Source organism: Megachile rotundata, chromosome 6, assembly GCF_050947335.1.
Source record: "Megachile rotundata isolate GNS110a chromosome 6, iyMegRotu1, whole genome shotgun sequence".
Lineage (NCBI taxonomy): Eukaryota > Metazoa > Arthropoda > Insecta > Hymenoptera > Megachilidae > Megachile > Megachile rotundata.
In genome coordinates, this window is record NC_134988.1 from 3488746 (window position 1) to 3560834 (window position 72089).

Genomic DNA, 72089 nt, shown 5'->3' on the forward strand with positions numbered 1-72089 from the left:
CCTCCTACGTTACGAACCCGGTCTTTTTCCTATCTTGAATACGTAGTGGAATTGACCAAAATGCGGTATTTATGTCCAGTGTGGTGAAGTATCTACAATTTCTTGTTTTCATTATTAAGTCTTCTATTAATGGGAATGGTTGGGCTTGTGGAATGATAATTTTGTTCAATTCACGGAAATCTATACACAGTCTTGATCTTTTATTCTCATCTTTTTTGAATGCCAAAGTTACTGGGGCTGCAAACGGGCTGTAGGACTCTTCAATCAGATTATTCTCAAGCAATTTCGCTACTTGATTTTCTATCTCTTTTTTATCTTTTATAGTACATCTGTATGGCCTCTTGCTACAATATTTATCTATTAGTAGATCTATTCGAGTCTCATATCCCTTGACTGTGCCTACATCGTATTTGTTTTTTGCAAATACAGTACTATATTTTTTTATAAGTTTTTCTATTGTAGTTTTTTTCGTGTCATCTAAATGGTCTAGTTCAACTTTAAACTCCTCCTCATTCACATGTTCGTTGAAATTCACTTTAACTTCTTGTATTCTATCTATTGTATTCGTCTTTTCTTTTATTTTTCTCTCTATATCTTTTGTTTTTACTTTTTCTTTTTGTAATATTTGTAGATTTTCATCTTGAATTAATTCAAATTTTTTTATAATGTCTAATCCTATGAGAAAGTCTTCAAAGTCATCTCTCTCTACAATGAATACATCCACCTGTTTTTCTATATCAAAAATTTTTATTTTTATGGTTACTAAACCTTTTGTATGTGTCACACCATTAACTGTCTTCAAGAATACCTTATTTACATCTTCTGACTTCTTCGTTATCTTGACTAGCTTTGAATTTATTAGAGAGACTTGGGAACCTGTATCATATGTTCCGTTTACTTCCAACTTGTCCTCTAATAATGCTTTTATTTTAATCAATGGTGTGCTTCCTCGTTTTTTGTCTCCATATTTAGGTCTACCTCTATTACTGAATTGCTTCCAATTACTCTAGCTTCATTATTGTTTTTCTTGTTAAACCAGCATGAATCCTCTGGATGATATCAAATATACTAAACAATCCCCTTGTTTAGTTTTTCACAGTTTCTACAGGGTTTTTTTTCTTCAAGTTTTTTCCTATAATCTTGCCTTTCCTCTTTCCTTTGTATAAAACTGTTTCTATTCACTAGGTTTTCACATTTTCTAATTTCATGTAATAATCCGGTTGAGCTTGCGCAATTTTTCCTATCTATTTTATTTCTGGCAAATTTTGGTAATCCTGCTACTATAAGCATCACTAGGGTTCGTGTACTAATATCTTTGTCCATATCTAGTAATAACTTTTCCTTCCTCATAGCATATTCGGTCAAAGAACCTTCCTTATATTTGTAAATTATTGCATACATTCCCATACTCCATCCTTTGTCTGCAAATGACTCCAAAAATCTGTCTTTCCAATCAGGCCACCCAGCTTCCAACGTCAGCATTGTGAGGGTTGCTGAGTGCCAATCTAAACATGACTTGTCCAGGAATAGTCTTAATGTCTCAATCTTTGTAGTATCTTCATTGATTTCGAATCTTTCACATTCCTTTTCAAATGTCTCAAGCCATTGTTTTGCATTTGGATGTCTCGATGTAAATCTTTCAATCATAAATTTCTCTGCTATATGTTTTAGATTAAATTGACTTTCTTTCTTCTGTGAGGATTCCTTTTCATCTGTTTTTACTATCTCTTCTAAATATAAATCATTAAACATTATATTACCTTCTTCATCAAAGTATATCTTCTTCATTCCCTCTGTTAGTGTAATCCATACTGTTCTCTCTTGGCCTCTTTGAGTAAAACTTTTCTTTACCCTTTTATAGACATCTGTTTTTGTTAATTCCTCATGTTCACTTACAAACATGTTTTTTTGTGGCAACACATATTCCTTGTCCTCCTCTGTTTTAATTGAGGTTATGGCCAGCACACTTGTTTTTTTCTCCTTTGGTGATGTCACCAGTTTAAATGCAAATTGCAATTTCTTCATCATTGTAAACAATGATTGTCGTTTTATAAGGTTATTCGACTGGGTGAACACTAATAAAACTAGAGTGTGTTTCTCTAAAATACGGAAACGACAATCTAAGTTCTCTATTATCGTCTTTATTTCCTCTAATATATTCCACGACTTTTTCCCCACGCGCTCTCCCACGTGCTATACCGCGTGCTCTGTCCCACGTGCTTTACCGCTTGAAGTGCGCGCAATTCCAAAATAAAGAAAGTATACTTTCTTTACATACATAAATGGTTCAACGCCGAAACCAGTAGATGTACAGGCAATTCCCGCATGGAAAAAGCAAGATGAGAAAGCGCTCTCTGAAATAATTCTAAGCATCGAAAAATCGGAATTGAAACACGTTAAAAGATGCACAAACTCGAGAGAAGCGTGGATGGCTCTCAAGGCACATTTTCAATCTAAAGGCCCTGCCCGAAAAATAATGTTACTGAGGAAGATTGTAACACATAAAGTAACAGAAAGAGAAGATCTCCATGAACATTTGGACCTATTTATGGAAACTGTGGATAAACTTGAAGAAATAGGTATAAAAATTAATGATGAATTATTATCAATATTAATGTTATGTAGCCTCTCAGAATCGTTCGATGCATACCAACGAGCAATGACTGCCAGAGATGACATCCCCACACCTGAGAACATGAAGATTAAAATTATAGAAGATTCAGACTTAAGAAAGAATTTGACGTACCACGAAGATGACCAAAAGGTAATGTTTGCAAAAGGTCATAATTATCCTCAAAAAGAAATACAAAATTCTCAACAGAGAGGGAATTACCAAAGAGGATTCCAAAATTATAAAGGAGATAACAATCAACAGAGTTACTACTCTAAAGGAGAATCAGGTGCATCTAATTCCCCATTCAGTTAGAACATGTTTTGAATAAAAGAATTGATTTTAAACCCGTTGGTGTCAGTAATAAGACAATTAAGGATCCAAAAATCACTGAAACGGTTGGAAGATGTGTTCCAGAAACGGTCGAAATGTTTTCGAATGCGCGTTCTGTCTCGCTCGCTCGTCAGCTCGCGCGACTGTAAGGCCTCTAGGCGAGGGTGACGCAGGGGGGCGGCGGTAGCCTCCAACAATATATGTTTTGTCCCGCGACGGTTAACTTACTTGTCGTTCCGAATTGTAATCATCATCTTCGGCAAACGAAACAATATTGCTCTTTTTCGGTTTTGAGATATCCTCGCGATCAACTAGACGAACAGTAAAACGTACTGCTTCGGAGTCTTTTCTCTTTGTATTTAATAAGTTACTTAGTTAAGTTAAAAGACATTTTTGATTTGTGTGTGTATTGTGCGATTTATATTTAATACTTTTGACAAATGTACGGTTCTTTTTTCGTTTAAAATACATAAGTTTATTGTTCCGTCGGAAGTCCGGCAAAAACAATCGTTTATTTTCTCGGAAACAATATCCGACTCCACGCGGTTTTCGTTACGAGCGATATTGCCCCAACAAGATGGTTAAAAAATTTAAAAAATAATCCAGATTGCGTGTGTTTGCTAAAACGGTCACTTTACGGTTTAAAACAGTCAGGAGTACAATGGCATAAATGAATTAAAGGTGAATTGACGAAACTAGGGTTAAAACATTCAACCCATGAACCCTGTTTCTTTTGTATGTATGATGAAACCTATACCTTATACCTGACGATATATGTTGATGACATACTAATTGCATCAAATAATCCAAATTGGATACAAAAAGTTAAAAATGGTTTATCAGGGAAAAATTTGGTATGATTGACTGTAAAGTAGCAAAAACTCCTATTGAGCCACGATCTAATTTGACACGACCAGAGAAATGTGACACAAATATTATGGCCAAATTGCCTTATCAAAGTTTAATTGGTGGCCTGTTATACCTAGCCGTCTCCACGTGTCTTGACATATCATATTCAGTTAATTTTCTAAGTCAGTTTAATTCTAGATATGATTACAGCCACTGGAATGCAGCAAAGAGAATTCTCCGATATCTCAAAGGAACGAAGGATTACAAATTAACATACAACAGGGATGGATGAGAACTTTGCGGAGTAACGGATGCAGATTGGGCATCCAATTTTTTTGGATAGACGATCATTTACAGGGTATGCTTTCATATTTTCGTCGTGTCCGATCAGCTGGGAAGTTCGGAAGCAGAAAACAATCGCACTGTCTACAACAGAAGCTGAATATATGGCTATATCTGAAGCTACGAAGGACGCTTTATTCTGGCAAGGTTTCTTAAACTCGATAGGAATACCATATAAGACGATAATGCTATATAATGATTTTCAGAGTACATTGAGTCAAATAAAAAGTAATCCAAAACATTCAAGATCTAAACATATGGACGTACGACATTTTTTCGTACGCGAAAATGTAGATAGAAGAATTTTAAAACTAGAATACCTACCAATAGAAGAAATGCCAGTTGATGTACTTACAAAAGGACTTCCCCATAACCGTCACGTAGATTGCCTAAACCAATTGGGAATGGACATGGGCAACTGAAGACAAAATATTCGACTGCATTGAAGGGGAGGTGGAAAAAAGCGAATGCGAATACAGCGAAACGGTAATAGCGATAATAGCGATCATAGCGAATTTGAAATTTTTGTATACGGTAGCGAAATAGAATTACCCATTTACTTCATCGGATAATTCCTTTTATTTGCCATCCCGCACCCCGTTCCTACATAGCCGTCGCTCGTTTCTTATTAAAAAGTTATTAACAAAAGAAGTTAGAAAATTACTAGCATATTTGCATATTTAACACGTTGAGCGCCACGCGTATTTCTAAGACAATCCCGTTCAGGCCGCCGAATTTCGGAAAAAATTAGCAGTCCATCTTACAAGTTGTGACAAAGAAAACATTCCACCGAGCAGAACCAAATTAAGTAAATTTTAAATAAATTTTCTGTAATTCCGTAAAATAGTGTAAATTTTATAGTTCCCATGTTACACGCTATCAGCCACCGATGGGTGACGCGGCCTAAACGGAAAGTCTAGTGTCAGCCACCGATGGCTGACGTGGCGCTCAACGCGTTAAGTAAATGCTTGGGCGGGGGACGGGCTGGACGGGGGAAGTCCGCCACTCTTCCTGCACCTCCTCCCCGAGAAAAATGTAAGCCTATCCACACCAATTTTCTGGTGTGAGTGGGAAGGTGTAAACCCGTGTGGCACCTCGCATAGAAAGTGTATACGTGTGTACTTAAAAAAACCTATATCCATTCCACCCACCTCCGTCTACACGTATACTGTCTATACACACACTGTACATATGCTCTGTTTTACCGAAAAAAGTGTACTGGGGTTTGATTGAGTGATTGAGTGTACTGGGGGGGGGGGGGGGGGGGCTGCCCCGCTACAAGATCTAACCCTAACCTATGTCAGTGTGTGAGTGTATGAAAACTGTGCGGTGTCCGATCGTGCGTGTCCAATCGTTACGTGTCCAATCGGGATACGCCCAAAATGACTGCTATACTTGTCAAACTTCTTTTGTTAATAACTTTTTAATAAAAAACGAGCGACGGCTAAAACCTTCTGCAGGTCACTCAGGAGGGTGACCTAGACAACATATGTCAAGGTCAAGGTCATCGGAGCTGGCTCCCTCCATCGGCATATTTACCGTCGTTTATTCTCTCACTTACAGAGAGAATGCTTTATACTAATAAATAACATACACAGCACAATGACATGACAATGTCAATGACACAGTACAATGTTATGAGATGAACAATCCACCTTTCTATCGCTATTGCACTCGGGGGCCTGGTTGTCAGCACAACTCTCGCCCTCTTCATTATCACATTTCTTTTTAATAAATTTGATCGAAATCATCTACACCCTAACTAGACTATTGGTCTACATTATGTGTTTAGCTCAATTTAGCCGCTAAAAACCCCGAAAGCTGGTCAAAACGCGACTAAATAAACAATTTTCACCCGTACCCTTAGGGAAAAATATAACTAACTTAAATCTAATATAAACACATACTTCATTCAACTTCTGTCAATCACCTTATACTTAATAAACTTAGCCTAAGATCACTATGTACATATATACATATTTACAATACATACGCTCAAATAACACTCAAGATTATCTCTTTGGATCATTCTTTGGTCACCGTTCTCTAACCACCAGTAATTGTCTTTTCTTAATATTCTGTTTCCAAATATATTGTTATCCGGAATCGTAGTTATTAGCGGGGTAGTGAAATAACTCCAGACTCATATTAACGTATAATATATTCAGAACATAGTTACCGCATGCACGAGTTGCAACGAAGTGAACGAGCGCGGAAATCGGCAGCGCGTCGTCCCGCAGAAAAAACAAAACGCGATCGGCCTGGATTGTCAACTTTGCAATATTACATTACCAACAGTAGTATTATACACTATTTTACATGCCGTGTTTCTAGAATCTATATGCGATTCGTACAATACTTTTTTATTATTGGCAGTTCGCCACACATGATAGATTACAGGCACATTATGCTTGTCTACAATCCTCCCTGTTTTATCCAAGAATGGAAATGCTTCTGGAGGGATAAACCCGTCTCTAGTGTACGCTCGTGGAAGTTGTCGTGTGGGTATAACGAACTGCTAATTAGGGGGTTCGAACTAATCTTTCTAATATTAGCGAAATAATTTCTTGTTAACTGCACCATAAATGAATCAATTCGAGGTATCCCTGTCGCATTATATAATTTCTTTATGCTAACGTAATGCTTGAAGTTAGTCTCCCTACTTCTGAATAATCCCGTACAAAGTCTTAAACGCTTTCTCTCGAACGCTCGCATCTTCTCTATGATGGGTGGGCTCATATTAAACCATATAGGGCAGATAACATATTGATAACATATTATTTTGACTTTCTTGTTCAGACTGGGTGCCAGGAAAAGCCTGTTATGGTTGTGGAAAGCCTTCCTTGCTTTATCCAATTCAATCTGCACATGCTTATTTAGATAGAGCAATTCATCCAAATTTATACCTAAGTATTTAACAATTTTTCTATGCGGAATAATATTTCCGTCTGCTACTAGCTGAAAGTTCTTATATTGATTTCTAAATGTATGGGATTGATATTTGATTTTTTCCCTAAAGAGTATTGTTTCGCATTTTGTGGGATTTATTTTTAGTTTCCAAGTTTTATATTCCTGGATCTGGTTGTATAACTTTTGTAACTGTTCTTGTAATTGTTTGACATTCTTCGCTTTTATGTACATGATCTATTGTTTTCATAATTCTATGAAAGAAGGGATATCGAAGAGGTTGGGTAATTCCGCATTGTAAAAGTGAAACAACATAGGTGCCATAACCGTCCCTTGCTGTAACCCATTGATTATGTGCAACGTAAGGTCAGATCTGACGTCATTACACTCTATGTAGAACTTTTTGCCATGTATCATGTTCGTGATCATTTTTATTATATGTGGTGGACATTTCTTCTTTATCAATTTAAATATTAAATCTTTATTCCATACAATGTCAAACGCTTTTTCAATATTGACCAGACACGAGGCCACACTATTATTCTGCTATGCTTATACCTAAACCCGAACTGCGTTTCCGGAATGATAGCGTTGTCCTCAAGAAAGTTTTCAAAGTTCTTCTTAACTAATAGTTCAAAGACTTTGGAAATATTAGGTAACAGACTTATCGGCCTGTAGTTATTAGGATCAGAAGGATCCTTTCCTTTCTTTTTGATTGGAATTACCTTTACTAGTTTCCATGCTTCAGGAAAATAACAATTATTGAGACAATGATTGAATAAAACGCTGTAAGAATCTTTAATACAATTTGGGAGATTTTTCAGCACAACATTAGAAATTTTGTCTGTACCCGTGGACTTTTTATTATTTAGCTTTTTAGAAAGGGTTCTAGTATAACCCAGCGATGTAAAATAATTCCCAAGCGATTCCGACACCGGGTTACTCGCTCTATTTTCAGGAGAGAAAGCCTCCAGATGTGCATTATTTGCCATATCTGACCTTAAACCATCCATAAACGATGCGTACTCCCTTTCTATGATTTCATTTAAACGTGGTTTCCCCAAGTCGTTGTTACCCGAATTTGGCGCAGCAAAACTTACAGCTAGCACGTACAGTTTCTCAGTCTCCTTTACAATAACTAATTTGTTACTATTGCTACAAAAATGCTGCTTAGGATTAATTTTTGTCTCCTTTAACAATTCCAACTTACTTTCCTTAACCAGAAGCTTAGGTATCTCTCACGACTCTTTTTTTCTGAATACATATAGCGTTGACCTGAGGGAACATTTGCGGGCCATTGAATGGGTTGTTTTCAATCCCACTTTTCCAGAATTTATTTACTGACTTCTGGAACTCTAATTTGATTTTCGTTTTGTATTGTTTAATAAGGTGCTTAGTGGAGTCTATTATAATACTCGATAATACTCGAGAATTATTATATAAGTCTGTAGAGTTGTAGTCGGGAAAGGTAGAAACGTTCTGTTTACTGTTTTGTCAGATTAATGTGTCTAGTTCATATAAAAAGGTGTCAATGTCCTTGTTCGTAATATTTCTGTCTAGTGGGATTTCTACTGTCCAGTTAGCCGTTAGGTCATCTCGGAATTTATTCCAGGCCACCTTAGCATAGTTCAACGGATGACTTGGTGTTGTAAAAGGTAAGTTGTTCCTCAAAAAGGGTAAATAAAATTCAATACATATTGCACGATGGTCACAATGTCTATGGTCGGGATACTAGTATTGCCTATAGAGTTGGCTGTCTGCAGTCTACTGTCAATCAGTCCTATATCTATGTGAGCATTACTTCTGGGAAAAGTGGGAGTTACGGTAGTCAGTAATTAAATTTTATAGAGGGTGGAATGAGCGTCGATCCAGTTATTCAATGCCCTCCTTCTGCCATTAAGAACGCTATTATTCCATGCTAGATGTTTGGCATTGAAGTCACCAGCTAATAAATAAAAATTATTAGGGTTACTCAAGTCCAAGATACTGAATAAATAATTTAGCTCATCTATGAACAGATCCGCTTGTGATGCCGGTGCATAAACTGAAATTATGTATAAATTTTTTCCATTTGTTATTCCGATTTTAATGATAATAATTTGTTCAATGATTTTTAGGTCTTTAGGGAGGTAAACCATTTCGCGCTTTAGAGAGTTCCTAACCAGCACAGCTACACCCCCTCCATTGTCGCTACCTCTGGTCTCTTCTTATGAGATCAAAACCCCTAAATTTAAGTCTATGCTGTGATTTAAGTTTGGTCTCGTTAAGGAGGAGAATATCCGGTTTTTCTGTGTTAATTAAATTAAATATTATATCTCCTCTCATTTGATACTACCGAGTTGACATTTGCTGAAATTATTTTTATTCTACTAAGTTGAGACATTTTTGTAAATCTCCATGCAAACATTAGGATAGTTAAAGCCGTAAAATGCCCTGTGCAGCTCCTCGAACTTCCTTGCATTGGCTCCAATCTTGGTCTCCACACTGTTGACTTGCGTCACATTAACGATTTTAGGTCAACAAACAGCTCTTCTAGTGTGGCCGGGATCTGGACACAGGTCCCTACGCTTGGCATATAATTACTGTCTACCTGCGACAAATTATTTGGGGTAACAATCGGAGGGCCCTTAGAAGGACTCCTTACCGCGTCGGCAAAATTAAACCTGGGCCTAACGCCATTACCCTCGATTATAGTCTTAAATCTGTTCTGTTTAAGTTGCACTTCCTATAACTTTTTCCTTTCCAATACCTTCGTCCTTGCTCTAAACTCTTGGATTTTGGGGCAGCCTTTGTACGACGCTGGATGCCCGTGGCTTTGGCATCTAACACAGAACAACAAAGCCTGCTCTACTCTTTCCTCCTTGTTAAATTTATGCTTCCCGGATCATTTTTATCAGCATACTTGAAGCATCTAAAATCTAAATTACAATTGCTGACCGTATGACCCTCCCTCTGCCATCTAGTTCACGTTAAAGGATTTCGCTTTACTAGTCTTTCCCAGGACACTACTTGGTGTAAAACGAATTGAGTTCGTGTTAGCGCGTTTAAATTACTATTCGGCGTGATTTGTATTAAAAAGAAAGGGAGCGTCCTAGTTTTCCCGTTTTGACCTATAGGTTACAAAATGGCTCACCTTCTAATGTTTTTGTTTTGGAGATCCTGTAGGATCTCTTCCAGGGCCTTGATCGAGGCCTTTCAACAAAACATTTTGCGGCTTTAACGCTTTTGGGGTGTATGTATAAAACTTAATATGCCTATTCTTAAATAACTCTAACGCTTTACTATAATCTACAAGGGTATCTAGCTGCACATGGTGCTTTGTCGCGGATATTCTTTTAATACTAAAGTTTCTTAAATTTAACGAGTCTAGAAGCAACCGGTAGGTTACCTTTTGCTCTTCCTCGTGCACTATTATAGTAGGTGGCTTGTTTGATTTTTCCTTTTGTACAATAGTCGCGTGAGATGATGGGACCGGGTTTTGCATGACCGCTCCGCTACGTCCGTCCTCTCTGCCATAACTTTTTTTTTTGTTGAAGGAAGACAGAAATCCTATTACGGACACCTGGGAAGATATCCCAGGTAGTATGAAAAGACTCACGCTTCCAGCGCCCCTAGAAGAGGGACGGTTTCGGCGCATACCCACTAAAACTGTCTCCCGGTCCTGCCACAAGGGCGGAGGGTGGCGGCGACCCGGCAGGCTTTCCTGTCGATGGATATAGTCCCCCTGCGCTAGGCCATCGCTCGCTGTTGTGGAAGAAAGACTGCCCCCCTCCCCCCGCGTATGTGTTCCATGTGTGGGGAATGGATGCTCTCAGCCAAAGGGTTTTGGTCCTAGGGGCTGCGTCAAGGTCTAGGGGAGGCTCCCGGGCAAAATGCGCTGACCTCCAGCAGACCTTGTAACGCCCCCTCGGCGCCGCCTCCCGGTGGGCTCGAACATACGGCAAAAAACCGCGACCTCTCCCCACCATTTCCCACCTAAGTGTAATTTCTAGTTTTAATTCCCCCGCGTTTACCTATTTCACCCCAGTCTTCTTCCACAACGCTACATGAGCCCATTGCTCTCGGTAAAAATTTCTCCTTCCTGTCTCCTGTCGATTCCATTCGGTCCCCGTTGTCGCCCCCTAATGGTGCTATGACCAGGCTGACACCGGTTTCCTCCTTTGCAAGTTTGAGTCGTTCGATCGATCGTGTCTTGTTTTCTCCTTCTTCTCTCCCGCCGATCCCACTCGGTCCCCATTGTCGCCCCCTAATGGTGCCATGACCAGGCTGACGACTGGGTCCCTAGTTGAATCAACAGTTGATCAGAAGGGTGCTTTGCTCAATTGACCTCTCTCCCTCCTCTCCCCCGCTCAGTCGGTCCCCGTTTTGTGCCCCCTAATGGTGCTATGACCAGGCTAACACCGGTTTCCTCCCTTGCGGGTTTGAGTCGTTTGATCGGTCGTGTCTATTTTGTTTCGCCGCTTCTTCTACTCCTGCTCTTCCTCTTCTCCCTCTCGCTGTCCTCTTGCTTCTTCCCCTCCTCTTGCCGTTTGAAAAGCGCGCCGTGCCTCCGCCGTCTTGCTTGTTGCTGCATCCTTTTGCTTCACCCTTTAGGGCCGCTCTCCAAGTGTTTGCAGCGTTCCTTCCCTCGCCATGCTGGATATTCTGGATATTCTCAATGCGGCCCCTTTTCTCCACCATCGTTGTGTCTTCGGAGTTTCCAGAGTGCTGGAGCGTTTTCCGCAGTTCTTCCAACACTTTTCCGTCATTTTCCTGCTTTGCACTGTTCCTCTGCACTCGCGCACGTGGTCACGTATATTCCCCTGTACCCGCAACACTCCTAGCACTTCACTGCACTCTCACAACACTTTCCTAACACTACACCGAGTTAGTTGCCTATCTGTTAATTATTAATTATTTATTTATTTATTAACCTACTAATCACTTCACTATTTATAATAATTTATTCGTTAATTATGAACTAATTAATATTATTATTATTATTATTATTATCATTATTAATCTCATTCACTTCACTTCATTAATTAATTAATTAATTTATTTATTTATTTCTTCCTTCCTTCACTTCGTTCCGTGTCGTCTCGCCTCTTCCTCTTCTCCTCCTCCTTGTCTTCTTGCTTCAACCAATCCGCTTACCATTTGAAAAACGCGCCATGTCTCCGCCATCTTGCTTGTTGCCGCGTGCCTCCGCTTCGCCCATAGGCTTCGTCCCTGAAGGCAGCTCTCCATGCGCTTGCGGCGATCCTTCCTCCGCCATCTTACTTGTTGCCGCGTGCCTTCGCTTCGCCTTTAGGCTTCGTCCTTAAGGGCCGCTCTCCATGCGCCTGCAACGACCCTTTTCCCGCCATGCTGGATGTTTGCGAACCGGCCTTTACGCTCTACGCTTTCTCTCGCGCGGAGATGCCCACGTGTTCGTACGATATATCGAAGCATGCTTGACCGACGCCATTATTTATTTACTATCAAGTCATGAAAATACAAAAATAGCCAAAACTAATCACCGCATGCATTCAGTATGCCTCATTCGCCCTTTCCCGCACTCTAAATCCCTAATGACATTTACATTATAATTAATTAATCTAATTTCTACGACTTTCTCTCGCAACTTCTACATGTCGCACGACCACGTGTTCACGCAAGTCCTTCTTCGAGGGCAACTTTCACCCTTAAATTGCACTATTTTCACTCGCGATATATAAAAATAATCGTATTTAAGTCGCGCACATATTTATTTTATTCCGCGGTCGGTCCGAACACTCGTTTCCTCGCTTTCGATTACTCATTGGTTTGCACCCCATGTTTTCCCTCGCGTCGCGTGGAGGTCGCCATTACCGAAATTTCGTTTTTTATTTATAACTTCACTATTCTACTTCCGATTTTCACAAAATTTCACCGCTCACTTCCCCCGCGGTTTCCCCTCACTTCACAACATTATTTACCACACTTTTACCACTTTTTCCCACCAAAACTGGATTTTAACGCGGAGCGACCCCCAAACACGTGCGCTCGCCACGACTCCCATGGGTACCTCTCTAACCTAACCTAACCCAACCTAACCTAACTCTCTCCCATAGACTTCAATGTATCTTTAACCGCATCAACAGTAGTACCTCTTGGGTGATATGGAAAACTATTGACAAAATTGTAATTATTATAACATGTATTATTCTTATTATATGTATATGTGTATAGAAGATGTTTATTAATGTAAACATAGTATTAATAACTTTAATAATCTGTAAAAATAATAATTATTAACAGTGCAAGCAAAATTTTTAATCACAGATGTATCCCGACAAATCTATCGTACGACGTTCCTGGCACACAGCGTCACGTGGGCAGTCTAGCGCGGGAGTAGGTGCACGGTAGGGGTCTACTCCGAAATCGGCCCGAAAAGTGCAACTAAATCCGAGCACTGTCCTAGAGAACGAATTTTGGCCTGCTGAACTTTATGGCAGGGGTGCACGTCCTTCCTGCTCGAAGGTTGGTGTCGAATTCACGAGAACCGGTATATCCTGACTAGTATGGTCGTTGGCTGGTACATAACAAGTAATACTAATTTTGCTTTTCTAAGTGTTAGCATGTCCATTGCAGTTATTTTTTTCAAATATTCAATGCAATGTATTACTTATAAAAACTCGGGTCCACGGCCAGACCACACTGCTATGGGCCATAGAATCATTGCGCATGGTGTTGCGTGATCCCAGGAATCTGGGCAAAGTGCAACCGCCTTTGGTAAGTATGTGTGGTAGAGTTGAGTGGAGAGTATTGGGCGCCATCTCGACTCGACCCCAAGGGTTTTCGTGATGGGGCCATCGTTTGAGGTGTCGGGGCTTGTCCTAGTATCTGAGACGAGATCCTGAAGAACATGCACCGCTTACCCTAAAAAGCCGCCTCGATGCTGCCCAAACTCAGAACGTCTGGGTAACGGATGCCTTTGGTGTGCAGATTTGCGTGGAAGAGGTGTTGCGATGAGTGCCTTCGGCGGTTCCCCATCAAACGCCGTAGGAGAAGTCCTATTTACGTAGGATTGTGCATCGGGTGAATGCACGGCCGTCGCTGAGGTGCCGGAGTGATGGACCCAGTCACTCTAGTATCCGAGACGAGTCCGTGATGCAGACAGTACGACTTTCACCCATAAAACTGTCGTTACGGAGCTACCCAATCTCAGGTTTCTGAGCAATGGATGTCACCGGCAGAAATTGATGTGCTGTAGAGAAAACGCGCCCTTCGGGGCCACGCCCTCGACGGTGACCTGTCTAACGTTGCTTGAGATTCATTCTGGCTATCACAGGTACTAAGGGTGGCATGGAAATCCCCACCGGGATGTGGACCGGTGCCATGTCTATTTGGAGATTGGACTCTTAGGGGTAGTAAACTCGGGGTCTAGAAATGGGGTGTTTGTTGCGTATACCTGACCGGGTGAAGTAGCACATCCGCAGCTCGGTTCGGCCAGGCCGGATACAGAATAATTCTACTTATGAAAACTAAGCCACGTCGAGAACATATTAAATATAATTAATTAGTTGTTATGGTATAATGTTTTGGTTATATAGTAACCTAAAGTATGAGAAAACTGCATTTCCAGATAAACCATTATGTGGCGAAACTTCAACTTGAAAAGTGTATCGGAGCTTACAACTAAGGTTCCACTTTAAAACTGTAGAAAAACACGTAAATTCCGTATGTAATCAAATGATACTTCTTGGTTTGTAAGATATGTACGGAATTTTTGACGGTAAAGAATAAACTATGAGGAAAACGGAAGACAAGAAATTGAATAGTTAGATTATATTAGTATTTACAGAAAGTCAAATGATTGAAGGAAGTACTGTTCAGAGCACGAGAGAAAAGTAGCGGGACGGTAACGGGGCAAAGAGGGTAGGCCGCTAGGACCACCTAATCCCCACTTTTCGACTCACGCGTAGCTTCCACCGTTCATCCGTAATGGTGTGGTTTTACATAGGTATAGAAACAGATATTGCTACTATACGTTAAAAAACTCTACCTTTTTCCTCTTACGCGATGCGTAAAACTTTTGGACACTACGACAATGGAATGCCGCTCAACGTATCGCTCGTTCTGTCTCGCTTGTTCTACATATATCTGACCCACTCTCCGCGTCACGCGACCGATTAATGTATGTGTGCGCCTCGACAAATAGCGTGTTGTTGCCGAAAATGCGTGTGACAATAGGCGGCAACGTTACAATCCGACCACTGCGATGCTCTTTTCGTCCCTCTAGCCCCGTTCCCGTCCCGCTACTTTTCTCTCGTGCTCTGGACAGTAACAATGAATGGACAATTTTGCAATAAATTTTAAAAAGGGTCATTTGACGCCGCTTTTTACGATTAGTGTTAAACGACAGAGCGAATATATTTTAATTTTAACTAAGTAAGTTTTAATTTTAAGTAATTATCTGTAAGTAAGAATTACAATATATGGTACAATTGGAGTGAAACAGATGATATCGTTGTTGGAAAAATGTGGAAGTATTTTGTTAAATCTGTTTCACAGATTTCCTTATTTGCTATGTGTAAGTGATCTTTTTGATCCACTTCCTGCTTCTCGCTGATGTATTACTGCAGCTTTCGAGCTGGTATAATTTTTACTATACTGCTAACTATTATTATAGAAATTAAAGAGTCCTCGTAAAATTGTTCACAATATGTGATTTTCCAAAATCTATCATTACGCAATCAATCATATATTTTATTCCAAGAAGCACCTGTACTGCAAAAAGGTTATATCGTTTTAAATATAATTTTTTAAAAATATTATACTTATTTCCGATTAATAATTTCTGTTAAAAATGTAATGAAAATTTCCGATTTAATATACTCCGACATAATTCTTTCTGTATTCAATGCCTATCTTTTTGCTTTATCTTATAAAGGAAATAAAAAAGAATAACTTTAGTACACAGGGTAAACACTGAAAAACAAATTTAGCACAATGTGTTACCAGCCAACGGCCATACTAGTCAGGATATACCGGTTCTCGTCCGATCACCGAAGTCAAGCTGAGTTGGGCGCGGATAGTACTTGGATGGGTGACCGCTTGGGAACTCCGCGTGTTGTTGGCTTTTTTTTTCTTTTTTTGTTTACTATTGTATTCAATACAAAGTTCAACGACTGTAACTTAACCCTTTCGCTTCGGCAGTCCGGTCCGCCGAAGTGTCGTCACCGTACGGAAGCACGCGCCAGAAATGTGCACAGTGCGCGTGGTTTTTGTATATACATTTTTTAAGTCTTAAATAATTACTATGCTTAATAAAACAATTGTTGCTTTAATATAGCATGTATTCCTCACATTTTAATATGAAAACAGTTAAACAAAATTATATTAGTTACTTTAAAGACATTAGACTAATTACAGTTAACAAATTCTTAGCTATTTACATATTTACAAGACTTTAAAATTGAACGTTTAATATTATTAACACTTTAACGACCGCACGTCTACGCAGTCAAACGTCGCCAGGGGCCGGCAGTATTTTTGAAGAATTAATTTAAAAGAACTTTATTAAATTCACGAAAAAGTTAACATAAAACAAAAAACGACAACAATTTAACAACAAATTTAATATTTCGTAGAGCGCCGACATTTGCTCCATAATTTACATGGTACACCACTGTAGTGTAAAATGTAAAATTAAAAATAGGCAATAATTATCTAAAATCAAAGACGTGGCAATGAAATACGAAGCCAATAGCAATATCTACACTTGTTTACTTTCATAAATTATCACACAGTGCCACACTTTCTGTGTGATAATTCGGCAACAACCTTCGGCGGTAGCATCACACACATGTTGTGTGAGCGGTCGTTAACGGTTGTTCCGGCTATCACACACGTGTTGTGTGAGCGGCCGTTAAAGTGTTAATAATATAACACAAATTAGTTAGTATACTAATATTTAGAAATTAGTAGTGTTCTGCCGATAACGAAGATTTTGTTATTGACCACAGATGGTACTTGTATACACATCATGTGGATGCCGAATATATCCGGCGCTCGTACGCACAAGTCGCCGCGCGGATGCCGGATATATCCGGCGCTCGAAGCGAAAGGGTTAAGCAGAGTAAAAAAAGCTTTAAACGAATTAAATTATTTGAACTTTTCATTCAAGAACAGAAAAAAAATAAAAAAAGCCAACAGCACGCGGAGTTCCCAAGCGGTCACCCATCCAAGTACTATCCGCGCCCAACTCAGCTTGACTTCGGTGATCGGACGAGAACCGGTATATCCTGACTAGTATGGCCGTTGGCTGGTAACACATTGTGCCAAATTTGTTTTTCAGTGTTTACCCTGTGTACTAAAATTATTCTGTTTTATTTCCTTTATAAGATAAAGAAAAAAGATAGGCATTGAGTAGAGAAAGAATTATTTCGGAGTATATTAAATCAGAAATTTTCATTACATTTTTAATTATATTTTCATTACATTGTAGATGTAGATCGTCCACAAATTGTATTGTTTTGATGGACTGCAAAGAAGGTAAATCAAAAAGTTGCGGGAGTTCGGAATTATAAAAGTTAAATAAAATGGGCGCTGTGATCATACCTTGCTGGAGACCATTTTCGAGTTGCAGTGTCAGGTCAGATTGGGCGCCATTACATTCTGTGAAAAACTTTTTTCATGTATCATGTTGGCTATGATCTTCACCAGGTGAATGGGACATTTCTTTTTTAGTAGCTTAAAGATTAATCCTTGAATCCACACGGTGTCAAACGCTTTCTCAATGTCTATTAGGCATGCAGCTACACTGTTCTTTTTAAACAACGCATGCTGTAAATCTGACATAAATTTATGTAGCGCGTGGACTGTACTATGTTTATGTCTGAATCCGAACTGGGTGTCGAGAATTGATCTGTTCACCTCTAAGAATTTTTCAAAGCGTTTCTTAATGAGGATTTCAAAGATTTTTGAGATGTTTGAGATTAGACTGATGGGTCTATAGCTGTTAGAATCTTCAGGATTCTTGGGGAATGACTTCTTCAGGAATGACTTTGGCTAGTTTCCAGTCTTCAGGGAAGTAGCAATTATTTAGACAGTGGTTGAAGATGATACTGTAACCAAATATAGCTATGTTGGGGAGCTTCTTGAGCACTATATTGGAGATTTAGTCCGGACCCGTCGATTTTTTGCAGTTTAGCTTACGGAATAGTGTCGCTGTATATCCTGGTGTCGTGAAGTACATAGTTGCTATCGGATTCGAATGTCGGGTTGCTCGCTAAGTTTGAGCTCGAGAAATTAGTTAAGTGGTCATTATTTTCGGTATCCCTTCTCAGGCTGTCCATGAATGTATTATATTCTCTTTCAATAATTTCGGAAAGTCGCGGTTTACCCAACCCCTTGTTTCCTGCATTAGCCGTCGCGAAGTTGGATGCGAGGACATTTAATTTTTGGGCTTTGTTTAAAATGATGAAATGTCCTTTTGAATTTTTTGGCTGTCTAAACGGATCAATGTTAGCCTCCCGTAATAGGTTTTCTTTGTCTTTTTTTATAAGCAGTAGATGGATGTCCAGTGAATCCTTTTTTCTGAATATTGAATTGACTTCTGGGAATGTTTTTTGGCTACCGAACGGGATGTTTCTAATTTTATTTTCCCAGTGCTGGTTGACTGATTTTTGGAATTCATATTTGATTTTTTGTTTACACTGTTTCAGGAGCGACTTGGCAGTGGATATAGAATGTGTGGAATGTGCTGTGGGGTGTCTTCGTGCGTCATTAAATGTCGTTAATAGGGAGCTTTTTATCTTATATAGATTTCTGATTTCTGCGTTTAAGTACAGTTCCGTCGAGTTATAGTCTGGTAAGGTCGGTACATTTCTTTTAATCGCTAGTAAAATGGTGTTTGTCGTTTCTGTCAGTAAACTGTCTATCTCTTGATTTGTAATGTTTCTGTCGAGAGGTACTTCTATGTTCCAGCTGTTTGTTAAGTCTGCTTGGAATTTCTTCCAGTCCGTCTTCGCGTAGTTAAGAGGACGCTTCGGGGACACAAAAGGTATAAGGTCTTCTGTATAGGGTAAAACTATCGATATACTAATTGCGCGATGGTCACTGTCGAAGTCGATTGTGGGGATGTCCATGTCTACGCTGTTTTTGAGATCTAATCTGCTATCAATGTGGGCATTACTACGGGGAAAGGTGGGGGTCTTGGTAGCAAGCAGTTTGATTTTCTATTGCAAGACATTGTCGTTGATCCAGTTATTTAACGCTCTGCCTCTACCGTTAAAGGAAGAGTTGTTCCATGCCGGGTGCTTTGCGTTAAGGTCACCCACTAAAATATAGAAATTATTTGGGTTTCCCCACTCTAGAGTTTTGCTCAGGTAGTCAAGTTCGCTAACGAATTCATCTGCTTGGGAACCCGGCGCATATCCAGCTGGGTGACAATTATGTTTTTTTTGTTTTTAAGTTTTATTTTAATTGATAGGCACTCTATTACTTTCATTTCCTGCGGGATGTCAATGATCTCGTGTTGTATTTGTTTTTTAATTAATATAGCCACACCTCCACCATTACTGTTGACTCTATCATTTCTGAGAAGCGTGTATTTTTTGAAATTCAAGGAATGTTGAGGCTTTAGCTTTGTTTCGTTAAGGAGTAGGATGTCTGGACACTCGGCCTTTAACAGCTCCAGAATATTGTGCCTCCTCTCGTTGGAAACTATGGAATTTACATTCGCGGAGATAATTTTGATCTGTCTGCTAATATCCATTTTTGTGGTTACAGGAATCTTCGCCGGGGGTTACTGTGTTTGTGCTATAGAAAGCACTGAAAAGTTTTTCTATCCTGTTCGTGTTTGCATGGATTTGAATTTGAAGGGCATTGACTTGTTGTAATGAAAAGGACTTCATATCGTTAACCCCTTAACCTACAACTACGAGCAGAGCCCGTGTACGTTGATCGGGCCAAAAATAAATATTACGGGCATAGCCCGTGTACGCTGATCGGGCCAAACGTAAATATTACGGGCATAGCCCGTGTACGATGATCGGGCCAGAAGTGAATATTACGGGCATAGCCCGTAGTACGATGATCGGGTCAAATATAAATATTAGCGGCGGCGCCCTCTTAAAATTATAAACATTTTTGGAATATTTGATATGTAATTACAGCTTGATGCAATAATTGTGGTAGATGCAAGTACTACAAAAAGTTTATTTGTACAAAAAACAGTAATACAAAATTAATAATCTGCAATGGTGTGATATAATTCGAAGCATTTTGGTAGATGTAAAGGAACTTTGCATTTCTTACACCCCCACGTTGTTTCACTACGTTTTTTATTTTTTTGGCAAACTCTACAAGGTTTTGACGGTCTTAATTTGGATGCTGTTGGATCAATGTGCTTTGGAAAATGAGCCCAATGCTTCGCGTGTAGTCTCTCTGGCGCATCTCCGAAAGATAATCCGCCTCGTTCTCTATAATTCGGTTTTGGCATATTCTTCAGTAGAGATTCGGCTATGTTGATCCTATAGTCAATGTAACATTGTTTCTTTTCCTTATTTATTTTTTTCCATAAAATGTAAGAGTTAAAAAGGTCAATGCCAAACAGATAAAAAAAAATTTTTTTATATCCTTTCATGTATTTCCTCATAACTGGAAAACATGCTAGTATCTGGTCTTGGAGATCAATTCTAATCATTCCTTTGTTATACTCCAGAATACAATTTGGTTTTGGAGTGCGATAGTATCTTTGTGCAGTCATTTCGACTGTTTCATGTTTCGTCGACATAATATATACATCTCGCTTGTCTTTCCATTTTATAGCGAGTATTCGGTTGCAGCTTCTTATCGTGTATTCCCCCCTTTTTAATTTTACATTGCACAAATCTTTTGGCATATGCTTTCTATTCCCACGTACTGTGCCAATTACATTTGTTTTATATTTATGTGATAATGTCATAAATAATCTTGGGGAAGAATACCAGTTGTCAATGTATAAAGTGTGACCCCTATGCAACACTGACTCAGAAAGCTCTTTGACAACACTTTCCGAAGCGCTATCATCATAGTTTGTTTTATCGTGGCCTGTGTATATTTTAAATTCGTAACAATAGCCTGAATCGGACTCACATAATTTATAAAATTTAACGCCAAACCGTGTTCTTTTTGATGGGTTAAATTGCTTGTAAGATAGGCGCCCCTTGAATTTCATGAGCGATTCATCAATAGCTATGTCTTCTTTCATTATATACACTTCTTTAAATTTTTGGTTCAAAAAATTGATCACAGATTTAATCTTGCTCAATTTATCTGTATTGGCAACCAGATTATTGTTTGAGAAATGCAAACACCTTGTAATTTGCAGATATCTTTTCAAAGGCATTGATTTTCTAAATATCAGCGTTTCGATAACAGCCCTTTTCGACCAATTCATTTGTATTCTTGGTTTTTTTACCTGTGCCATTATTATGGTCAATACCAAATATCTTTTAATTTCGCTAGAATCTACAGGAAACCAAGTTTCGTCGATTTCTCGTGAACTATGTGGATTCGCTCTTATTTGATCTGCATACTGGCTAGTTTCAGTTACAATATTGTTCCAGAATATGTCATCAAATATTAGATTAAATATATCAAATTCTCTTCTACCTCCTCCTAATTGACATAAAGCTGCCTCTTTTATGCCAGGAGACATCGTATACTCCCAGATTTTTTGACTATTTCTTATTTTTGTCCAAAGCCAGGACTCTGGTAGTTGATCATCGGATGTATCATCAATAACTAATCGCCTACACTTTCTTCGAACACAACATATATCGTCACTACTGTCACTTTCGTTAGCAAAATTATTAGCACAATTCACGCTGCTTTCATCACGAAATCTTTTTCCTGAGAACATCTTGTGGGACTGCTTCTCTAGAATTTATGAGAGTAAATTTCGATGTGCGAAAGTGACCAAGAATAACTTGAAACTGATCACGATACGAAGAGATAATAGGCTCGATCAGCGTACTACACAAGTCGCGCGAATGGCTCGAAGGTTGCGCGAATTTGTTTACGTTTCGGGCCCGAAACACTCGAACGTGAATCGTAGGTTAAGGGGTTAAATAGCGCTTCTAAAGGTATTTGCGTGTGATTTAATGTTGACCTATTACTGAGCATTTGAGTGATAATGCTTTGTTTATCTTGCGCGGTACTATGATTTTGGCTCTGTTGTGGGCCCGTCGGTTACTCGCTAGCTACGCTTGCGTAGCTCCTGTGCGGTTTGGCATCTTTAAAGTTTAGTTTCTTATCTAATATTTCCTTAGCTTTTAATTTTGCCTCCCTATACCTGGGGCAGCCCTTGTAGGACGCAGGGTGTCCGTAACTCTTACATCTAACGCAGTATAATTTAGATGCCTCTATTTTTTCGTCTTTGCTAATTTTGCACTGTCCGGGTTCGTATTTATCTGCGCATTTAGCGCATCTAAAATCTAAACTACAGTTGCCCGCTGAGTGGCCCTCTCTCTGGCAACGCGCGCAAATTATCGGGTTTTTTTTTATTAAACCCTCCCATTTGACTACTTGGTGGAGGACGTATTTTATATTAGTAAGTTCGCTTAGGTCACTGTCAGGAGTGATTTGTACGAGGTAAAACGGAAGAAGTCTATTCTCCTTTTTTGATTTTTCGGTTGCGAAACGGGTGACCTTAGAAATTTTTACATTTTTAAGCTTCAAGTTCGCTAGCTCCTGACTAATCTCTTCCTGGGTGAAGCCCGGGTCGAGACCTTTAAGCAGGATATTCTGTTGTTTTAGACTTTTTGGCGTATAAGTGAAATACTTAATATCCCTTTCTTTGAACAACGTTAACGTTTTGTAAAACTCATCTAAATTTTCTAGCTGAACATGGTGTTTATTAGCCGAAATTCTCTTAATATTAAAATTTTGAAGATTTAGGGTTTCCTTCAACAGGCGGTACGTGACCTTTTGGTGAGAATCCCCTACAATAATCGTGGGGGGTTTGCCTCGCGCCGCACTCTTCGCGCTTGGGGTATGGGGTAACTCGTACAATACCGCTGTCTTCTTGGACGACTGCTTCTCCCGGGCTGACGAAGTTCCGATCCTGCTGACCGTCGTGGCGCTGACCTTTCGGAGGGGCCTCGATCCTTGGCCTCGAACTAGGGCCCGGTAGGATACCTGCTTCCAGGTCCTCGCTGCTGACCGCCTCTCTTAACCGTTTTGTTTTTGACACCTTGGATGTGCGACCCATAATTGCTGTTTCTTCGCCAGCTGAGCCGTGCATGACCACCGGGCGCAGGTCAATGTCCATTGTTTCCGCTTCAGTTTTAGTTTTAATGCCTCCATTTTTGGCTTTCTCTGCCTCGAGTTCTTTTGTAATTTTAGCTAATGTTTACTTCCATTTTTTGCACTGAGTTTTGCCGCTTGAGGTGGCATAGTTTTTTTCGCCTTCATTGTTAAGATTTTGTCAGACACTTTCCGACTCCCTGTCGATGCCGGCGAGGGTTGTGATTTTAGTTTATGTTTGGCATGTCCGTCTACTAGTCGCTTGGCTATCCCAGCCACGTCTAGGACAGGACCTCTGTTATTTATTCTTCCGTCCGTAACAATTTTTGCAATCTCATCGAAGTTGTATTGCACCACCGCCGCTTTCCCCTCTGCGGGATGTTCATTGCTGTTACTCTCCACTGTTACAAACACTGACGTATCAGGTGGAAAAACAAAACTCCCGCCAGAAACGAAGCACTTAAACAACGACACCTCATATGTCGCTTCACTGATTCACTTAACAGGCGAGCGAATAACGCGTTCACGAGATCACGTTTTCGTACCTGCGGAGCGACCGTACTTACAACCGTTCGGCTCGAGGTCTTGAGGTCGAATCGAGAACCGGTATATCCTGACTAGTATGGCCGTTGGCTGATATATGCTATATTTTATGTTGGATGATTATTGTAAACTTAAATATTAATATTGTGGAGTGTGGAATTGTAAATAGTCGTGAATATTGTGTTGAAGTGAATCGATTGTTAATAGGTGTGAATGTTGTGTGCGAGTTATCGAGATGTATTGAAATTGAAAGCGAGGAAAAAAAAGAAAACGGCGATCTGAGAAAGCGAATTGCAGAGGCGAAAAAAAGTTTCGAGAGAGTGATCGTGAACGGCTAGAAATACTGGAAAATTGTTGAGAAACCATTTGAAATAGCGTTTTTGTTTGTATTAGTTTCATAAAAATAGTTAATTTAAAGTTTGGTTGTTGTGCATATCAGTTTTGCCTGTTTAAAATAAATTATTCTGTGTGTTTTGTTTAAATCTTTGATTTAATTCCTACAATATATTACAATAAAGGTGATAGCAACCCTATTTCTGGCGCGTAAGATACTAACCCAGGTTTAAGGGATACACTGCCTACTCCACTTTGAACAGTCGTAATGCGAAGTTCTGGCGGCCAAGATGATTACTCGAAACGTTTGCCTACTGTCCTTGTCCTTTAGCTCTATCGTTCTGAGTGATCGCTCGAGTTAATACTTCCTATTGCCAAAAATATGTGTGAGTCAAAATGTCCATTTTTCTTTTCCAACTAATTGGGGCTGTTGGTTAGACAGATGCCCCTGGATAGCCTCCTACGTGCCAATAATAAGGTTGTCAGCAATATATTACAGAACTTGTAAGGATGGCTAAAAATAATACACATAGAACGGTTTAACAAATAATAATATAATCGGATCTCTCTCTTCGTGTTCTCACAAAATGTCTTTAACATAATTCCCTGTCGTCAAGCTTTCCCGAAGGTTTTATGGGGAACGCATCCCCACTTTGCACTTTTGGAAAAAATACAAACTCGTCGGTATTGCGGGCGTGGAAAGTATCAACTAAGTGTCCTTCAAACCTAGTCCCGCAACACTTCGAGGGACTCCTTAATTTATGGTGGCCCTAAACCAATTCCGACCATTGTCCGCTCGCTCTTACAAACTTAAAAAATTCTATAATATGCGAGGACCTCAATGTCTCAGAATTTTTTCAGAATTTTTTTACGAAATTAAATAGGCAAAATGGGCCAAAAATTGGACTTTCGTTTTTTCCCTTTGTGAGATGTTTTTTCTAGACGTGTTACCAACTGACGTATTGGGTTTTTCATTTGATTCAAGGGAACATTTGATTCCCTTATCGGGTTAGACTCTTTCCTCAGAGCAGCGATATTTACATGACAGTGTTTGTCAACACGACAACATCTATCAATGTCCGCAATCTTCCATAATGTTCATGATCCAGTATTGAAGTTACTTTTTGTGCTTGTGTGTAGTAGGTTTCGTTACGTTACGTTTAGAAATATTAAAACTTCCAGTTCGTCGAAGCAATTTATGTTACACATTCTCTTAAATACGGCTCGAGATGGCATTCACCTTTAGCGTCGCATGGTAAAATTATATTGTCAGCAGAAAAAGTCAAATGCTGGATAATAATTGAAAATTGTTCTTTATTTTATTTTATTTATCAATTTAGAACTAGTTTTATTCCATTTTCATGTCTTTTGGAACATTCTGTAGTTGAATTACACGGAGAAACTATTTTTTAAACCCTGTTTAAATTTTGTCATGAATTTCGGTTACATCTAAACGCTACAAGTTTTTTTAAATATGCATACAATTTTTAAAAAATTCTGGAAATAAATATCATACGGCTTTATTTGCACAATTTGTTTGAAAGCGAAAGTTATAGCAAACTTCTTTTCCAAGTTTTCTGAACATATTTTTGGCCTCACATTATATGTCTATCACAAACAGAGAAGTATCACTTCTCCGATCCCTCCTGGGAAATCTCCCCCGTCATCAGAAATGATTGTGCTCACAATTAAAAAGTTCCACTTTCTGATTGGGCGCAAGCAACCAACAGGAACAGTCAACGATACGAAACACGAGCATGGCACCACAATGTAAGTAGCGACATAACCCGAGTCACACCAGTATCAGTGTATCCCCTGGTGAAGCTAGCTGCAATGTTGGCGAAACGTTGGGAAATCGCTTCCTTTAGGACACGGCTTACACCCGAAAGCCCCAACAGCAAGTATAACTACAGTTTTTCATAAGATAAGTTGCTAAAGATGTCGTTAATTTTATTTAAAGAAATGTACGAATCTCTATGATAATTTATTTAAATGAACAAAAAATACAATTTAAAGTACAATAACAGGTAAACAGTCAGTTTCGTTGATTCAGTTACAAAATACGATTATGGTTAATAAAGGGTACATCGGATTAAATATAGTTTTTATCAACATTTTTCTTTTATAAATATTTAATATTATATTCAATACCTAACGTAGTTAGAAAATTAGAAATATCAGCATTGAATAATTTTTATTTCATGCGAAAATCTGTAAACGTTAACAAAAATTGTTACTGTTTAACGATCATATTCTTATGTGTCCTATAATGAGATTTTTGCAGATTCACAACGGACATTTGCAGTAACCACGTACAAAATAAAATTTTTGGAAAAATATTAACTTGTGTGTCTATACATGATATACATGACGCGGAAAAGTTTGTTTAAAATTTTTCAATGTTAAAACGTGATTTTTGCTCTTAAATTAACATGGCGTACTGTACCAACCAATTACAATTGCAGTACCAATTACAATAATTCAAACGCAGTTTGAAAACTGTGCTTATTGTCTACTCATTACATCACATGAATATTGAATTCCTGTTATTCGTTATTCTTCTGTACCAATTTCTACTCAAGTTTTAATAGCACTTGTAAATAGTTATTTCCTTTGTACTACGCTGCTAGATCTCACTTTAACGAAATTATTTTCTTACTTTAACTACTTTTCTCTGTTTACTCTATCTGCCCTTACTTATCTTTCACAAAATTAGTACATAAACAATGATACAAGTTTGTTCCCTTTTATTTCGATCCTTTCTCGTAATAGACCTAATTTAAAAAGTTTCTACAGTCTGTTTGTATTACAGTGCATCTTCAACTAGAAATCTAGTGAAAAGTATTCACTAAAATTTACTAGAGATCTAGAATACTATTTAACATCTATAAATTTGAATTCATTTATTTTTAAATTCACACAAGTGTTATTTTTAATTGATTTATTCATCAATATTTTGAGTTAATCTTATTATTCATCCTTTTATGTAATCAGTCCATAATTGTAAAGCTTTTGTTATTCAATAGATTTAATTTTTTTATGCAATTATCATATGGTAGTAGTTTTACGCGTAGAAATATTTCACCGATAGTTACTGCATTCATTAATATTAAATGATATAAATTGTGCCCCTCGGAATACACTATTGTGATAGATTGGGGTTCGGGGGAGGGTCAAAGAACTGGACTTGACCGGTCAACGAGTGTAAAATTGGAAAAGACTTTATAACAGTAACATAATGTTTTTTGATCTTTAACTTTAACTCTGGTTCTCCCCGCCCTGGCGGTGTGTCGTCTTTTATATCATTCGCAGTTGGAGTTTCGATCAGGTTCAATATATTTTTGATGCTGACGATGGTGTCCTACTATCGGAGCTGACGATAACCATTCCATAGTTGTTGCACAATTACCTGGTTGTCATCGCTATGTGCAGCTTTTATTGCTAACGGGGTGCAATATCCCTCCCCCCTTGGAAGGAGCATGTTATGACGATATATGATATTATATAAATAGATTACAAACATACAATCTTGTAATAATAACATAGTATTTTTACAGTGTGGTAGTTATAAAGCGCTAATATATATATATTATGCTTTGTTCATTGCATTCTTTTTGATTCGCGGTTTTAACGAATTACTGTTTCCGCTTGGCATTTCTATTGTTGTTTTTCTGTTTTCTTGGTTTGGTTTGTTACATATTCTTGATGCTTTACATTTATGATTTATTATTATTATGACTATAAGTATTATTCCGCTTGCAGAGCACGAGGAAATTAGACTAAAATAGTATTCTGACGGTACATTGATATTTTTTAGATCTAAATCTGATTGTTCCAGATTTTTGCTTACAAGACGAAGTTCTCCTGGATGACTTATAATTTTACGCAATGTGTCCTTTTGTTGTTTAAATGAATTATATTTAGGTTTTAGGGTAGAACCACTATTGCTGGGTTTTGTGATGGTAAATAGTTTATTGTTTTTTCACCCTTATAATTTGCGCTCGTTTCTATTCTAAAACCTGTTGACGAGATTGAACATTTTCCGTTTGTAATTATAATACCAGAATCTTGAAATGTTTTAAATTGTGTATATGTGTCATTTTTGCATGAGATTGATAATTGTTCTACAGTTGGGGTGATATAGGTCCATGATCCGGGTTTGTATAATTCAGTTAGGATGATGTGGTTCAATTTTATTATACGGGTATTACAGTTTTGCGGATGTGGTACTAGCTTGTTAGAATTTGGATTTCGCAAGGTCCCTTCGGAATAGCTTGAAAGATTGGACGGTGTACTTTACATAAATATGTTTTTTGCATTATTTTACATTTGTTGAAATCGTTATTCCCGATGTGAACGTAATCTGTTCGGGTCTAGTTCTACATAGGTTTCGGTTGCACCGGTACAGGAATAAATGGAACCATTGATTTTTGTAAGTACTGAATAAACTTTAACAATTTTGTAATATTTGGAATTTACCAGAGGATAACTGTGATCGTTTGCGAGTTTGCATATGATACTAAATTAGACAGTTCATATAGGATATGAATATTATTTTTTGTAGATGTTATTGGAAAACTTAAACCTGATGGAAGCTGCGGGATAGCTGCTTGTAGCCATTCTGCGATTTGTGCTGGTGATATTACTGTAGGGTTGAGTATACCCCTTTTTATATCTAGTGTAAATTCTAACAGATCTTGCGCATCTTCCACTAAGTTTCTTATTATGATATTTCCCAGAATAATTGCGTTTTCATCTATCGCGGTTGTGACGTGTTGTCTGTTGGCCTCTGTTTGCAACAGTTGTTTAAGTGTGTTCGTGCTAGCGAATAACATTTCTTCATTTTTGTTTATATTTTCTACTGATTTGTTAATTAATTTAATAATTGCGTTAATGACTTGCGTTTGTCCAATCGCGGAAGTTCTTAGAGCGGCTCCTTCCTGTATGAATAGTCGTATTTGTCTGTCAATTGTCGTTCTGTCTTCTGCGTCCATAGTACTGAATAAGGTTTTTGCAAGGTAACCTATGCCGTTTATCAGTTCTCGGCGGGTGCGCGCGTTGCCTGTTATTTTTTCGACGTACTTTCGGTTTAAAGAAATACATTCAAGTTCTTTTTAATGAGTTGTAGCAAATTGTTTACAGAATGTGTGCAGTTAATAGTACTCATTATTTAAGCAGCTTCTAGTTGCTGCTGTTAGGGCGTTTTGTAATTGAATTTGACGTGCAACTAAGGATGTCGTATTCAGATGCAGGGTTAATTTCCAGGTGTTACCATATGTTTGTAGTTTGCTTAGTTCTTCAAAATATATTCCGGGGTTGTATAAAAATTTATTGATCGTGCATGGTTCCGTCAAACTCAATACCCTAATAGAAGACAACCTCGATTGGAAGTGGCTTGCTTTGTGTCTACATAAACGTAGATTGCTAGTTTAAAAAAAGAAATATGATTTACTAGATACCGATAAGAATGTGTTATCTATTAGTTTATTCTACTACTTGTTAGTTTATAAAATATTTTAGACGGTTAATGTGTATTCGTAGTGTTCATCCTCTCCTTTTGATTGTATAATTTTCTTTTTACCGTGTTTCTGTAAGACTGTGTTTGGTCTTATCCAATTTGCTGTTAATTTTTTCGTTCGTCCTTGCCGAAGCGTTTTGTCTCGTAATAGTACTTGGTCTTCTGGTTTAAATATTTTTTCACTGGCCGATTTACTGCTTCTCAGAGGTTCTTTTGCTATTAAGTTCGTCGAACGTATGCGTTGTTTCAATTCGTGTGCGTATTGGTCTATGTGTAGTTCGGTTGGGGTGGTAGATTAAATGAAGTTGGTAGTTCGGCTTGTCTTCCGTATAATAATTCGTATGGTGCGAATTTAGTAGCGAAATGAGGGGTAGTATTATATGTAAACATGGCATGAGGAAGCCATTCGTCTCAGTTTGTCTTGTCTTCAAATTTTTGAAGAAAATTGTTGATCAAATTTTTTAAATATTCTGCTAGTGTTCTATGACTTTTCTCAAGGATGCCGTTTGATTCCGGATGATACGCGGTGGTTTGAACTTTTCTATATTTAACAGTTTGCATGTGTCCTTGAATATTTGGCTTAGAAAATTTGTTCCCTGTTACCCTGTTACAACTACTTTATGTTCGCATATTATTTTAGTTACAAATTCTTTAACGATCGCGTTTGCTTCTCGGTCCGGTATTGGTATAGCCTTATTAAATTTTGTTAACCCATCTTGGAAAGTTAGTATGTATTTATTTCTGTCATTAGTTGCAGGTAATGTGCCTACAATGTCTAACGCACATTTTTCGAAGGGTATAGCTGGGATATCTGTTATGGCCATTGGCGGTTTAGTTGTTTTATACAGTTTGTTCTTTTGACATTTTACGTATTTACCGACGTAATTTTCAACGTTTTTTTTAATTCCTGGCCATGAATGTTTTAATAATATACGTTTAAGCGTTCGTTTTGTTCCCTGGTGTCCACTTAAAGGAGCGTCGTGGTGTTCATATACATAGTATGCGTTTCTTTCCTTCTTTAGCGTCGGTGTCTGGTTTAGTTTCGTTATCTGTCCTGGAGTCAGCTCAGAGTTTCTTGTCCGTTCGGTCGTTGTCAGAGCTGGCGTCAGCATTATTGCTGACCGTTTAGCTACAGTCTGTTGGTGGTTTCTGCGGCCGATCTCTACCACGTTTGACGACGAATATTCTACTTAAAGCGTCAGCATTTTCGTTGGTCTTTCCTTTCTTGTAAAGGATTTTGTAATTATATTTCTCTAATTTTAAACGCCATCTCATTAATGGAGATCCTGGTTCCTTCGCGCTGAACAGTCACGTTAAGGGTTTCTGATTAGTAACAATAATGAATTTTGTCCCATAAAGATATGGTCTGAAATGTCGAGTTGCCCAAACAATTCCAAAAAGTTCCTTTTCAGTCGTGCTATAATTGATTTCTGCGCTATTGAGAACTTTACTCACGTAAGCGACTGGTAGGTCTTTTCCGTCATGGGCCTGAGATAAAATTGCTCCTATTGCCTTTCCCGAAGCGTCCGTTGTTAATGTAAATTGTTTTGAAAAACCAGGGAATTGCAATAGTGATGCTGACGTCAATTTTTCTTTTAGTAAGTCAAATACTTCTAATTCTTGCACGGTCCATCTAAACTCTACGTTCTCTTTTAATAATTGTGTTAATGGTTTAGCTATCTTTGACAAATTTTCTATAAATTTCCGGTAGTGACTAGCTAACCCTAAGAAAGATCTTTAGCCTTTTTTGGAATTGGAAAATTTCGAACAGCAACTAATTTTGATGGATCTGGTTTGATCCCTTCTTTCGTAATTATATGACCTAAATAGAGAGTTTCTTTTCGCAAGAATTCACATTTACTTAATTGCAATTTAAGTCCAATGTCTTGTAACCCATAAAATATTTGCTCTAATCGTTCTTGATGTTTTTTCAGCGAACGGGCATGAACTACAATGTCATCTATATACACAAAATATTTGAATCCTCTTAAGCCACCTACAATATAGTTTCCACAGCCCTTTGAGACGTAGGAGGAGCGCCTTTGAGTCCAAATGGCATTCTTTTGAATTCAAAATGCCCGTGTTGTGCGGAAAACGTAGTTTTTCGTAATTCTCTGGTTCCATCTCCGTCTGATGGAAACCAGTCTTTAAATCTAATGTGGAAAAATTGTTCCTCCTAATTGATATAGTATATTTGTAATGTTAGGGAGCGGAAAAGAATCTCCCGCAGTTATATCGTTTAGTTTTCGAAAGTCTACTACCACCCTATACTTTGGTTTTCCGGTTTCATCAGGTTTTTTAGCGGGGTGTTTCATTCGCTAGTGCTTGGACCTATTATTCCTTGCTCGATCATACCTTGTACTTGTTTGTCGATTTCTTCCTTGTGTATTTGCGGTAATCGATGCGGTTTAATGTTTATGGGTTTCTCGACTGGTAACAGATGTATTTTACTGTTACGGCGCAACGGACACACAGAATGGAATATTACAAGGTGAATCTGAATCTCGCGAGATTCCTTTGTTCACCATTTCACTTATTTGTTTGCGAATTTCTTCTTTGTGAATATGTGGGTACCTGCTTGTTTTACATTTACTGGGACTTCGTCCTTTGTGTAAATTTCGTAGCTCGCGAGCCTTGTTTCAGGCAACTCATCACCCAGAAGTGCAAATATATCATGATAATTTTCAATTAAACCAAGCAATGTCTTCTTTTCGTCTTGATCGCTAATATGGTCTAACCTGATATTTTCGTGTAACTTGATGATTCTATCCCGCGCGATCTGAATCTTCATAAGTCGATGCACGGTTTCGATTAACTCTTGTGTCTTTTTCTTGATATTGATTTTTGCGCCTTCATTCTCGAAAGGCATTCCTAATATTGCGTCCTCTTCTAAAGGAAAATCATTAGGTACAATGGCTAATAAATGTGTTTTGTCCCCTATATTAATGCGTGTTTCGCGTTTCGAAATTATCATTTACCGGGATGGTTTCTATAATATTTATTTCTGCTCCGGTGTCGATAAGGAATCTACGTTGGTCATGGTTTCCTACTCGGAGCGATATCCTGATTCCTTTATTGATGTTTCCGTTTTTTCGGGCTGTGAGTACTGTACGTTGGATCCGCGGTCGACTGTGTTTTTGCGAAAATTTTTACAATCACGCGAGTAATGTCCTTCTTGATTACATTTGAAACATACAGTTGGTGATGGTATAATGGCGGGACGTGCAGACGACGGTAATGTTTGTTGATATGGGTCGAAATATCGTGGTTATTGGCGCGGTGTATTATTGCTAAAGTTACGCTGGGTTCTGTCGGGGTTTTTAACCGACTTCGAAAAAGGAGGAGGTTACTCAATTCGATCAGTATATTTTTTTTTTTTTTTTTTCTATGTATGTTCGCCGATTACGCCTAGCTGGGTGGACCGATCGGAACGAAACCTTTTGCATCTGGTAGGTTCTGACTCCCCATTGGTACCATTATCAAAAAATTTTTCATTTTTTAATTGCAAAGTATTGTTATTGCAAAACAACCGGCAACTTTTGAAATAAACTTTTCTCGATTTTAGTGCGCTTCTAATATCTTATCACGGACATGATTCTGAACAATTTTGTTCATATACAAATTTCGCGGAAAGGTTTAGTTTTCGAGATATTAGCGAAAAAAATTGTTATTAACTTTTGAAATCAACTTCGAACGAATTTAATGTCCTTTTAATATGTTGTCAGGGGCATGGTTCTGGATAACCTTTTTCTTATGCATAATTGACGGAAAGCTTTAGTTTTCGAGATATTAGCGAAAAAAAAAAATTGAAAAACTAATATCCATGTTGTCTTTTACTTAATTATGTTCATGGCATTTACGCAGACAAAAAAAAGCCCGGAAGAACTGTCTCACAGTATCCTATACAATTCTCCCCATTCCACTAAAAAGCGTGAAATAAAATAATTTTAAGAAAAAAAATACGCCGACTTCGAAATGCACTAAAAAGTATAAAATAATTTCTATTTCCTAATGAAGTAATTTCTATTTCATTCAATCATACAATTATGTAACAGATATGAATGAAACCTATTTACTCGTTAGGTAGTATATTAAATACATTTCAACCTTTTCGGAGGCGGCGCAAAATTAAAAATACCTCAGTAAACGTTGCTGCCAATAACCAGTTGATTGTGGTATGGCGTATTGGAAATTAATAAATCCTGAGAAAGCATACGAACCATTATAGATATATCTGGTAATATACGTAAATGTAACGACTGCATCTTCATTTCGCAACGTTTCTAATATAAATGAAATTGAATTGACTTCGTTCGCGTGTGGAAGCCATAGATCTAAGAACCTATAAACGGAGCCCACGAAGCAGGAATTACCAAATTCGCGGCAGATGGGCTCTATCTTTATAGTATATGCGGCCATCGAGTCTTTCCGACGCATACTCTATGAATCTAAATACACCATAGTTACATTCTATACGCACTAACACCAACTTCGCGGCGTGCTGTCGAGTTATATGTATAGAAAAAAAAATAGCTATACAAGTTTTGCCTATATTCGGCTGTCCAAAGGTTGACATATTCAAGAAAATCTTTTAATTTTGCGCCGCCTCCAAAAAGGTTAAAATGTATTTAATATACTACCTAACGAGTAAATAGGTTTTATTCATATCTGTGACGTAATTGTATGATTGAATGAAATAGAAATTATTTTATAATTTTTAGTGCATTTCAAAGTCGGTGTATTTTTTTTCTTAAAATTATTTTATTGAATATATGTTTTAATGTTATCGCGACTTTGTCTAAGATGTGTGTCCTTTCATATATTCCAGTTCTTTTATTTCGGTAATGAATTCGTTATTTAGTATACGGTCCACGTCTCTCGATGTTCTGTTTATTAGAATTAATGCAATAAACATTCCATAGTCTAGTACGGTGTTTAATGCTAATTTGATTTGAAATATCCATTTCTCAGTGCAAATGTTGCATCCGTCAAATATACTTACGAAATCGAGCGCGTCTTTGCATTGTTTAAGGTTTTTTTCTCTGTTGCTAATACTTTGTTGAGTTTCAGGTTCGTTAATTTGTGGTATTACAAAATTTGGAATGTCGGGGACCGAAATTTGATTTGTTACTAATTCGTTGCGATCCATTGTAACGAAACTTGTATCTTGATTTGGGTCTATACCGGAATCTACTTCTACCAATGTTGCTCGAACGGTTTCGTTTTTTTTTGTTTTCGATCTAGTTGATTTAGACATTTATTTACTCACAGTAGTAGGACGATGATTAGCATTCCTTGTGCTCCTTTGACCTTCGTTTCAGTTGACAGCTTGACGCTAGTATTCCGCAGAACATTATAATTTTCAGGTTGTTACACGTTCTTCTTCAGTGAACTTGCATTGTTTAAACTTGGTTTCTAATTACCCGAGTTTAGAATTTACACTTCGTGCCGTCTAAGTTCGAAGGACCACCCAAATGATTTGAGAATAAAAAACTAAGTTCTTAATTTTACTGATTGATATAATATGGTCTAAGAACACTTTTTCAGTACAAGGAGTTTACTAATTTTAAACGTTACTGATACAAGTCTTTTTCTAATCTAATCTCTTCCAGCAACCTCAGTTTCGTTGTCACCTTATCTTCGCACCTCTTCTCCTTCTTGTCAAAAGAGGGTGGGCCTGAACGCTAGGTTTCGCATTTCTTAAAATCATGTTGACCAATATCGTGTCATTTCGTACCAGTGCGCCCATAGCGCGATACATCTCTGGAGCGCTGGTCGCTATCGTTAACACATGTTTGGCAATATCGGGGAAATCCGTTAGGCCAAGATCCCTGTGGATACTAATTTCTGAAATTCTTTATGATACCCGAACTAACTGTCACGTCCTCAATAAAAAAAACACGTTTTTTTAAAAAAGAAAATGATTTATTTGCCTTCAGCGACAAATACCATTTTTATTTATTCACTATTATTACTCATTTTTGGGTTAACACTGCTAAACACGAATACTTATCTACCACTGGTCAGTAAACGAGGATATCTATTCGTTTGAATTTATAGTCGATGTAAATTGTTAGTATGCCGATAGCTACGTATCCTGTGTATCGTAATCCGTCCAGGGTCCGTTCGTACATAGTTCTCATTCTTCTATGTTCTGATAAGAATTGTATTAGAGTTGTTGATTGAATTGTTGTATCTGGTCATCTATGTATTTCGTCCAATGTATTTCCTAGTGTTTTTAGTTTGTTTGCATTTAAATGGCGAGAGTCGTCGAGTCGAATCAGAAGAAGGTCTGTTATTTCTAATTGTGAGCGATCACGGGCATTTTCTATGACGGTACCCGGCACAATGGCCCGAGGCACGCGTCTCCGCGCCTTTTATTATTTTACGTATGGAACATTCTGCATTTTCTAGCTTTCTATTGTTTTTTGGGGAGGGCTCCAGAACATTCCCGCTTTCCGTTCGCGCCACACTTCCAGAATCACTTCGATTATTCTCGACATCGATCATTCCCGATCGTTCATCCACGCGCTCGTTGAAGGCGCACCACACGACGGACGCCTGTATTCGACAAGGGATAAGCATCTTGTTGTGTACTTTCGTTTAATTTTCGATAATCTACTACTATTCTCCACTTTGTTTTATCGCTCGCGTCTCTTTTCTTTGGCACTACTCAAAGAGGAAAATTATAGGACGAATCGCTGAGTTGAAGTTGAATAATACCCTTTTCTAACAGTTCTAGCATTTGTCTCTCAATTCTTCTTTGTGGACTGGCGGATATCGGTATTGTTTTGCGTTGATAGGAATTTCATCAGTGGTACAAATACATATTATGCTGAGCCAGCTCGATTGGCGGAATGTAGTCTCCTGGGAGTGTAAAAATGTCGTCGTACTCTCTTATAATATTCCAGAGTTCTCTTTTTTCGCGTTTATCTGCAATATGGGACAGGCGCGTGTTCTCAGATAGTATATTGAGGCATCCTTGACGGTTTCCTATTACTTGGTTTGCAAAAACTGTTTCCGTTCAGTATCTTTCACAATTATATACTTTATCCGGTATTCGTATTGCTTTATCTTGATGATTGCTAATAGCCACACGTGCCGTATTATTTTTTATGTTAACTAACGCGCTTAATTCATCTATTATTGCATCTCCTTCTGAAATGTCAGTACGCACAACAATTGCTTGAATGGAACTTGGCTCTATGCAGCCTAATGTTACCGGTCTTAAAACGTATTCGTCCCTCGCTAATGTTAATTTCTCCTTGTCGTTACCTAATCCCACTGGATTCCATGTGATTTTAAAAAATCTAATCCTAAAATTCCATCGTCAGCTATAGGAAAGTCGTGGAATAGTGTGCTTAATATTTTATGCGCAGCTCCTTGTATTTTAATAGAACTGTTTTTACTATTAGAGTTTTTTGGGGAGAAAAGAATTTTCTTTCTAGAAGACTCACCGAGGCTCTGGAATCAATTAGGAATGAGGCCGGTTGGATCATTTCGCCGAATTCTAATCTGATTATTCGTTTTCCGTCTCCAATAGTGTGTATCCTAGCGGGGTGTCCAAGTTCGTCTAGATGTCGTGAACTGGATCGGGTGGTTTTTGGTATTGAACGTTGCGAACATTTTGCGTCTGCCTAGATCTTTCGTCGTGGTATCTTTTAGTTCTGCACTCTTGTTCTAAGTGTTCTAGAGTTCTAGCCTTTTACAATAGTTGCAAGTCGGTATATCACGTCTATCGGTAGGTCTATCTTTACGGTTCCTATTATTAATGACGTTTTGTGGTATATTTCTCCTGTCACTTTGCAGTTCAAATTGACGCATCATCGTTTCGCGGGACATTCGGAAGTTTGTGCGATCGCGATTACCTGCCGGATGTTTTTAGGGGCTTGCACTCTTATTTCGGTCGCGTATTCCGTTCGTAGCCCTAATGTCAATTGTCGGAGACCCTGTTTCCTTTCGTATTCCGCGTATGTTCTTTTATTTTCTACTGATTCCTCTGAAGTTACCGTACAGCTTAGTACTTTATTCTGAATTTCCAAACATTGATTAGCGTATTGCTTTACAGTCTCATTTCCCCTTTGAAAGCATCGCGACCTACTATTTTGCAATACTTTGACGGGTTGCGTAGTGGCGTACGTTACGCTAGTATGAAGCAGTTTTGTTTCTTACATGATACTAATCTTCTTACTTCGTCGATTTCAACTAAAAATGATGCTACACTTCGTGATTTTCCGTCAAAGTCTTGTATTACTTCAATGGCTTCTTTAGGTGTTAGAATGTTCTCATCGTCAGTTGTAACTGATGGATGTTTACTACTTCTAGTTTCTCTAGCTACTTCTTCTACTGCGTTGTGCATTTCGCTTGGATCAAGGTTGTTGATTGCTATTTCGGATGATACTGAATCTGACGAATTTAAGCTAGTCTCCAAACGACACGTTGCTACGTTTCTGTAAGTAGTAAATTGAACTACAGTAACTTCCAGTTGCTTTTCCTAGCTGCTGTCTCTCCGTTATGTTTACGGAGTAGTTAGTATCCGTTGTAATCTCACCACTGCACAGTGAGCCAGAACGTCGAATTAGCTGTTCACGGCCAATTGTAGCGTTATTTCAAGACTTGAAACTAAAGTATAGCGGCCGCTGCGTCGTTCCAGCATTTAAAACAAGTATTATTATTACATTTAATCACACCGGATTATTTTCTTGCCGAAAAAATTAAAAATAAAACAAAAATAAGTGTTATATTTCAAAAAGTTAGTGAATATAGTATACTCTCAATGTGGACGTTCGGTTTATAAACATAATTTCTATTAACGTAAACATAAGTTTAACATGGAAACAATTTTTATGGATAGAAATAGATACATTTTTCACTAGGTTTTTACAATATATTAATTTATTAATCTAAAATTTATTTATTATTATTTATGTATCATCGTCATCGTCTTGTAAGTCTTCTTGTAATATTAATTTTTCTATTTCATCCTTGAAAATATTAAAACGCGAACGTATATAATAAAGTCTGAAAAAGGTCCGTCAATGTTTCTAATTGAGAAAATTTTCGTGTGTCGTCTCTTCTAATATTTCAGAAATCTTTGTTTCGTGCCTCCATTGCTTCTTCAGAAAACATTCCAATGGGCAAACCAGCACTTTGTATTATATCTGCACCATGCAATAATATTTTGTGCAAACTTAATAACATATAAAACCAGTCGTACTCTGCTACACATAAGTTAAATGTTGCCATTGCATATTCTTGAAATAAAATCGAATTAATTAATTAATATACCTACAAAATATATAATAAAATATACTAATGTTTATTTGACTAAATACACAATATGTACCTACGCGTTGCTGAAGCGTGTGTCACGCGACGCTTCAAACAATAATAACTTTTGCGGTGGGACGAAGAGGGACATGATTTCTTTTGGATTAAAATAAGGAAATCCTACTGAAAATTTTGCACTATGATAGAGCACGCAACTCTTTGAACTTTTAAAAATATCCCTTGCTAAAAATGAACAACTATGAAAATAATCTTTAGTTCATTGAGAATTATTTTGTAAATAAACTACAGATAATAATTTGTCATGGCAAGTGTATTCTCAATATAAACATATGCTGTTTATTAAAGAAAAAAAATTTTGCAAAAATGTTTAATACTTTTGTCAGGGCATCAATATGAAAAAGAGTAAATTTTTCGGTGAAAAATAGCATTCATAAAAGTCTGATCTTTGAATGCTTGTTATGACAACAACTTTTAATGAATTTCATTAATTTCATCGGCTTTGAATTCGACAGGTATTTAGTAAGCAATACATATATGTTCGTTTCATATCGATCTAGGAAAATCGAATTTTTGACAAATAAACAGCTAATTCGTCGCTCTGGTCACGTTTTTTAAAAAAAGGAATGATTTGCCGTTGATAGCCCTTCAACGACAAGTACCACTTTTATTTATTTACTATTATTAAAAAATTTTGGATTAAAGCTCCTAAACACGAATACTTATCTACCACTGGTCAGTAAACGAGGATATCTATTAGTAGGCGCGCCGCTGCGCGTTTTCTCTATGTACAGGGTGTTCGGCTACTGGTGGGCACAATTTTAGGGGGGTGGTTTCTGGAGTGATTCTGAACAACTTTTTTCTATACCGAAATGCTGGTTAAAGCTTAGTTTTTGAATTATTAATGAAAAACACTGACCAATGAGAGCGCGTATAGACCGGTCGCGCGACAGCGTGAGCGACAGCTTCGAATATGACGGCCGATCGTCGTCGTGAACAAATGTATCGATACTGTCGGTATAACGTCGGTATAACGTCGATATAACAGGAAGCTATTAGGTAAAAGTTAAATCGAATAATGAATTAAGGGGGTATCCCAGTGTGACTGGTCAAAAAAATCGATTTATCTTTTATCATCTTAAAAAAATCTCCCTCCTTTCCTGCGTATAATGCCGAAACCAGGGTTTAAAAATTCGAAAAACTCCCGTCGCTAGACCTGTTTCCGTATCGCACATAGCACTATCCCGCGTATGCACGTATAACTTTACATCGTTTTTCTCGGAACACCATTTTTCAGGCTGGTCACCATGATTTCTCAAAAATGACTTGACCAATAGGGTTCAGCTTATACATACATGTTTAGCAGATGCGTGGGTATCGTCCCTACCACAGGCATACGTAAATATTAGTTTGTTTAAACTTTACAGCATAGAAAGTCACGAAAAAATGTGCCAAATAACACATTCAATATTAAAATTTGCACCACTTTGAAAGCTGTTAATATCTATTCAAACCTGAGGTAGGGGCGATAGCCATATTCATATATTCTAACAATCCTTTCGATTTTGTAACTGCGGACCAACTGGAGGGCAGTAAACATGGTGACCAGTTGGGTAGCTTTTCTCGAGAGGCTAACATTGTAGAGATCTCAGCCGTCTAACTGTACATAACTCCACTTCGAAAAAATTATTTTTTATATACCTAAACATAGACAAATAAACAAGAAAAGTTTCAGGGCTGAAATGTGTTAATTAGTTATTGACAAAAATTCTTAACTAACCGCTAAAAATAGTCGCGTCACACTGGGATACCCCCTTAACATGTTAAGAATAATATTAAATTCTTCGTGATTCGTGAATTAGAAATAAACCAATTAGTTGTTGTTTACAACAACCAGACGAAGTATATTGTATTTATTTTATGCCTTCAAAAAGAAAAAAGAATAAATTCACGAAAATTAATTTTGTCAACTATACTAATGAAGCAAACGAATAAATTCACGTTTCAAAACGAATGAGTACCTTGCCTATGAAATGAGATCGAACTGGAATAGAATATCTAATGCAGTACCTCATTGAAGTGAAATAAATCTATTGCTACGTACGTTTAATTTTAAAAATACAGAAGTAACTTAAATAACACTTACTCATTGATTCATGGAAAAATTAGCTTCGATAAAAAATATTTGTGTCACCGGGTTGATCCACCTATCAGAGCATCAACAGCTGATGTCCTGGCAGGGTCAATGAACTCTCAATTTATTTCACTATCTTTTTCTAATAATTGCACAACATAAGCACGACCGGTAAACGGACCGAACGAAAACGCGTGAACGATTATTTATAGATATGTATGTTTAACGATACACTATTCTCATTATAAGATATCCGAATTGAGGAATCGAAATTATATTGTATTTTATTAGAAGACATTGTTAGACTGGCCACGGATCGTGGTTTCGTTCTCGATCGCGAGGCATACGTCGCGAACGGTTGCCATGCAACGATGATCTGTTGAACGACTGCGGCGTCGATCGACAGTCATCGTTTATTGTCGAAAGAAACGTGTCGAAATAAAATGTATCGTTGTTTTTAATCGAAAATTCCGTTTTCTTGCTTTCAAGATAGTATAGTTTAAATTATTATCAATTTTCGTTCACGTGTTTTCATTCGTCATATTTATGTGTCGGACTCACAGTGAAAATTAGTGAAAATTAGTGAAAAATGAGAGAGAAAAGTGGTAATGAGAACTAATAATGAAAGATGAAAGTGATAGGTGACAATGAAGTTTCTTTAGAGTTTTTTGAGAGTTTCTGTATGGTGATTGATTTGTATTAACAGTAAGGACCGGTGAGTCGGACAGGTGACAGAGACGCATTTTTATTGTGATTATTTGCGGTTTTATGAATGCGCTACATTTAAATTTGTTAATTATTCAAGTCACATTTTTATTTGTTGAGTAGAGACTAATTTTGTTATTTCTTATTCATGAAAGAATGATAATTCAACAATAATCCAGATTTTTTTATTCATTATTCAATGTAACTTTCATCTAACAGCTTTCTGTTATACCGACGTTATTCCGACGTTATATCGACAGTATCGATACATTTGTTCACGACGACAATCGGCCGTCATATTCGAAGCTGTCGCTCACGCTGTCGCGCGACCGGTCTATACGCGTTCTCATTGGTCAGTGTTTTTCATTAATAATTCAAAAACTAAGCTTTAACCAGCATTTTGGTAAAGGAAAAAGTTGTTCAGAATCACTCCAGCTACCACCCCCTAAAATTATGCCCACCAGTAGCCGAATACCCTGTATACATATGTAGAATTGCAATGAATCAAATAGGTTTTTTGAAATAATTTTAATTTAATATAAGTGTATCTTGCTGATTTCTTACACTAACTTCTCGCTATTTCACTGTCTCGCTATCTCACCGTCTCGCTATCTCACTGTCTCGCAAATCTCACTAAAAACTGTTCTCGCTCTCTTTTCTCGCTAAATACGCACATATAAATTCGGTGTATATAAATATAAATATAAATATAAATTAGGCGTTGAAAAACGCGGTGACTGATTATGTTCGATTCGATAGTCTATTTGATCTGTAATGCCTACAAGGCGCAGATTGAGCCAGTCGTAACACTGGACTGGTATGAGCGAGTTCTCTTGCTCAACACATAGACCAATGGCTAATAGCCATTTCTGGAATCGACAAACGTGCTTAGGTAAATAGCACGTAGATGTAATTGTATGCCCGCAAAGACATCGGTTGCCGTTACTTGTCTTAGACAAGCGGCTCAGTGCACCATGCGCAAAGTTGACAAATTCCTCGGTGCTAGCATTCACAAGCATCAGGATGCGCAGTAGAGTTCTCTCGATCTCATTTTTAGTGAACTGAAATCGGTCTTCCGATGTACCCAGTTCGAGCTTAGAAGCCAGAACTAGTGCAGGGTCGGACCCAAATTCGCACATATACTAATCGCTCACCCACATTCTCAGATACACAGATTCTCAGGTTATCGCACTTAATATCTCTTTCTCACTTTTGTTATCATTCGCACTCTCTTTCACACTCTCTCTCTCGGTCATTCACCTGTCGCTTGTTTATGTATTTCGCGATCGACTGTTCATCGGCGGCCCTAATGACAGTTGATGTTTGTATTTCTTGTTACAGTTCTCTGTACGCTTCTAACTGTCGCTGGTTCGAGTCTTAAGGGCTTACTTTCTTACGCATATATATTCATAATATGCTAATTCCCCGCGCTTAAGGAATCCGCATTATCATCGTCTTTGACATAACGCAAACAAATAGACAATAGATGTTTTCTAAAATGGTTCTTATGTACCGCATACTGGCTGTAGACCGACCTGCTGAACTCACAAAGGAGAAAAACTATCGATTTACGAATGACTCTATGAATATTTGGCCATATCATAAAGTTGTTCCCTTGATGTCTTAACGTGCGTGTATCCTGGTAGGATCACCAATTTTGTTTTTCTATGCCACAACACACAGGAGGAGGTTCGTTTAGAAAATTACACTTTTAAACTAATTTTTATTTATAATGTTCGACAACAGCGCAGAGGTTCACAGATGTACATGTAAAAGTTCGATAATTCGCGTCACAAGCGTCTCGATCAGAAACTAAGTGCCTTATTATATTATTGAATTTCGATTATATATATTGACTGGTGACATGCAATTTTGGTACTTATTGTTAGAAGGCTAATTGAGTGTTTTTAAGTGTTGTAACTATAAAGTAAGTATTCCATATGAAGTGGGCCGCTGATTTGATGAATTAATGTAGGTTGCTTAACAGTACATTGTGCGTGTACTCTAATTCGCCTCCTTCCAAATCAAATACTTTATAATGCTTTTTGCATAGCTCCAGTAAATTAGTTCTTTCTTCTTTGTTTAGATATTCCGTCTTTGTGTTGTTGCGTAATGTTTTCATTCCATCTATTCCGGTTAGTGGTCGTATATTGTAGCGTTCTCGCGTTTCTTTCATATTGTCTTGGTAATGGTCGAGTATCATTAGTTTGGTGTTCAAGTCATCGAATCTGTACTATCTGTTCAATCATATTTATGACTTGTAGTCATAACAAGACATTTTTCATTTCTGGCTTCGATTAGACAATTTCCCATGTACACATCAGCTTGAAGCATCTCCTTTTCTACTATTTCTTCACCGTTATCATTTGTTCGGATCCGTATTATTGTCTCTGAAAACGGCGGTAAATTAAATTCTTCGTCATATAATAATAGTCATTTAACTCCTAAAAACTCTAGGTTTGCCCCGGTCTGATTACTGCTTTATAGTTTGTAACGAAAACGTATCCTAAAATTCCGTCCGTCTGAATGGGAAAACCATCTTCAACTATACGACGCAGGCGAGTTACAACTCTGTCATCTATTATTATATTGAGTTTAATGTTGCAAATAGTCGAAATTTCAGTATGTCCGATCCCACTCAGTGTAATGACCTTGTTGATCGCGGTTACCTTTTGTACAATCGTACTGTATTTAAGTAAAGTTAAATCTGCTCCTGTGTCCACTGGCATTCGCGCTTCTGTATCATTTATTTCCCAGGCTTGTATCTTAACAATGTTTTTGGGGCTAGCTGTTCCCTCGGTACAGTTTATTCTGTACGATTCCACCGTTCTTTCGTTTGAACCTGGCTGTCTGATATTAGCTGTATCTGTGTTTAAACACGATTTGTATTCTTTATTTGATCCTGCTTCTTGTCGATAGTTTGAATTATTTCCGTCGTTATCTCTGACTAAAGTTCTACAATCTTGTTGAACATGTCCCGGTCTTTTGCAATAATTGCAAATTATTGACGTATGGCGCACCTCTCGTTTAATACCAAAACTTTGGCGGGTTGACGGGAGATGGCCAGATGAGACTGTCATCCGTGGCATGCTCAATCGCGCATAGATTGATCGCGCACAGTTCTTAGCGAGATGCCCTTGTCGATGGCATCTTTCGCAATTCTGTACATTGGAACTGAATCGGGTTCTATTTGGTCCGGAACTATTTGGGGTTTCGTAGTTGTTACATCACACTCTAATTCGTGAGTTCTTGATCTTTAAAGTGCTAGCGCACTCCTTGACCTTAACCGTTTATGTATAGTTCACGTAGGTCTTCGGTTTTTACCTTAGTCAGGGAAATTCGACAACGGAGGCTATTTCAAAACTGATTAGGCATTTATTTTGTTATACTTGAATTTTATTATGTACGTTCTTTACTTACAAGATGATGTTTTCTCTTACACACACACACACTTACTCCCATATTAATGTTGGCTCGATTTCGGGTACTGCTTCGCTCTATAGAGGTTGATGATGGTTATATTCCTCATGGTGGTCCTATGTGATGGCGCACATACTCCTGGAGTTAATCGTTCACGGGTCTTGTATTGTCACACCCGGAGATACGCTACGCGAATGACGCTGGTCGAGCGCGAAGAAAAACCTCGACGTATGGACGCGGGAATTAACCCGGATACTAAAGTCTAAAGTCTCAAAAGTCACGAAAATCGCGTCACCGCGCTTTTTGGTGGTTTTTGTATCCGAAAGTGTGCCAAATCAAGTTCACTCGTTTGTCACTCATGCATATTTCGGAGATTCGCGATCGCTTTCGCAGAATGCTGTGTTAATACATTCTTGCGGGTCAATTCGATCGTGACCCGAATACTGATGAAAAAGGAGCATTCCCCGGATGTAACACATTCATACACTGCTGGCCAAAATTAACGCACTACTTTCTTTAGCCGTTTCTTTCTTTACGTTCTATTGGAGGTAGGACTTTGAAATTTTGAGGATAGGTGGGCCATGGGTTATCTCAATGCTCCAGGAGTGCCATTGTTGCCTGCCCCCCCCCCCCCCCTGCAGTATCGGCGACCCCTTGAATGCTAGGGGGTCGAAAAACCGCCAAAAAAGGCTCTAAATTCGACCGAAAAAAAGAAAAAATCCGAAATTTTGTTCCAGAATGAGGTTCTTTAGGTTGCGGCCTTTCCGAAAATGCCCGGTTCAACCCCCCAACCCCCTCCTCAATTTTCCGCCCCTCCCTAAGGGATAGTTTTTTCGATTTTGCACAAACTTGTACCGAAGCTTCCTCTTGACCCCAGTTATACCTGGTAAAAGTTTGGTCGCGTTTGCACTAACCCCTTGGTCGCTACACGCTGTCAAAAAACCACCCCTTACTGTTTTTTCACCTTTTTCACAGTTTAAAAAGTCCATGGGTGTGTAGTCTGCATTTTAGGAGTACACCGTCACGTGCTCTGACTTGTCTTGGTCTTGTCCTTTAGCAGAAATAAATTGCTTTCCTTGGTTCGTGATGAACTTCTTGGGCTGGATCATGTTGTTCGTATGCAACTATCTCAGTTTCTTCTACGTGTACTTTTGTTATGGGTGGGAGATCACTTAGAAATACGTGTACCGGAATGGGCGACGAAATTTTTTTTTTAGTATTACTTGTGGTGTACTCTTGTTAGATATGATAATGGGTTTGAACTGTTTACATCTCATCTTGTGCCAGTGAAAAATGACATATATGATTACGAGCGTAATAAGCATTCCGCCGGTGTAGTTAGTCCGTATGTAGCGTACCAAACGATATTCTCGGTTCGGTGGTGTAGGGCTATACTTTGGGCTTGTTGTTCAATGTCTTTTTAAGTTAATAAATTTTGATTGTCTATGCTAAAGTGTGATGAGCCTATTGCTTGATGATTTATTTGATTGTCAGAAAGAAATTTTATGTGATGGGGCGTTAGTTCCCTGATAGTGTCTGATATGTTAATTTCATACGGGGCTGGGTAGGTAAAATTTACATTTTCTGTCATTATTTCTGAGGCTATGATTTTTGATGAGCCAATGGTTGCTTCGCATCTACTCTGGAGCTGCAAGATTTCTGTTTTTTGTAGTTGTTTATACCCTGCTGATTTTTTTATTACATTTAATCTGTAAGGGTACTGTGCCTGAAACTGAATAAAGCCATGTGTTCGGGGTATTTCATTTTGCAATAAAACTTGATGTGCGGGGCCTATTTTGATATTGCAACTTGACCATTTAATGTTGATTGGTCTAACTAAAAGATCCGTTTCGCAAATTGGGGATTTTTTTAAATTTTGAATTGGTTCCTTTAGTTCGCAAAGATATCTCTAATTTTGCTCCCTGCAGTTTCTAATGTATTGTTCGTCCAGTAGGAAATAATTTGTTGTTAACTGGTTTATTGCCAAGTATTTTAATTGTGGTTGTATAAAGGCAGGCGTGGTGATGTTGGGCGTGATTTTTTGTGATGAAGGGCAAGGGCTGAGGTGATATAAATCAAAGGATGATTTATCCACGAGAGGGAAATCTATTGTAATAATAACTCTTCCGTAGACAGGAGTGGCGTTTATCGTAGTAACCGTTTGTATTTGTTGCGTATTCAATTCTTCAATAGTAAAGGGAATTCCAGTTGCGTCGATGTCTGTATCTGTTTACAAGTTGTTATTAGCTTTTCTGATGACAGAACTATTACATGCAGAAGTCCTAATTTCGCGAACATTATTGCATCGGTCAGGGTTATCAGTGTCTGTACATATTCGTCCGTTTGTTTAGTCAGTTTAAATTCCCATGATTCGATTGCCAATTGTAGTTCTAATTGCGTCTCACGATTACTCAATTCAGAAAACTCATCAAGTACTTGGTTAATTTTACCGTTCGTTGTTTCCTTGGATTGGGTTAAGGAGTTTAGGATTTCATATGTTTTTTGGAATTCGGATTGAACAATGTGGGTCTGGTTTCCTAATAATGCAGATATTTGCCTTTGGTCCTCATAATGTTTATCTCTTTCATGATTATAATATTGCGCATCGTTTTCGTCTAACGTGCCGAATAAGGCTTTACTAATGGATCCAATAAACCCTAGCGCTGCCCTTCTCTGTCTACTCCCAAAAGTTCTTCCTAACGAGTGAGATAACAATTCTCCATATCGCTGTGCTTCTAATAGTTTTCGATTTAGTTCTTTTCCCAGGTTTTCCGCTGGGCACACGGTTAAGTGATGTAAACGGCAAACGTTTTTAATGTATTCCATTTGAGGTGAAATGTTAGAATAGTTTGATAATATTTTCGTTATGTCGATAGTGGTTACCAATTTCCAAGTGGTGTGGAAGGTATGGATGGGTTTAATTTTCTCTAGATATAACCCCGGGTTATGATCGGATTGGACAAGGCTGTAATCGCTGTCTATTTGAGTGGGCGTAACGACTTATCCTAATATTATCAACCAAAAGGAATAACTGATCTCTATCGTGGCAGCAAATAATTCAAACTCTGAAATATATATAGGTATGTAATTAATATTAAGAAAACACATATATTTATTTATGAAGTCGGTATTATAGGTTTAATTCAGGAATGACGGTATATGCTACGAATGTCCCAATGATGGGATTCTAGTTTTAGAGAAATTCGAAATTTATCATTCCCTTTCCTTTAGGGAGGTTTCAATTCAGCGCTTTTATCTAGGTTCCTCTCTTTTCGGAAATAAGCGTGTTTTGATTTATCAAAATGTTTTGCAAATTTCTGTCCGGTTTCAATAATTAATATCGCATTATTTAGGTCAATAATTTCGCAAATTCTATATGGTCCGTGGTAGTGAGGTTCAAATTTTCCTACCTTGAATTCTTTTAGCACATAAACATATTCATTAGGACAAAACTTTACTTCATTACATTTTTTATCGTAAATTAATTTAGAACGTCGTTTATTAGAGTCCAAATTATCCCGTGTTATTCTTCGAATTTCATTTAAGCAATGCACTAAGTTTTGCACATAGAGAGGAGGCGTTGAGTTCCTCTCGAGACATACGCTTAAATGGATCTCTGGCTACTTGTCCGACAACTACCCCATATATAGAGCGTGAAATTTGTTACTTCATGTACGGATGTGTCGTATGCATAGGTCGCGAAAGGTAATAAAATATCCCGATTCTCGTACTTTTTTAACCGACTTCGAAAAAGGAGGAGGTTACTCAATTCGATCAGTATATTTTTTTTTTTTTTTTTTTATTTTCAATGTGTGCCCGCCGATTACGCCTAGCTGGATGCACCGATCGGAACGAAACCTTTTGCATCTGGTAGGTTCTGACTCCCCATTGGTACCATAATCAAAAAATTTTTCATTTTTTAATTGCAAAGTGTTGTTATTGCAGAAAAACCGGCAACTTTTAAAATAAATTTTTCTCGATTTTAGTGCGCTTTCAATATCTTATTGCGGACATGATTCTGTGCAATTTTATTCATATACAAATTTCGCGGAAATGTTTAGTTTTCGAGATATTAGCGAAAAAAATTGTTATTAACTTTTGAAATCAACTTCGAACGATTTTAATGTCCTTTGAATATGTTGTTAGGGGCCTGGTTCTGGACAACTTTTTCCTCTTGCGAAATTGACGGAAAGCTTTTGTTTTCGAGATATTACAGAAATTGTTGTTAACTTTTGAAGCCAACTTCGAACGATTTTTATGTCCTTCTAATACGTTATTAGTAGCATGATTCTAAACGAGTTTTTCCTTATGCATAATTGGCGGTAAGCTCTAGTTTTCGTGATATTAGCGAATAACTATTGTTATTATTATTAGTGGAACGCCCCGTGCTATGCACGGGAAAGACGAGAAAGGGCAATTACAATGCACTGTACCAAAACACTAACTAAGCTTTGCCGCTTTGACACGCAACTTATGCAGCAAGATGAGTTCACGTTGACGTTGGTGTATTATTCCCATTGCTTGGTACAGTCTCCCTACCGTTCTAACAAACATTTTTTTTATTTTTTAGTTGCAAAGGATTATTTTTTCTATGCATGTTCGGCGGTTTTTCCTAGGTGGGTGGTCCGATCGGAACAAAGCTTTTCGCATCTTGTGGAGTCTAACTCCCCATTGATACCATTATCAAAAATTTTTTCATTTTTTAGTTGCAAAGGATTATTGTTGCAAAAAAAGTTGAAAAACGAATATCCATGTTGTCTATTACTTAATTATGCTCATGGCATTTACGCAGTCAAAAAAAGCCTGGAAGAACTGTCTCACAGTATCCTATACAATTCTCCCCATTCCACTAAAAAGCGTTAAATAAAATAATTTTCGGAAAAAAAATACACCGACTTCGAAATGCACTAAAAAGTATAAAATAATTTCTATTTCCTAATGAAGTAATTTCTATTTCTCTGAATCATACAATTACGTAACAGATATGAATGAAACCTATTTACTCGTTAGGTAGTATATTAAATACATTTCAACCTTTTCGGAGGCGGCGCAAAATTAAAAATACCTCACTAAATGTTCCTGCCAATAACCAGTTGATTGTGGTATGGCGTATTGGAAATTAATAAATCCCGAGAAAGAATACGAACCATTATAGATATACCTGGTAATATACGTAAATGTAATGTCTGCATCTTCATTTGATCAACGTTTCTGATATAAATGAAATTGAATCGACTTCGTTCGCGTGTAGAAGCCATGGATCTAAGAACCTATAAACGGAGCCCACGACGCGGGAATTACCAAATTTGCGACAGATGGGCTCTAGCTTTATAGCATATGCGGCGGTCGAGTCTTTCCGTCGCATACTCTATGAATATAGCCCTTTGCGGACTACCGCCGCATATATGCGTTCTGCGTAAATCATCAAATTGGCCGAAGAACTCATACTTGCGTTTGGCGAAAACAGTTGATTGAGCCGAGAAACGCGTACATGTGTTCATGCACGTAAATCTGTGCATGTATATATAATATGTCCAGAATATGACTTGGAATGCTATGAACGAAAACCGCGTTTAGGCAGAAATATACGCCGGCAATTTTTAATGACTATCGCGGCAGGAGCTCGGCCCCACGGTTCACTTCGAACCGCCCCGTCCGCAAAGGGCTAGATAGACCATAGTTACATTCTATACGCACTAACACCTACTTCGCGGCGTGCTGTCGAATTATATGTATAGAAAAAAAAATAGCTATACAAGCTTTGCCTATGTTCGGCTGTCCAAAGGTTGACATGTTCAAAAAAATCTTTTAATTTTGCGCCGCCTCCGAAAAGGTTGAAATGTATTTAATATACTACCTAACGAGTAAATAGGTTTAATTCATATCTGTGACGTAATTGTATGATTCAGAGAAATAGAAATTACTTCATTAGGAAATAGAAATTATTTTATACTTTTTAGTGCATTTCGAAGTCGGTGTATTTTTTTTCCGAAAATTATTTTATCCAAGTAATATTTTAAATATTCGGTTAGTACTATGTGACTATGTTTGAGCGAACCGTTTGTCTGACGCCTGTATCCAGAAGTTGTCACAAGGTTAATTTTTAACGTTTTCGCTATTCCTTCTATTACATGATTTATGAAGGTTCTTCCTCGGTCGGTGAGAATAGCACGAGGGGCTCTGAAAATCTAGAGCTATGTTTTCGAATGGTTTTGCCCGGTGTGTCGGTGGTAAGCATAGGTTCTCGAGTTTTAATTCACACTAGTTCTTGTTCCTGACAGCTTTTACAATTTCTAACGAAATCTTCTATATCCCTATGCATTCTTGGTCATTCAAAGTTATTTCTGATGTGTTTATATGTTTTTGTTACTCCCTTATGGTCTCCCACTAAACTCTCGTGATAATATCGGATAATATTTTCACGCTGATCCTAAGGAGGTTGTTGAATTTCTCCTGTACAAATTGTTATTTTTATTGGTAAATCATGGAAAACTTCTTGTAGGTACCTTTGCAGGGTAGAAGCATCGAATGTATGTAATGTCTCGCCGTGTGCTGCAATTTTAAAATTTGTTTTGTCTGTCAACCGTATAACCGATTTTAGAGTTTGTAACAAATGTGTCAATTGGTTAATGTTGATTGTATGAAAAAATTCTTAGTTCCGACTATGCTGAATGTTGTGCCTTCCTCTGTATTAGTTTGAATTACCTTTCCTTTGATATCCGAAATGTCTAGTAGCGGGGAGCGATCATCTTTAGTCTTCTCATTTAATTTTCGAAAATCTACGACCGTACGCCAATGTTTATTTTGTTCAACAACATTGAACAAAAACGTAACAACGTTTATTTTGTTTTAGTTGTACGGAGAGTCTGAAGGTATTATTATGCCTAATTTTTTTAAATTTCGTACCTGGGTTTCAACTTCATTTTCTTGACTTATAGTGAAAGGATATTGCCGAGTAAATATTAGTATAGAGTCTGTCAATTGAATAGCGTACGCCATTGCGTCTGTTTTTCCAAGGGGATCTCCGGGTATGAAAAATTTGTCAGAATATTCCGTAAGTAGCTTTTCGACAAGGATCCGAGAATGCGGAGTTGTCAAGTTTTAATTTCCATGATAATGCTTAAACGTTCTTCCGGGGTCGCCGTTTCATAATTTCCGAGGTCATTATTTTCGAAGTCCAGTAACTGTTCTTCACTAAGGAGTCAGCGAGTTATCGGATTCATGTTCGCGAGGTTCCTCACTTTTCATTTCATCGTCTAGTGCAGGATGTTCGCCTAGATATGTTCGTAAAATTTCTTGATCGCAATTATATACAGCCAAAGCATTTTCCATTTCTTCAATGTTTGAAAAATTTATTGGGCAAATTGATCTTTTACTGGCTACTATTGAACGATGATAAAATGAGATTGAGCTGTTTTCTTGTAAAAAATAAGAGCTGCCTGTTAATCCAACTACCCCTTCACGGAAATTCGGTGTCTCGATCACATAGAATAGAACCCAACTATCGTTAATTTTCATGCACGTCGCACCGACGGTCGTAACTGTTCCTTTTAAGCCTTCAATATTAATAATATCCTTATTTACAACTGGTGCGTCGGATTGGATCGCACTTAATTTAACCAAATTTAACATAGAGCCCGTATTAATTATAAACTCACCCTCGCCGTTGTCCAATTCCTTCGCTTTGACTCTGATTCAAGGGGAGGTTGCCTGTTCGAGGTACGATATCCGGAACTGTTTTGGGACATCCTGCGTATCGGTGATGAGGTCGCGCTCGCTCACCAACCGAGAGGCGAACGAGAGCGGTTAGAGTTTAAATTTTCCCGTTCCAGCGATGCATTTCTTCGTGCAGAAAAATTTCGATTACGCGATGAAGGTTGCTCCCGTCTTGAACGAGGTAGTTCTCGTCGATTGAAATTTCTTTGTCTAATTTCCCGTTCAGGACCACGAACCTCGTGATAATATCTTCGGACTGGACTGCGCATACGTGGACGAATCTCATGGTCAGGTACTCGCGAACGGCTCGCTCGATCATAATAAGGTACATTCGCGTGGAATGATGTTCTGGGATATTCGTATTCAATTTGTTTTAGCAGCTTGTGCCATTCCGTCCAGGTCCGTTCGGAATCATGCGGAGCTGGCGATCGCGGAGGTAAAGGGTACACGTATGAGTCGATAGGAAAACCACCTACTCCTCTATTTTCACATTTTTCCGTATACAGTGCTTCGTCAAATGCCTCGTTTAATGAAGTAGGCATAGATGCTACGACTGCGTACGATATATGCGCGTGCAATCCCCTAATAAAAGATGTACGCGCTGACCGATCAAAATTCGAAGAATTCTTCCCCGTATTCGTCGCGGGCACTATCAAGAGTCTGATGTCATAATCTGGTAAATCGATGAATATAATCTAAAATAGATTTGCCCGGATGTACGCGAATGTGTTCTAACTCATAACGAATTTCTAAGTGAGGTCTGCACGGCGCATACCGTTTACGTAAAAGCCTAAGAAAATCTGCAATATTCGTGCAGTTGCTATCCTCAATATAGAATTTAATTGACTCAGTTGATTTATGTTTGAGACCGGAGAGAAATCTGTCTTCATGACCTCTAGGAATGCGATCCATTACATTCGTTACAGCAGATAGAAAACTTTCAAAAGAGGTGAACGTAGGGTCAAAACGCAGAACCGATTCTAACGCATGATAAACACAATCTTCCTCATCTCGGGACATACGCCACATGTCGTACTGTGACATTTCGGGAGAATTTTGCGGTCCCCGATCCATTGAGGATCTGCAGGTTGAAGCTAATGGCGCAGTTACAGGAAGTGCGGGAGGAGTACGCAGCGGAGGTGAATCTGTTAACCTCGGTGTTAGAGTTTCGCATAGATGAGGTTTACGACATGACGAGGGAAAGCTGTCACTTTTGAACCCTATAATTTAGTATCCGTACCATCTGCGTGCCAGCACTACGATGGTACGTGACAATTTGTAGTTTTTAGCAGATTTATTTATTGCTGCACTAGTCATTAGAGTTTTTGGCTTCAGTGACACAGACCATGTCATAAACCTCGAGGATTAGAAGGTCAGAGGGCGATCTGGGCCTCCAAAATAACGGTTTCCGCAGACCAGGAGCTACGTCACGAAATTTGGGAAAAACCCAGATTCTCCCCGAAACGCCGTCCTCCCCTGTAGGAACTTCTGTTCCCCTTCCAGAAAAGTACCACGCTAAGGGCGCAATGGAAAGGAGAACAGAGGTGTTAACTAAGGTAGAAAACTCGAAAATAGTTAGATACCAACAGAACAGATAGACAGTAAAGATCAGGAAACAGTATAGCATAGAACAGAGTTTAGTACATAGAATATTGAGTATTTAGAACATACACATTAAATCACACACAAACACACACCTTTTACACACACACACTCACATATATATATATTATTAAAAACTATCATATCATATAAACAGTGAGTGTTCTTTCGCGGCCCCAATCCGCATAACATTGGGTGGTCTTTCGATCCCATCTTAGACTTTAGACGGCACTTCGTGCAATACAAGGGCTTGACCAAACCCTATCACTCGGCATGTTAATGTTTACGCAATATAATTATATACGATATTTTCCATTTCTGGTTTCAGTTAGATTGTTACGTCGCACTCTAATTCGGGGGTTCTTGATCTTTAAAGTGCTAACGCACTCCTTGACCTTAACCTCCTTGATGTGTAGTTCACGTAGGTCTTCGGTTTTTACCTTAGTCAGGGAAATTCGACAACGGAGGCTATTCCAAACTGACTAGGCATTCAATCTGTTTACACTTGTGTAACGACTCTGGAACCTAAGTTCAGATAGTTACTAACGCTAAGAAGGTAAAGAGCGGCTTTTACCAATTAAACGACTCGTTTTGGAAAATAACTAAATCTAAAGATTGTGGGATTCGTGTGGTGTGCGGTTAAGGAGTGAAATCCACAGGTCAATATCTTTCAACAATAAGGGTTTATTCAATAAAATAACGAAGATGATGAATTTAACAAATAACAAGTAACAAATAACAAAATATGAAAAGTATACTGGTTTGATTAAAGAAACTAGAATAGATTTGATATAATATTAATAATAGAAATAACAGAACTTGGCAAATTGAGCAATACGTAATAGATAATTATGAATCTAACTAAATGACTCTCGCTAGGTAATACTTTATATTAGATCGTACCTAAGTCTGTTTTCGGATGAAGCTAACTTCGCTTTTATATAATTAATTGAATTCGATATTCTATATCAGGGGTGGCCAAGCTCCTTGATAGTCCAAGCCATTTTTCAAAATTTGAAATGTTTCGCGAGCCGCAATTTTCGATAGCGCAGTTTTCGATGAGTCATATCATTCTTAACTTGGACGGAAATGAAATTTGTTACAACGTTGCACTTAGTCTTTCATATTTGTCGTCAGTAATTTCAAAGACATTTTGAAACACATACGGAATGATAATAATTTTTCAAAATATAATAGCACAAAAATGAAAAGGGAACGTGGGTACATTTATCGAGAGCCACAAATAATCCTTCAAAGAGCCGCATGTGGCTCGCGAGCCGCAGGTTGGCCACCCCTGTTCTATATTATTCAGTTCTCGTCTCGAACGCTATCGCAATTACAAAGTTTATATTGATTAATACGTTTATAATTTATATAATGAAAAATCTTTTACGAAATTATTAATACTAGCGCGTGATAGTCTACCGCAGCGAGGAACACGACCTAAGTGTGATTCTCTAAGTGTACCTAAATACGCTTTCGCAAAGTTAGACAGATTAATGATTTTATCTGATATCTAACGCGGTGTAGTCGACTACTGAGATTACGCTGATGACAGAACAATATTCTTTTATTAATTCAAGTTCAAAATTTGTTTGAATCTAAATGAATTATTATCTCGGAACAGTTACTCTTTTAGTCTGACTCGACAACTAATTGTACATGACCCTTTTCGTCAAAACGAACACTGACAGCCAAAACCAGATCGCTTAATTGGGGAGCCTGCGTTAGCTAGCTACTAGAACGACCCAACGATACAGGAAAAGGGTGAACAGTATAAGTTGACAGGGTAGCAAATCAATTGATTCTAATATAAAATCGTAATTGCTGAACTGCCACCCAAAAGACACGGGCTTCAGAGACCAAGCCGCTCAAATGGGGAGCCTGCGTTAGCTAGCTACGAAACGACCCAGAGCGAGCTCCGAGAATCTGATGGCGCGTTAGCAATCCGATGTAAAATCAAATATGAGTAGCTGAGAGCTATCCTTTCGATATCTTAGCCTTTCTTGGCGCCAAGTATAGCACTCTCCTAAAGGAGTTTCAGATACGAGACCGTTTGAATGGGGAGCCTGCGTTAGCTAGCTACTAGAACGACCCACGACCAAGTATCCAAATGGCGTATACCCGCTTTACCAGTCAAGTATTAAGAATCGTTGCGGCTCTTCACAGCGAAAACTGTTCCGGTTATACTTATCTGAAGACTTCTAGCTGGCTCGACTTCGAAAACTGTTCTGCAATTTTGGCGAGCTCCGCTCGGCCTTTTATACTCGCCAGCCTGGCGAATTCTCGGAAAACCCCCATAACGTCGAAATATATAATTGTCTTATAAATTCGTAATTAGACATTAATTGTACAAACGAACGGTTTAATTACATTATTAATATCGCATTCTACATAATGATTTATATTCCTGATATAAAAATAGTAATTTAATAGTGTTTTAATGAAATTGCATTTTCTATCCTTTTCTATGTACTACGCACGACTTCTATACGGTTCGGAGCTAGATGTATAAGCATAGGATGCTTCTAGAACATTCCATTGAATAATATTATAATTTACAATATTCAGTGCAATAAACTAACGTTTGACTTCAGTTCCGAATAACATAATATTAGTACGCTCGATCTGTATTGATTGATTTGTTTAACTAATAGTTTTTAATAATTAATAATATCGCAATTGTAAAATGTATTTCTATCCTTCTCTAAGACTACGCGAGAATTCCAGGAAATTCGGGGCTAGCTTCGCGGCACGTAGGCACATAGCATTGCGGAATACATTTATTACAATAGCCTATAAAATAATACATTAACTTGTTTTAAATAAATTAACTTAACATTTGATTAATTTAATGAAACATATTACTCTTTTTAAATTAGAAACATAAAACAATTATTAAAATTAAGAATATTGATATATATATATATATCTAATGATTACCGACTGTCAAAGCTAAATACACAGGATAACTAATATATAATGTACCGTCGGTAACAGTTTGTTATTGTCGGTAACTAAACTATTGGTGGATAATTGAATTGAACATAGGACTGCCATATAAAAAAATTCTTCCCGGGATGTTACACTTGGGTTTTATTATGAACGTTCTTTCCCTTTACTTACAAAAACGATATTTTCTGTTTCTCATTCACATTTATTGCCGTGACTGATGGCGGTTCGATTTCGGGTACTGCCTCGCTATCTAGACGTCAACGTGAGTCTTATTTCTTGCGGTGGTTCGATGCGATGGCGCACGCACTCCCGAAATTAACTGTTTACGGGTCTTGTATTGTCGGACCCGGAGATACGATACGCGATTGACCGCTGGCCGAGCGCGAAGAGAAAAACCTCGACATATAAACGCGGGAACTAAACTTGGATTTTCAAGTTAAATCGTCACTAGGTTACTAAAGTCCGGTCACCCGCGCTTGTCGGCAGTTTTTGTGCCCGAAAGCGTGCCAAATCGAGTTCATTCATATTGTCATTCACGCAAATTTCGGAGTTTCGTGATTACTTTCGCAGAAAGCCGCGTTAAAGCATTCCTGCGGGTCAATTCTCTCATCTCGGTCGCGACCCGAATACCGACGGAAAAGGAATATTTCTCGGATGTAACATCGTAACAACGTTTGTAGGCCTAGCTGGTCCCTCGGTACAGTTTATTCTGTACGAGTCCATCGTTCTTTCGTTTGGACCTGGCTGTCTGATATTAGCAGTGTTTGTGTTTAAACGTGGTTTGGATTCTCTATTTGATCCTGCTTCTTGTCGATAGTTTGAATTATTTCCGCCGTTATCCCTGACTAAAGTTCTATAATCTCGTTGAACATGTCCTGGTCTTGAAGTATGGCGCATCTCTTGTTTAATACCAAAACATTGGCGGGTTGATAGGAGATGGTCAGATGAGACTGTCATCCGAGATGGCCAGATGAGACTGTCTCTTAGCGAGATGTCCCTATCGATGACATCTTTCGCAATTCTGAACACTGGAACTGAACCGGTTTCTATTTGGTCCGGAACTATTCGGGTTTTTAACCGACTTCGAAAAAGGAGGAGGTTACTCAATTCGATCAGTATATATTTTTTTTTTTCTATGTATGTTCACCGATTACGCCTAGCTGGGTGGACCGATCGGAACGAAACCTTTTGCATCTGGTAGATTCTGACTCCCCATTGGTACCATTATCAAAAAATTTTTCATTTTTTAATTGCAAAGTGTTGTCATTGCAAACAAACCGGCAACTTTTTTCTTTTTCTATGTATGTTCGCCGATTATGCCTAATTGGATGGACCGATCGGAACGAAACCTTTTGCATATGGTAGGTGCTGACTCCCCATTGATACCATTATCAAAAAATTTTTCATTTTTTAATTGCAAAGTATTGTTATTGCAAAACAACCGGCAACTTTTGAAATAAACTTCTCTCGATTTTAGTGCGCTTCTAATATCTTATCACGGACATGATTCTGAACAATTTTGTTCATATACAAATTTCGCGGAAAGGTTTAGTTTTCGAGATAATAGCGAAAATTGTTGTTAACTTTTGAAACCAACTTCGAACGATTTTAATGTCCTTCTAATACGTTATTAGTGGCATGATTCTGAACGAGTTTTTCTTTATGCATAATTGACGGAAAACTTTAGTTTTCGTGATATTAAACTATTGTTATTAATATTAGTGGAACGCCCCGTGCTATGCACGGGAAAGACAAGAAAGGGCAATTACAATGCACTGTACCAAAACACTAACTAAGCTTTGCCGCTTTGACACGCGACTTATGCAGCAAGATGAGTTCACGTTGACGTTGGTGTATTATTCCCATTGCTTGGTACACTCTCCGTATCGTTCTAAAAATGCATCAATTTGATTTGTTAGAAAATTTGTTGCGCAGGATCTGCTGTTATTTTACGGATACTTTGACCCTTGCGCAATCCTAAATCGTAAGAGATACACATGCGCAGTAAATTTTTGTAAAGAAAGTTAACAAAGAACAAATGGATGAAGCACCCTCAATCATGATGTAATTAGTTTGTACTTGTCCCTGAAAGAGTGTCCCTTATTTTTTTTTCTATGCATGTTCGTCGGTTTTTTCCTAGGTGGGTGGTGCGATCGGAACAAAGCCTTTCGCATCTTGTAGAGTCTGACTCCCCATTGGTACCATTACCAAAAATTTTTTCATTTTTTAGTTGCGAAGGATTATTGTTGCAAAAAAAATTGAAAAACGAATATCCATGTTGTCTTTTACTTAATTATGCTCATGGCATTTACGCAGACAAAAAAAAGCCCGGAAGAACTGTCTCACAGTATCCTATACAATTCTCCCCATTTCACTAAAAAGCGTGAAATAAAATAATTTTCAGAAAAAAAATACACCGACTTCGAAATGCACTAAAAAGTATAAAATAATTTCTATTTCCTAATGAAGTAATTTCTATTTCATTCAATCATACAATTACGTAACAGATATGAATGAAACCTATTTACTCGTTAGGTAGTATATTAAATACATTTCAACTTTTTCGGAGGCGGCGCAAAATTAAAAATACCTCACTAAATGTTCCTGCCAATAACCAGTTGATTGTGCTATGGCGTATTGGAAATTAATAAATCCTGAGAAAGAATACGAACCATTATAGATATATCTGGTAATATACGTAAATGTAACGACTGCATCTTCATTTTGCAACGTTTCTGATATAAATGAAATTGAATTGACTTCGTTCGCATGTGAAAGCCATGGCTCTAAGAACCTATAAACGGAGCCCACGACGCGGGAATCACCAAATTTGCGGCAGATTGGCTCTATCTTTATAGCATATGCGGCGATCGAGTCTTTCCGTCGCATACTCTATGAATCTATCCCTTTGCGGACTACCACCGCATATATGCGTTCTGCGTAAATCGTCAAATTGGCCAAAGAACTCATATATGCGTTCCGCGAAAACAACTGATAGAGCCGAGAAACGCGTACATGTGTGCATGCACATAAATCTGTGCATGTACATATAATATGTCCAGAATTTGACTTGGAATGCTATGAACGAAAACCGCGTTAAAGCACAAATATGCGCTGGCAATTTTTAATGACTATCGCGGCAGGAGCTCGGCCCCACGGTACGGTTCACTTCGAACCGTCCCGTTCGCAAAGGGCTAGATAGACCATAGTTACATTCTATACGCATTAACACCTACTTCGCGGCGTGCTGTCGGATTATATGTATAGAAAAAAAATAGCTATACAAGCTTTGCCTATGTTTGGCTGTCCAAAGGTTGACATGTTCAAGAAAATCTTTTAATTATGCGCCGCCTCCGAAAAGGTTGAAATGTATTTAATATACTACCTAACGAGTAAATAGGTTTAATTCATATCTGTGACGTAATTGTATGATTCAAAGAAATAGAAATTACTTCATTAGGAAATAGAAATTATTTTATACTTTTTAGTGCATTTCGAAGTCGGTGTATTTTTTTTCTGAAAATTATTTTATTGTTTATGGAAAATGTCGTCAAATTGTAAGAGGTGGAGTCCGTTCGAATGTAGACATGCAATACTGTTTGGTAAGTAAATCAACGGTGCATAACCGTTTCAGTAGTATGAACAGTATTACAAGTCCGGAAATTGTAGCAATGATTTCATAATCGACGCTGATTTCAATGTTTCAAATACCTTGTCTTGTGGTTTTTCCATTTCCATTCAACCGATTTTTTTTTCAAAAACCTTGTTAACAGTTTCGCTGTCTTGCTAAAATCTTTCATGAAATTCTGGTAATAGCCACAGAGACCTTACGTTTAGGATTGCGAGGTTTTGAGAATTTTGCTACTGCCTTATTATCTTACACATATATTATTATTTTTGGTTCAATTAAACGGAAGAAATAATTTTGTTTTTCGCGTGGTACTAGCTTTCTTATTTCGTCGATTTCAGCTATAAATGACTCTAAACTTTGTAATTTTCCGTCAAAATCTTGTACTATTTCAATGGCTTCTTTAGGTGTTAGAATGTCTTTATCTTTGATTGTGACCGCTGGCTGCCTGCTATTTCCATGCTCTCTGTTTACTACGTCTATTATTTCTTGCAGGACGCTCTGCATTTCGCGGAGATCTATGTTATTAATTGCCATTTCGGATAATATTGAATCTGATGCGTTCGAGCTAGTGTTGAAGGGTACATTGGTACTATGAGTAGTAAATTGGAACATATTTACAATTGCTTCTCGTAGCCATCGTCCTTACGTTATATTCAGGGAGTTAATTAGTATCCATTGTTTCAGGTCAACCGCTTGTACTCCTTGTCGTGGCGATACTGAAGTGATTCCATCGCTGTCACCAACTTTTTATTATCACATCCTCAATACAAAACACACTTTTTTAAAAACAAATGATTGGCCGTTGAAATCCTTCAACGACGAATACCACTTTTAACTTTATTTATTTATTTGTACAATTTTGGGATTATTACACTCCAAACAACTATACTTAATCTACTGTTAGTAAGTTAACTATAACTTGAACTATTACTTCGAATGATTTCTATTGGTCGTCGCGTTGCTGCGCGTTTTTTCTATATGTATACTACCTAATATGCTGATTCCTTTATTTGAGGAATCTGTTCTGTCAGCGTCTGTAGCAGCCTGCATAATATTATCAAGGCTTTCGGTGACAAATAGTCTTAGGCTTTTATATTGGGAAACGGGGTTTGAATTAAGATGGTTTAACTTTAAAATAGTTAATTTATTGTTACACAACTTAATCCTAGTCTAGTTCCTAACTTTATACAAAAATCAAACACGACCAACACGTTGACGTACTAGATGGAATCTAGTGAAGAAATGGATGAAGAGCTTACGTACAGGGTTTTTGCAGAAATACTATTGGCCAATTAATATACGAGGACGGACATCACAACCCGTAATTAACAGAAGTCGAGTAAATTAAACTTCTGTAACTTTAGATTTACACAAAATCTTGTAACTAGATTGTTCTATCGGTCGTAACTATTCGTAAAAATAATGCGCAACTTCACTTCACTATCACTTTTTATTATCACTTTTCACTGTAATATTTTTTTACCACTTTTCACTAATTTCCTAACATAATAACGATGGATAAATAAGCAGTGACGCGTGAACGATTATCCGAAAATAACTTCTGTGATTTTTTCTCTTCAACGTTTCGCTTCGAAACTCTTAAACTGCCGATTGTGACTCCAAATATTTCGAGCTTGAAGAAAGCGAGAGTTCCGGGCAATGTCTTCGGCCGTTCGGACCGTCGCGTCGAGTCAAAGAATCATAAAATAATTAAACGCCTCCGGTTTGTTCGCTGGACACTCGCTTCGTAGGCATCCGAGAAAACCGTTGACCCTTTCCTTTCCTAAAAGGCAAAAACGATTTTCGCCTTTTTCTAAAGAAAGGCATACTGTCACTTTCATTTGACTGTCAAACGTCCTTGTTGCATGAGATTCTTGTTTAAATTTTCCGTCGAAAATGTTCGTCGCGTTGTGATCGGCAGTGTAGAACAGATCCTCGGGTATTTAACATCAAAGAGAAAATAAAAAGTAGCTGAAACAATTTATGAATAATTGTTTACGCGTTTTCATTCGCGTTCTTTATCTGTGGTTATTTCATTAGGAAATTAGTGAACAGTGGTAGCAAAATATTACAGTTAAAGATACCAATTAGAAGTGACAGTAAAGTGAAATTAGTTTTCAGGTTGTAACCGTGCTGGTTACATAATATAAGAACACCGTATATATCTGTTCATATATTGCCGCGGCATGGGGTATCCCTACTCCGAGCACACGTCGTGATCATTATTTAATGGGGTTACCGGTAGAATACTTACCCCACTTTCACTAATTATGCGTGCGCATCGATCCCCACTCGATAACGATCGAAGGAGGTCGATGCGAGTATCAAATTCGATACTCTACGTCTGGAAGCAAATCGAGTCGGTTCAATAAATATCTTTTCTGCGAAACACGGTACGCGATCGCGAGGTCAAACCGAACTGATAAATTCGTCAAGCCGACACTTTATCCACAACGCGTAAACGCCTCAAACCGAGGAGTCGATCGTTCAAGCTGAACGGTGGCATAGACAGAATAAGATTTCGTAACAATTCTTCAAATCTGAGGAATTGTAGGAGGCAATATCGTATCGTGTATTGGTATATGGTTTTGTAATAAAATTCTCTACACTTTTTGTCATACAAATTTGAATAAATTGTAAAATAAGGTTATGAAAAATGTTTTTGTTATAAACAAATTGTATTTTGCAAAATTCGTTAACATCCTGTTATTACAGTATTCTCTCCATAATTGTTAAAAAGATCTCTACCGTAAATGTTAAAATTGTATCCCCACTACTGGTCTAACTAATAATTATTCGGTCGTATACAGCGTAGTAGTCAAAACATAAATATTAATTTGTATTAAAGCGAATAACCGAATACGGTAATTTCTAAATTCATTGGGTAAAGTGGTGGTAACTAACGGTTGATTGGTAGTCAATTCTCTTTAATAACTTCAGACGATATTCCCACAGTTGTGAATAGCGACTGAGATCATTTAAATTGTACATTTTGGTGTGGTACAGCTCTCAGGCTCGTAAAGGCAATTGAAGTGTCGTTCGGCCCACGTAAAGTGTCCCGTCGTATCTTCTAATTGTACCTGTGTGCCCTTGTGAGAGGTAGTCTCGCTGATGTAGAATTGTATGACTTCTGCCATACATGTTTGATCGGGGTACAGCTCACAGACTCGTTTGAGTAATCAGAGTATCGCCTAGCTCACGAAAGTGCTCTGCCGCTACTCCTTGGTTGTTCTCAAATGCCTTTCTGAAGAGGTGGACACGGCCGTGTGGCACTGCTTTCACTCTGTTTGGAGGTGAATTTAGTCGAATAGGGTTCATATTCAGATTGGGTAACCGAAGTGTCGCCCAGTCCACATATGCCTGCCGACATCTTCTGGTTGTTCTCAATAAGCGTATGAATCTCATAGTGCAGGCACCGTTTGACTTTTCCCGAGCTGCTCGACAAGGTCAATCTGTGTGTTACTGTACTATTCGCGTCGCGAATTATCCGATCGGATCAGTACTGTTGGAATCAGCGTCCGGCATCAGAGCAAGTCTTGAGCCCCAACAAACTCCTCTTGACAAACTCTTATGTGTCTCAACCTTATCTCGACTTTGTGCGAGTCTCCACCGGAACATCTCCTCCGATTTATCGGCCGAGTGTAAAATGTGCTGTGACAATCCACAATCGTGCTATTCATTGAGGCATTGACTCCAACCACCAATTTAAATATATATATATAACCAATTGAGATTTCACTTAAAGCATTTAATTTCCTTTCGTATCATTGAACGTCGATTCATTGAAAATCAGTAAATTGAACGAAACAAAAATTGTCTTACAAAATTAGTAAATATACTTTCTTATGCGTGCGATTTAATATTGTGATAAGTAAACAAAACTTCTCATTGCTAGACATTTATGTAAGTGTGTTGGTTTTGCAGAATACGAGGTGTGACACAAAAGTAACGAGACTAGTCCAATAAATCATTGTACCTGCAGAATCAGTTCTCCGTGACATTATCACCTTCAAAGTAGTCCCCTTCAGCATTCACACACTTATGCATTCGGCGCTGCTATTGCTGGTAACAATTTTGGAACGAGGTTTTTGGAAGTCCTTTCGGACTATTCTCCGTTTTTGCCTGAACCTCTTCAACTGAGGTGAAATGGGTTCCCCTTAAGCAAAATTTAACTTTAGGAAATAAAAAAAAGTCGCATGAAGCCAAATCAGGCGAATAAGGAGGATTCCCTATCAGAATAATAATTTTGCTGGTCAAAAACTGCTTGACAGATAGTGCCGTGTGAGCGGATGCTTTGTCCCGGAGCAACAGCCATCCATCGCTTCACAACTGTGGCTTTTTTTTCCTAATTTTTTCACGAAGTCTTTTTAGTATTTCAATGTAATAGTGTTAGTTAACAGTCTGACCACTGGGAAACCACTCAATCATTACAATTCCATTATTGTCGAATTTTGATTTTGACATGCGTTCTTTTTTGGATTTTGGGGTTCCTGAAGACTTCCATTGCATCGACTGGCACTTACTTTGTGAGTCATAGGTAAAAATACATGTCTCATAACATGTTACAACAGATTTCAACAAATTTTACAAGAAACTTGATGTTTATTCGCTGTTCGGTTTTTACGTTAGACATTTTTCCGGCAGAATGCAGTTGCACGTGTTCACTAAATAACGCAATATTTCCAAATGGTATGACCGATTCAATCGAAATTGGCAACATGGATAGAGGAGGTATGTGGGATGATGCCACAAAAATAATTGCTGCTAATTCCATTGTTTTTTCAAGTTACAGACCTAGTCTCGTTACTTTTGTGTCACACCTCGTATATTGTCTTATGTTCATTATAAACAGAAAAAAGGTTTCTAACTTTCTCTAATGACCAGTTAGACCACTCCGCTGTCCAGTACCTGGCGGTCCGAACCCTCCATTTAAATCATTTGTAGATTAAAGTTCTTTTATTCTTACTGAGAAGCCCAAGCTGGGCTTAAACCAGAGAGAATTCATACAAAATACATGTATAACGACATAATTCGTAGAAGCAACGCCCGTTTCCGGGCGTATCTAAATAAGCAAACTTACGTTCACAAGGTTGTGACATTAGTTATTATGCAGTTTGTCTTTTTACGAAAGATTAGGATCGATGAAGTCACGAGAACACAATTTTACTAGAACAGGATTATTTTTAAACAATAGATGAGTCTGATTCAAATTTGCTTATCATGTATTCGCGAAAAATGAATAAATGAATACTATTTTGAATTATTCTGTTCGTTATTTAACTGGCAAGGAAAGGCTCGGAAGTGTCTCTCTCCGATTTTGATGAAACTTCGTACGTTTGTTAAGCAGACAAAAATAAGGGATACGTATTTTTTTTTATCGGCTCAGACGTGGAAACGACTCCTTAAAGTTTCAACCCCTTTTGGCTATCTCAAAAACCATACGAGATACATTAAAACTTCGAATAGAAAAGTTGTATGGTTTTTTACGTACAATAACAGGATGCTAACAAATTGTGCAAAATACAATTTGTTTATAACAAAAAAATTGTTCATAACCTTATTTTACAATTTATTCAAATTTGTATAATGACAGAAAGTGTAGAAAATTTTATTACAAATCCATTGATATATATATACGATATTGCCTCCTACAATTCCACAGATTTTTATTATAAACATTACGAGTGTGCGCCCGCTGCGCTGACGCGCCGCACGATACTAAACCGGATCATATCGGACGATATTACACTACCAGTTAACGTCATTTTTAAGCATAAATAAGAAACAATTATATTTGCGTTATACGTAACTGTTAATTTTATTAAATTTGTATTACAAAACATTTATTGTTAAAGTACATAGGTATTCTATATGCCAATTTTATTAGGTAACGAATAGTTTGAATAAGTTAGGGAACAAAATTGCGGCAATAATGGTATTCCTCGAAGAAATGTTTCAAACACATTTCCGACATTAAGCATATGTAATAATTACTACGTCACCACATATGTATATGGCATAGTCGTTCATTATGTGATGCACAGCAAAATTCTACGGGATTTTAAAAATGAGGTGATCTTGACGATATATATCCACTTTATAGCATAGAGTATTTGAACCCTCAATCGATCCGGTAAAAGGAAAGCTCCTTAACAAAAAACGCACGTGACCCCGGTAAAAGTGGCCTGTTAGTCACCCCCATAGAGTTGGAGACAGGCCCACCACTTAGGTTCTGTTGCCTATACGAGCGCTGTGTCTTACTTCAACTTCTGGGACATTGCACTTCGCTTGATTTAATAAGCATTACATTGCAGGAAGACGTTTATACTTATTTTACTGTTAGTAAATATTTATTACTGACCAATTAAAAAAATATTATCGATTTCTGTTGAATTTCCATATTAAAGTGGCAAAAATAAATTTAATAAGAAGTCGATAACGTTTACTGATGTCGGTAATAAGACGTCGATAATTATGTATGTTAGATTATCGATTATTTATATGATGCCACTCGGTTAAATTTTTGATTCGCAAATGTTAAATAAAATAATTCGGATATTCTCTTTCGTGTTTGTTTCCTTCGTAAAAATTCTGATTTCACACGGACATAATAGAACGAGTTATTTAAGTAGTTCTTCCTTAGTTTTCTTCATTTAAATATATAAAGTTTGTTTTAAAAAGTTATAAGTGTTCTGTTTAATTATTTAGTATTTCTTTATTTGTTTAATACTCATAACCATATTCCATTAATTTCCAATTTAACATTTGTTTAAACCGAAGTTAAGACAACAAGTTCATACTATTGACTATCCGTATTAATGCTTCCGATGTCACCGTTGGGGAACTCCACGTGCTGTTAACTTGTTTTTTAATATTTCTTCTTTATTTAATTCCAATGAATAAGGACACAATTCCCTTCTATTCAATTTTAAATACTTAATTTTCAATTTGATTAAATTCTTCTTAACTCACTTTTAAGTATTTTAAGTTAAACCTCTCCTGTATTACACATTACAAATAAAGTGTAAGACAAAGCACGCTATAATTGCAATTATACAGAATGCGGACTTTTGTTTTTCGATTTAAAATGTCTATTTCCTACCATTCCAATGAAATATAATATCCATATGTTGTGCCAATTGTCCTTTAATGTTTCTTCTATAGTTTGGTCGTTTATGTTAAAGTGGTCGATCATTGATAATCCTCACTGTAGTGTGACAGTGAAAGAAGTTGTGAAATATATTGCTGAGAACCTTATTATTGGCACGTAGGACGCTAACCCAGGGGCATCTGTCTAACCCAGGGGTCGGCAACCTGCGGCTCGCGAGCCACATGCGGCTCTTTGGATGTGAAGCTGCGGCTCTTTAGTTCCATACGCAAATATTATTTATTTTATCAAAAAAAAAAAAAAAAACATTTAAACATCGTTCTGAATCGATTAACGAGGATTAGGCACTGATTCTATCTCTCAACTACTTGTACTCGCTTTTCACCGCATCCCTCCCCCGTGACACGCGTCGTCGCTGTCGTCAACTGTTAGTGTTGTAAGTAAATGTTAATTGTTTTAATTTTTTACTTAAATAATAAGTAATTATCTAATAATGCCATATATATATTATCTAATTTGTTGTGAAAAACACTACTTATATGTATATGAATAAATAGATATTTTTTCTTATGAATAAATAGATTAGTTTTTTTTTATCAAAAAACTTTATTTATGCGACTACTATTTATTGTTGGCAAGAAAAAATGTTGTGGCTCTTTAAAAACTTCGAAATTTTGTAAATTGTAATTTTTGACTCTTCCGATTCAAAAGATTGCCGACCCCTGGTCTAACCTACAGCCCCAATTAGTTGGAAAAGAAAAATGGACATTTTGACTCGCACATATTTTCGGCAATAGGAACTATTGGCCGAGCGGTCATTCAGAACGATAGAGCTAAAGGATAAGGACAGTATGTAAACGTTTCGAGTGGTCATCTTGGCCGTCAGAACTTCACATTAGGACTTTTCAAAATGGAGTAGGCAGCGTATCCCTTAAACCTGGATTAGCATCTCATGCACCACAAATAGGGTTGCTATCACCTTTATTGCAATATATTAGGTCGAGTCATAAGTAACTTCCGTTTTTTTATCAGACATTTATTTCGTTCTCATTAAACAACAAAATTATATTATTTTATTATATATTCACCACTATTTTCTATAACCTTCTCCCATGTTCCTGGTAGTTTATCAATTCCTTCCTTGTAAAATGTGTGTAAGCCTTTCTTGGGTGGACTTTATGCCAGGATAAATAAACACAACAATCCGTGGTTGCAGTTAAAAACTATAATATAATTAATAATTAAACAATAATAATGAACAATAATACTCTATCTACATAATACGCATACCGCACCTAAAACCGTACAAATTGTCGGTGTTTACATTCGTTCTTAGTCTTTCGTTACACTGACTCGGTTTTGTTGTTTTCATGGGCACTGCGTAGTCGCCCCCACTCCACCTGTCACGTGGCATTGGCGGGCACACTAAGTTTGGGGTAACGTCAAACTTACATCCCCCCCTTCAAGTTGAGTGGACGGCTTAGGAAATGGGTGATAAGGGATCAATTTACTGGTGTGAAAAAGGTTTGATTCATTCTTTCTGAATCCTCTATCAACTATATACAGGGTGTCCCGCAATTAGTGTAGGACCCGAAAAGGGGTGGTAGGTGGGGCGATTCTGAACAACTTTTTCCTTTGCCAAAATATTGGTTGAGGCTCCATTTTCGAGTTATTAGCAAAAAACACTGACCAATGAGAGCGCGCATAGACCGGGTGCGCGAAAGCGTAAGCAAAAGCTTCGAATATGACGGCCGATCGTCGTCGTGAACAAATGTATCGATACTGTCGGTATAACGTCGGTATAACGTCGGAATAACGTCGGTATAATAGAAAGCTGTTACATGAAAGTTACATTAAATAATGAATAAAAAAATCTGGATTATTGTTGAATTATCATTTATTCATGAATAAGAAATAACAAAATTAGTCTCTACTCACGTAATCAAAGTAAATCGAATTTATTCGATACGTTTATTCGTTATGGCAAAGAAATAATGTATAAAATATGGAAAATTATTTTCGTTCGATATTGTCATGATGAAAAAGAACAAATTCTCATTTTTAAAAAATTAAATAACTTTTCTATTCAACAAATAAAAATTTGAATTGAATAATTAATAAATTTAAATGTAACTCACCCATCGAACCGCAAATAATCACGATGAAAATGCATCTCTGTCACTGGGTCAATCCACCGATCCCTACTGTTCTCATAAATAATAGAAACTTAAAAAACTCTCAAGAAACTTCACTGTCACCTATCACTGTCACCCTTCATTATTAGTTTTCATTATCACTTTTTTCTGTAATTTTCCCTAATTTTCACTAATTTTCACTGTGAGTTCAACACATAAATACGACGAATGAAAACACATAAACAAATATTCATAAATAATTTAAACTATATTATCTTGAAAGCAAGAAAACAGAATTTTTGATTAAAAACAACGATACATTTTATTTCAACACGTATCTTTCGACAATAAACGATGACTGTCGATCGACGCCGCAGTCGTTCAACAGATCATCGTTGCATGGCAACCGTTCGCGACGTATGCCTCGCGATCGAGAACGAAACCGCGATCCGTGGCCAGTCTAAAAATGTTTTCTAATAAAATACAATATAATATCGATTCCTCAATTCGGATTTCTTATAATGAGAATATAGCGTATCGTTAAACATCATATCTATGAATAATCGTTCACGCGTTTTCATTCGGTCCGTTTACCGGTCGTGCTTATGTTGTGCAATTATTAGAAAGAGACAGTGAAATAAATTGAGAGTTCATTGACCCTGCCAGGATATCAGCTGTTGATGCTCTGATCGGTGGATCTACCCGGTGACACAAATATTTTTTATCGAAGCTAGTTTTTTCATGAATCAATGGGTAAGTTTTATTTAAGTTGTTTCCGTATTTTTAAAATTATACGTACGCAGCAATTGATTTATTTCACTTCAATGAGGTACTGCATTAGATATTTTATTCCAATTTTATCCCATTTCATAGGGAAGGTACACATTCGTTTTGAAACATGAATTTATTCGTTTGCTTCATTAGAATAATCGACAGAATGAATTTTCGTGAATTTATTCTTTTTCCTTTTTGAAGGCGTAAAATAAATACAAGATACATGGTCTGGGTAAACAACAACTAATTGGTTTATCTCCCATTCACGAATTACGAAGAATTTAATATTATTCTTAACTTCTTAATTCATTATTCGATTTAATTTTCACCTAATAGCTTCCTGTTATACCGACGTTATACCGACATTATACCGACGTGGTATTAATACGTTTGTTCACGACGACGATCGGCCGTCATATTCGAAGCTGTCGCTCACGCTTTCGCGCGCCCGGTCTATGCACGCTCTCATTGGTCAGTGTTTTTTGCTAATAACTTGAAAATGGAGCCTCAACCAATATTTTGGCAAAGGAAAAAGTTGTTCAGAATCGCCCCACCTACCACCCCTTTTCGGGTCCTACACTAATTGCGGGACACCCTGTATATCACATTAGATACTTTATTTTTTATTTTATATGGACCTGTTCTAATTGGGTCTAATTTGTTTCTGTTCAATTTATTACCATTTACTATATATACTAGGTCTCCAACTTTGTAATCTATATAATTTGTATTCTTATCATAATAATTTTTATTTTGTCTGTGAGCTTTCATTGAATTTTGGAATGCTATTAATCTATCTTCTTTCAAGTTACGTTCATTACTAGGGTTTAGTTCGCTTAGTAGAGTTGATTTGTCTTTTCCAGTGAGCAAATAATTGGGTGTGAAACCTGTTGAACTATGAATTGTATTGTTATATTCTTTGACACATTCTTGTGCTATAATGGGC

The 72089-nt window shown here is 37.7% G+C and overlaps 1 protein-coding gene and 2 non-coding genes across 4 annotated transcripts in view; 1 reads left to right on the top strand and 2 right to left on the bottom strand.

Moving 5' to 3' along the window:
• Positions 1-16008: 16008 nt before the first annotated feature.
• Positions 16009-16127, top strand: LOC143264726 (5S ribosomal RNA). The gene has a single exon (XR_013038657.1). It is a non-coding gene; the product is annotated as a 5S ribosomal RNA (ribosomal RNA).
• Positions 16128-17194: 1067 nt separating this feature from the next.
• Positions 17195-17313, bottom strand: LOC143264717 (5S ribosomal RNA). The gene has a single exon (XR_013038647.1). It is a non-coding gene; the product is annotated as a 5S ribosomal RNA (ribosomal RNA).
• A 48702-nt stretch (positions 17314-66015) lies between these two features.
• The window catches only part of LOC105663162 (uncharacterized), a 9717-nt gene continuing 3643 nt past the window's right edge, over positions 66016-72089 (bottom strand). The window contains exons 1-2 of one of the 2 annotated variants that reach the window (XR_013038330.1): positions 69530-70683; positions 66016-69457 (exon numbers count right to left, since the gene is read on the bottom strand). Coding sequence is in view for 1 of the 2 variants with exons in the window: in XM_076532323.1 (XP_076388438.1) it covers positions 69411-69457 (47 nt within the window). In the remaining variant the exon portion in view is untranslated. Of the gene's footprint in view, positions 69458-69529; positions 70684-72089 lie in introns of those variants that run through there. The other variant, XM_076532323.1, reaches the window with a different exon arrangement.